The sequence below is a fragment of the Humulus lupulus genome, chromosome 1 (assembly GCF_963169125.1).
Source record: "Humulus lupulus chromosome 1, drHumLupu1.1, whole genome shotgun sequence".
NCBI classification, from domain to species: Eukaryota; Viridiplantae; Streptophyta; class Magnoliopsida; order Rosales; family Cannabaceae; genus Humulus; species Humulus lupulus.
In genome coordinates, this window is record NC_084793.1 from 279,201,222 (window position 1) to 279,273,310 (window position 72,089).

Consider the following 72,089-nt stretch of genomic DNA (forward strand, 5'->3'; position numbering starts at 1 on the left):
AAGATCTTAGATGCCTAACCAAGAATAGAGAATACGAGTTAGGATTTGAGTAGAAAAACTATAGGAACAATACAGAAAAGGAACTAAGAATAGGAATACCTTTGAAATTGCTATGACCGAACTACACCTCGAAACCGAAATACACTCTATGAACCTTACTTCCCAAGTGTCTAATAAGCTTAGAATGATAAAGCTTATAACCCCAACTCAAGTGTTTATCACTCTATAGTCTCACTAGCACCTAGAAGGCTCTGATCAATGCTTGAAGAATGAATGAAAAAACTTGGTGCTAGGTCCTATTTATAGAGTTCTAGGAATAAAAATCTTCTAATTATAATCCAAATTTAAATGTAAATTTAAAATAGAATCCTAACTTCTAACTTTCTAAATCTCGTAACTCTAAACTAACCTATAGTAAAATTAACATATCTGGAGCTGTAGGACTTCGATTTAGAATATCTTTATACCGTTAGAAATCTAATTAAATTATCTACAACTTTTTGGAAATACTATTTTTCGAAATTCATAACATAACTGGGTCAAAAATAGGTCGGAAGTTACAGTACCCTAAGTTACGAAAAATCTATTTAATTATCTAAATCACAAATAAATAAAATATCTAAATCACAAATAAATAAAATTGTGACAAATATCATGCTCCTAACAAATTCTGGTGAACACTAAGTCTTATATTTCCCTTATTTTATCATTAAAATAATAATTCCTTAATAATCATATATATATGACAAGTGTCATATTCCTATTGGCTCTATCTAAACCTTAGGAATAATCCATGCTCATGACAAATGTCATATTCTTATTAGCTCTATCTAAATCTTAGGTTATAATAATTATCATATTAATAACCAACAATATTAATCAAACCTTATGTTATAATTAACATTCTTAAACTATAGGTTAAACTTATAAAATCCATAACTATTGCTAGGAGTTTCCAACTAAGTCCCGGCTTGAACCAAAATCCACAGTAATGAACATACTATAACTAATACTAGCTATTACTACTACTACTACTACTACTACTACTACTACTACTACTACTACTACTACTACTACTACTACTACTACTACTACTACTACTACTACTACTATCTAACTAGCTAAGTAAATTCTGGGACTCTACAAACATATACTATAAACATATCATAAACATATGTCATATACTACTACAATGGCCATCATACTACCTGGGGCTTGTTTAACTAAGCAAGTCATATGTCCAATAGATTTGTGGGGCTTGCTAGCCAAGCAAGTCATATGCCCATAAATTATTGGGCTTGCTAGCTAGACAAGTCATGTGCCCAAGGTCTATAAACATACCATACATAATGTTAACATACAACATAAGATACATAACATATAACATATAACATATCATACAAACATACAAGATCTATCATATTTTCCTTACCAAAACTGGGGTATGAGAACAAATGCGGAACTTGGAACACTCATAAACCAAATATAAAAATAGTGAGTATTTCTTAAAAGAAAGAGATGAAAAGAAAAGAACTAAACCACCAAGAGGAAACTTACTGAAAAACACCTTAAGAACATAAAAACCTAACCACAAAACCATAACCAAAAGTTAGAACTTGAATGAAAACTAAAGAAACTAAGGAATCAAACAGGATTGAACTTAAGAATAAGGGTACCTTAATTGACCTTATGGATTGGTCTAACCCTAATACTGAAATGCACTAATCTCACTTCCCAAAGTGTTTTATAAAGCTTAAGAATGGCAAAGCTTTTTCCCAACCCAAGTGTTTATCACTCTTATGGTCTCACTAGCACCTTGGAGTCTGATCACAATTGAAGAGTAAGTGAAAGGGCTGGGTTCTAAGTCCTATTTATAGAGTTCTAGGAATAAAAATCTTCTTTTTGGCTTTGAATAAAAATAATGAATTTAATTGAATATATTTGAATATCCGTCAATCAGAGGTTGAAGACTCGGTCAAAACTATCAGAGGTAGGTCTAAGGAGTAAAAGTTATTTTTAAAAAATTAATAAAATAAAATAAAATCTAATATAGGCGATATATCACCCCTATGTAGCGATATATCGGCTGCCCCCTAGTCCCGAGTCTCCGTTCGTATGATCATGCAACGTCAACATGTTTTTCTGTATTCTTCTTCAGGCGATATATCGGCTCCAATGCTATGATATATCGACATACGTGATTATTTTAAACATGTAATTGCACTTTTTTCAGCATAATTAAGGTCGGATAACTACTTTGACTGAGTCAAACTACGACCCTAACAGTTTCTGGTGAAGACTAAAGCTTATATTTCCTTATTTTATCATTAAAATACGAATTCCTTAATAATCATGCTCATGACAAGTGTCATATTCTTATTGGCTTCATCTAAACCTTAGGTTATAATAAATATCATATTTAGGACCAGCAATATTAATCAAACCTTATATTATAATTAATATTCTTAAACTATAGGTTAAACTTATAAAATCCATAACTGTTGCTATAAGTTTCCAACTAAGTCCCGGTTTGAACCAAAATCCATGGTAACTAACATACCATAACTACTACTAGATATTGCTACTACTACTACTATCTAACTAGCTAAGTAAAATTATGGGTTTCTACAATTCTCCCATACTTAAAAGAATTTCGTCTCCGAAATTTACTTATCAAACAATTCCGGATATCGATCTAACATGTCTTCCTTCAACTCCCACGTTGCCTCCTTTTGAGAACTATTAATACATAGGATCTTGACTATCAGAAAACTCTTAGACCGTAATTCGTTCATCCCTCTATATAGGATGTTAACCAGCCGTTCCTCGTAACTCAAGTCTTTCTGGAGTGCTATCATATCATTCTTGAGGACGTGAGATGGGTCTGACACATATCTATGCAGCATCGAGATGTGGAACACATTGTGACTATCTGCTAGAGCTGGCGGTAGGGCTAATCTATATGCAACTACTCCGACTTTGTCCACTATCTCAAAAGGACCTATAAACCGCGGACTAAGCTTTCCTTTCTTCCCGAACCGCTTCACACCTTTCATAGGAGATATTCTTAAGAAGACTTGATCTTCAACTTTGAATTCCACATCATGCCGCTTGGCATCTGCATAACTTTTCTGACGACTCTGAGCAGCGAGCATACGCTGTCTAATCAACGCTACTACATCCTGAGCTTCCCTAACAGCTTCGGGTCCAAGTATTTGCCTTTCTCCTACCCTATCCCAATGTAGCGGCGATTGACACCTCCTTCCATAAAGTAACTTGTAGGGTGCCATCTTGATTGTTGACTGGTAGTTATTGTTGTAGGAGAATTCTATCGGCAGCCAATACTTACTCCAAGATATCGATCCTCTATCGAATACTATTGTCTTAGAGATTCTATGCAGTCATACTATTTCTTGGACTTAAACATCTGCGTATTGATCTGCTGTATACGTAGTCTTGATAGGCAGGAAATGAGTTGACTTGGTTAGTCTATCTATTACTACCCAAGCCAAATCATGCTGCTTACTTGTTTGTGGCAAACTCGTCACAAAATCCATGGCTATATCATCCCATTTCCATTATGGAATGCTAAGGGGTTGCAATAAGCCTGCAGACTGCTGATGTTCTGGTTTCACTTGCTGGCATACTAAACATTTAGACACATACTTCGCTATATCTTCCTTTATTCCTGGCCACCAATATAACACTTTAAGGTTGTGAGTCATCTTGGTCGACCCTGGGTGAACTAAGTATGGGGTATTGTGCGCTTCTTCTAAAGTCTTCATCTTAATCCCTTGATCATTTGGCACGCATACCCGATCCTTGTATCTTAATAACCCCTAACTAGATATTGGGAAATCTGTGGCCTTCCTTTCTCTAACTGCATCCATATGTGTTACTAATGTGTCATCATGTCCTTGCCCAATCCGTATATCTTCTAACAGACTTGACTGGATGGACAAGTTAGCCAGTTTACCAATGACTACTTCTATTCCAGCATTGATCAGCTCCTGCTATAGCGGCTTTTCTATACCAGCTAATGATGCTAGACTTCCACAATTCTTCCTAGTTAGCGTATCAGCAACTACATTTTCCTTGAGGCTTAGGCTATCGCCTTATCATTCTGCATCAGTACGCAACCCAATCCTTGCTTAGACGCATCGCAATAGACTACAAACTTATCATTGGGTGTCGGTACACAAAGTACTGGTGCTGAGCATATCCTTAAGAAACTGGAAACTCTCTTCACACTTATCAGTCTAGTTGAACCTTTGTTGTTTCCGGGTCAGATTTGTAAGTGGAGTGGCTATCTTAGAAAAACCCTCTACAAACCTCCGATAATAACCTGCTAATCCCAGAAAAATTCTTACCTCAGACGCGTTCTTTTGTTTTGGCCAATCATTTACAGCCTTTACCTTATATGGGTGTACTGCAACTCCTTCCTTGGATACTATGTGCCCGAGGAACGCTACTTACGACAGCCAAAATTCACACTTCTTGAACTTGGCGTAAAGCTAATGCTCCTTCAATCGTAACAAGGTCATCCTTAAATGTTCCTCGTGTTTGACTTCGTCCTTTAGGTACACCAAGATATCATCGATGAACGCTATGACGAATTCATCCAAATAATCCATAAAGACCCTATTCATTAAATCCATAAACGCGGCTGGAGCATTGGTAAGACCAAAAGACATAACTAGAAACTCGTAATGTCCATAACGAGTTCTAAAAACCGTCTTGGAATTATCCTCTTCTTGTACTTTGAGCTGGTGATACCCGGACCGTATATCAATCTAAAAAAAATGGTTGCCCCTCAGAGTTGATCAAACAAGTTGTCAATTTGGGGTATCGGGTACTTATTCTTAATTGTCACCTTATTCAGCTCACGATAATCTATACACATCTGCATACTTCTGTCCTTCTTCTTCACAAAAAGAACTGGTGCTCCCCATAGCGAATGGCTCGGTCTAATGAAACCCAAGTCTAGGAGTTCTTGTAGTTGCGTCTTTAACTCCTTGAGTTTGGTAGGTGCCATTCAGTATGGTGCCTTGGAAATAGGCTTGGTGCCTGGTACTAGTTCGATTGTGAAGTCTATCTCCTGTGTCGGCGGCAATCATGCTAGGTGTCAGGAAATACCTCTGGGAATTCCTTTACAATGTGGACGTCTCTAAATTTTAGTGGTGTTTCCTTTACCACATCTGTAACGCTGGCTAAGAATGCGTGACATCTTTTTTCTATCATCCTTTGAGCTTTAAGAGATGAAATAAGCAGCGTACATAGTCCTAAAATTTTTCCCATATAACATAGTCTTAGGCGGTCAGGAGTTTCGAACATTACTTGCTTACATCTGCTATCGATGGTTGTGCCATGCCTTGCTAGCTTGTCCATGCCTATTATCATGTCGAAGTCTTTGATCTCTAGTTCTATCAGGTCTCCTTCTAGTTCTACGTCCTCAAATTTGATCGGTACGCCTCGTATTATCCGTGATGATAGGACTATTTTACCCGAAGGCAACTATGTCACAAACCTAGTTCTACAAGGTTTGTCTAATTTCTCTATCATTCCTAATGAGATATACGAGTATATTGCTCCCAAATCAAATAATACAGAACATACATTATTGAGGATAGAAACCTAACTTGTAACCAACTTATTGCTAGCATTAACTTCTTCTTGGGTTAATGCAAATACCCTGGTAGGAACCATCTTATCATCCTTTTTCCCCTCTGACTTGAGCTGGGGACAGTCTCTCTTTAGGTGTCCTTCCTGACCACAGTTGTAGCATCCCTTGGTGTTTGTGCGACATTCACCAGGATGTTTCTTTTGGCACTTAGCACATTGCGGGTATTCAACATAACCCGACCTATTACTTCCATTGTTCGTCCATGCCCTTTTATCATTATCGGACTGTTTTTTGTCAGGATGCCATCTCTTCTGACCATTACTATTGTTGGACTACTGGTTGTTGTTGTTGTGGTTGTTCCGACCATTCTGAGGTTGATTTGACTGTTTAGGCTCATGCTTACTGGCCTCCTATTTACTAACGTTCGCCTGGAGCCTTTCCACTTCTATTGTCGTTTCTATAACATTAACATAAGTAGTATTTCCAGGGTTTGCTAGCTTAACCCCTAGCTCAATCTTTGGTCTAAGTCCTCTAACAAACTTGGTCACCCTCAGAAAATCAGTTGAAAGCATCTCAGATGCAAACTTAGCTAATCGGTCGAACTGCCGAGCATACTCTGCTACCCTCAAGTTGCCTTGCTTTAAACTAGCGAATTCCTCGACCCTTGAAGCGATGACTGCCAAGTTGTCATACTTCTTGTGGAATAGCTCCACAAATCTTGTCCATGTCATGGTGGCGACATCGTGAGTTTGTTGAACTAAGTCCCACCATATTCTAGCATCCTTCTTAAGTAGAGACGAAACGCAGGATATGCAGTCCGCATTGCCGAGATTCATATGCGCTAGGATCGACTCTACATTTCTGAGCCATTATTCTGCCTCAAAGGGGTCTGTTGTCCCTTCAAAGTTTGGAGCGTGTTGCTTATGAAACTGCTCATAGATTGGCTCCATGCTGAGCTGGGTATGGCGCATAGTTCGCTATTGGCCATCCTCCATAAGGACCTACTTGATGGGTTACTTGAGCCATTTGCTGAGGCTGTGGTTGCGGCTGAGGTAGAGGCTGAGTCTGTTGTCGTTGTTGCTGTAGTAATTCCTCCACTTGCTGTCGTAGTCTTGCAATTTCTGCAGTGTTGTCAACCGGCGGCGCTCTTTCATTAGAAGAAGCATTGGTTGCATGCCTTCCCTTTCTGCGAACTGTAGGTGCTTCATAAGTTTCAGGAGCGACGCTTGAGGTATTGGCGTTGTTGCGAGCAGATCTTATGAGCAACATATTCAGCAAAAGTTCTAACAGTAGAGAACATGTTAGAAGTTACCCTAATAGGCTCTAAGACAAAACTTAACCTAAGCAAACATAACTTGGACCTATTAATTATGATTTCTTATGAAAATAATGTAAGCCTTCTTTTAATTAGGGTACGTTTCTATACTTAGAAAAAAAATAAGCCATCTTTATTATTTTCTAAGTGTGTTTCTAATTATCCTATATGAATTAATTCTCAAGCTCGAAACTCATCGTTGTTCCAAAGTTAACCATACTGAGAGAGGGCTGGGATCAGTAAAATCGTTCCCACTACTATGGCCCCCTAACTCTCAATATAGAACTCGGTCCATTGATTTGTATCCACCCTCACCGAACTTGATAATTATTTATTATGATTGTAAAAGAAAATCAAACTCATACATGTCATTCAAAAATAACAATGATATTAATTTGGAAAAAGGTTTTCACTATATACAATCATAAATGCAAAGATAATAAATAAAATAAATAAAGAAAATAAACTAATTTCCAGATATTCTTAACTGAAAACCTAAGGGCTAAAACGTTTTACTAACACATAATCATAACAACTATAACATAATCACTTACATTGGCGGTTAGATTCGGAGCTTGAGCGTGTGTATCAAGGAGAACTTCATGCAAATGGAGCGTTTCTCTGATACCAACTGTAATGACCCAACTATTTCTAAGACCTTGGATCATTAGAACTACTAGACATAGCTACTATTTTGGGAAAGATACATAAGAAATAATATAACTTTATTAAATCTCAAAATATTGTATCAAATACATAATAATAGAAAATATGGCAATGGGTATTATGTAATGAGATAAGGTGCTTGTATATGTGTTTGTATGTTGTATGAAAAACAGTAGGTTGTTGGCGTGCTGAATGCGACATAGCAAAGGAGTTACTAAGGATATGACGTAACTCATAGGGTGGACACGCCGAGGTTATTCGAGGACCAGAGTTCCTGTTTACCTCATAGAGAAGGTTTTACCGGTTTATGCTTTTGCTGGTTACCTCTAGATGTGACATGGAAAATTGGTGTTCCATGATCACATGATGTATGATTATGCTTATGTTTATGAATATGATACAATTATGATATATGGTGCAGGTCGTTTACCATATCAAATTTAACAATTATTAATTCATGATTTACCAACTATTTTAGTATAGCGGTAGTACAAGTCGAACCCACGAGGACTACTAATTTCAATTTATTATTCAATTTAAAATTCCAATAAGTAAAATATGGTTTTTGAATCAATAAAATAAGTAAAATAAAATGCGATAATCGAAACAATTGTTGAAATGAATATATTGATAAAAACAGCTAAGAGACCATTCTCCACCACTAAACAATCATTCAAGCAATTAATAACTTCATTGAATCGAATTCCCAAAACCAAATTATTAACCATAGACAGCACTAAAGTTGCCACTATCTCAATCTCCTACATTAATTAATTAAAGTTAAAGCACTCTTAATTAATTCTATTTACCAAATAATTGAATGGAAAAGCATCAACGTTTCAATCCAGTAAAAGCATTAAACACATTGGAGATAGATTAATCTAAGCAATAAATCCATAAACACATGATATTTATTCAACCTAGGTCATAATCATCATCATAATTAAAATCAATTTTGACATACAATCTTAATTATAATTCACCACTCAAATCCTTGAACTCTAAACAAATAGGTGAATAGAAATTCCGGGTTGATAATAGATTAAAGCAAAATCTCATTTAGGGGCCCTCCAAACAAGATTAGAAACAAAAATCATAGCAATAAGCATAGATGAATATGAACAATATGATAATTGGGAATAGAAATTCAATAAATATTATTAAAAACTTAAATTAATGTTTAGGGCTTTGAAATTGCCCTTAGCCTAATAAAGATCTACTCCAATGAACCCAAAAACAATAATCCAAGATTCATGATATTAAAAAGAAGACTAATTAGAAAAGTAGAAGAAAGAAAAACTTGATGATCAATCTTGAAATCCATTCTTCTTCTGTAGAGGTAATCTCCATTTTTTCCTCTGTTTTCGGCTCTCCAAAGTCTTAATAATAATCCACGTTCTAATCTCCAAATAAAAATAATAAACCCTTTATAGTCTCTATTTAATTGTAATTAAAAAGCTTTAAAAATCTCAGAAATCGAGTTGTTGCTGCGGCGAGCTCTAAAGTGGTTGCGACGAGAGAACATTTACGAACTTCATTCACGTTATGTGGCTGCGGCGAGCTCTGGTGTTGCCGCGGCTAGGACTCCTGAACACATCCTTGCCGCAACAAAGTGTGGTGTTTTTGTGGCCAGGATGGTCTTCTTGCATTTTTTTCTCATCCGTGCAGCAAGCTTAGACTTTGCTACAGCATTATCCTTCTGATTCATGGACTCAAAACCTTGACAAAATAAGCCAAAATTTAATTTAATCAAGTCTTTTAGTCCTCCAAACATCACCGAACCACATTAACATCAAAATCCATCAATTTCTTCATAAAATTCAATGTGGTTAACAAAAAATCAAAAACTCATAAAAAGACACTAAAAGTACTAAGAATACTAAGAAATAGTCATAATCTAAACTAGAAGGAATTAATAATTTATGGTTTGAAATGCCCATATCAATATGATTATGATTTATTATGCTATGCCATGAGTTTATGATATGTACGTAGAATGTTTTGTGTTTTTTGTTGATTGTTGTATTTTGTTTGTACTTCCTTTCTGAGCTTTTAGCTCGCTCCTTTACTTTTCCCCTTTCAGGTAGGAAATATGATTTCTTTTTGGCACCCATAGTGATGTGGGGAGTTTCAATGTATAGGCATGTATGACACGGAGTGTCCATGAGTGATTAATGATCTAGTTGAATGCCAAGAAATTTTATGAACTTTTATGTTATGGTTTATGTTTTCATTTGTCATAGTGGGACCTATATTTTTATTTTATTTTAAGATTGCATAAAGACACTTATTTTTATTCTAAACTATTGGGTCCGAATTGCATGTTTTGACAAGGCCTCACTAAACATATCCTCTAAAATGATATTTTCTAATAAATATGAACTGAGCGATGTTTTTTACAAAGTAAATAGTTTAGGGCGTTCTTACAATTTTAAAATCAAAATCAAAATAAATATTTGAGGGAGTAGTTGATACAAAGTGTAAAAAATAAGTATTGAAATAAAGAAATAATAATAATTTAAGTTTAGGGAGAATTCTAAAATTATAATTCAATATTTCTTTAAAAAAAAATTAAACGAGGCGGGGGGCAGAGTGTTAGCGGGGCAGGGCAAACCCACCCCATTTACATGCCCAAACGAGATCATACAAACAAAACCAAATAAAAGGAATGCCATCAAGAGTTTCAACTTAAAGGTGAGATTATAATTGGTTAGCCATGTTAGTTAATGCCACAAACATATTTCAAAAGTGTGATTTGTGCCAAAGATTTTCAAACATGCTAATGCAAGCCTAAAAAAAGTTAATGATGTTGTCAAGTTTATGATCTTTTGCGAAGTGGGGGATAAATTTCATCGAGTCTCTACCTACCTATGGCTCGAGCTTTTATCTACCATCTCAAAGGCCAATTGTATGAGCATGGAGAATCTTATTATTTGTCAGTTCAAGATCCCACAATCTATAGTAACCAACAATAGTAAATATATGAAGGCACACAACTAAATAAGTTATATGATAATCTTGGCATCAAGAAGTCCTCATGCCAAAGCCAATGGTTAGACTAAGGCGCCAAAATTAAAAATTTGAAAGGGGTTTGAAAGCCCTATATTTCTCTATAGTAATGTTAAGAAAAATATGGGGATTTTTTCATATATATATATATATATATGTGGGTGCACTCTTAATGGTTACTACCCATGCATAATTACTTTAATATTAACTATTGGATTAAGATCAATGGTCCATATTTATAGTTGTTAATTAATATTTCTAAAAATAAATTTTAATTTTTTTCAAATTTTTTGAAGGGTTACCTAATGAAAAACGGGTATTTATTATGAAAATATAATATTGTAAACTTTAATTTATCAAATACATGTCAATTATTAAATATAATTAGTGTCTCTCATTGGTTGGAAACAACATTACTTATGGCAAAAAAAAAAAACTAAATTCGAAATTAATGTAGAAAAAAATATTTACATGTTGGTGACTTGCTATACCAAGTCACTATGTTGTCACATCATCATAATTGTTAGTACCCATCTATGGGTAGTAACCATTGCGAAGTCTTCCATAGATATATATATATATATATATATATGCGGGCACACTCTTAATGGTTACTACCCATAAATAGGTACTAACAATTATTTCAGATACCTTTTGGTTACCTCCAAAACTTATTAGTAGATATCTTAATATATCAATTAGCTATTTTTAGGTTATATTATGGTATTTAAGATATATTTTGGTAACCTTCAAGCATATTTCAGAAACTAATGGGTTGTCATATAAAAAAATTAGTATAGTTAATTTTATTTTATTTTGTTGCAATGTAACTGATTCTATGATGTTTAAGATACCATTTCATTTGGTTTCCTTATAAGTTTATAGGTAAATACTCATTTGGTACCCTGTGTTTTATCAAAATACAAACTTGGTACCCTCTATTTTTTATAATTATCAATCGATACCATTTGTTTGCAAAAACTACATAGTTTGGTACCCTCTGTGCGTTTAATTTTTTAATTATAATGTCCCAAATTACCTAATAAGGCTTAGGGTCTTGATTAGGGGACCAGGATGGCAAATTATGGAAATTATGTGTTATGTGATATATATGTGTATCATTATATGATTATGTGAGTTATATTATAATATGACTTGATATGCATGTTTAGGTGTATTAAATATGCATGTAGACCCATTTCTTATTAAAAGGGCAATTTTCGTAATTTGGCCTGTTATGGGTATATTTGACATATATGCGATATATGTGTGGGACCACATCATTATATATTTGGGTTACTCGACACGAGACGATCCTAGGGAGCAAGCTAGTGGGAAAGTCACAATGGGACCAATACTTGACTCGGGGAGAGTCAAGGGGTATTTTGGGTATTTAGTACATTACCGGGATATTGGGTAATGAGAATGAATATTTGAGGATATATTTGGAGTTAGTGAGATCAGGAGGGAATTATGAAGATTTTGACTATTTTGCCCTCGGAGACGTTTTTGGGTACCCTGAGCCTTGAGATTTGTTTAAGGTTACTTAAGCTCAAAGTAACCTCTCAGAACTATAAAACTCAGAAAACAGTCTCGTTCTCTCACTTGACGCTCGTTAGCGTTTTCGATGGAAACTCGAATATTAGGGCTCGGATTCAAGCAAGGTTAGAGTCATAATGATTCTAGGAAAAATTAGAAGCTTGATAGCCGGATGATTTAGCTGGAAAACAACCTAATCAGAGGTAATTTAAGCTTTGAATTTCTAAGTTTCAGTTTCCTTAAGTTTCTTGAGTTTTGATTTGAATTAGAGATTTGGTGGAATTGTTTGAGTGAGATGAGCTTGGGTTTTGATGGTGTTTATGTACTGATAATGTTTGAGGGATTTAATTCTGAGTTTGGGATTCAATTGGGTTGGATTTTGGGTGAAATTGGGTGAGGAAAACAGGGGCGATTCTGGGTTCGCGGGGTCGCATTGCGGCCCTGTTCTTAGGGCGGCGCGACCCGTATGAACCCAGGGCTCAAGAGGGGTTCTATTTGGGAGGTGTGCTGCGAATCTAAGGGGCAAGTCGTGGCCTATGTCCTGAATTTCAAATAAGGGGCTCTCTATTCTGGGAGGCGCACTGCGACCCTTAGGGTCAAGTCGCGGCCCGCCCAGGCAACTTTGGCCACCTTGGGCTTTTAGTGACGGGAACTCAAACCTAAGGGCACGTAATAGATCCTACTACCCGGATTAGTAGAGTTTGATGTCCTACAGGTTAGGACTCGATCCGAAATCCTTTATTTACTCGTTATTGATGGGATTCTATACTTGGTTGTGACTAGGTTATTGCTAGGGGCTCGGAACCGAGATCGTGCTCGAGGGTCGTTCATTCGTAACCTGTGCTTGGACCAAAGGTAAGAAAATATCACCTAATACGTGATGTACGTGATTAGGGCTTGGCCTGAATGTTGAATATAGAATTGATCAGAGCTTGGGCCTTTGTAAATGTGCATGATTATGATTATGCTTGTGATTGTTGATTAAGCATGTTGAATGCTCTGTATCCGGATATTTGATATATGATATATGCTTGTTTGCATTATCAGATTGAGAAAAGCATTGACTTATGAGTCAAGGGCGGCAGTAGCCCACTAAGTGTTGGTCGATAGGTTAAGTCTAACTAGGAGCGCAGCATACGCTTGTCCGACCTAATGGTCATGGAAAACTCAGCGCCAAGTACGCTGGGCCAGCTCCAAGGCTGGTTTTATAGAGGATAGGGCAAAGGGCCCTGAGGTGACTTATTAGTCCCATATCCTACGGCTGGGCCCCGGACTTGACTTATGAGTCAAGAACAGCATTAGCACGCTGAGTGTTGGTCGAAAAGCATTGACTTATAAGTCAAGGATGGAAATAGCGCTGAGTGCTGGTCAAAAAGTATTGACTTATAAGTCAAGAATGGCAATAGCGCCCTGAATGTTGGTCGATGTGGTTATGCCTAACTAGAAGCGTGACATACGCTTGACCGACCTATTGGTCGTGAAAAAATACAATGTCAGGTACGATGGGCCAACTCCATGGCTGGTTATATAGAGGATAGGGTAGTGGGCTTCGGGGTAACTTATTAGTCCCATATCCTCGGGAAACGAGCCCCAATATGATTTATTAATCATGTATTTTTGGACGCTGAGCCCCAGTATTATTTATTAATCATGTATTTTGGGCGTTGAGCCCCAATATAATTCATTAATCATGTATTTGGGCAACGGACCCCGGTATGATTCGTTGATCATTTATCTTGGGATAAGGGGCCCATATGACGATGTAGTCACTTATATGAATGGTATGCATACACGAGTATGGTTATTACTATTAGACATGCTTATATTGATTTGGTAATATGTTATTAACTGTTTATGAGCATGTTTAAGCTTTCTTGCTGAGCCTTGGCTCACGGGTGCTTTGTGGTGCAGGTAAGGGGAAAAGAAAGTTGGACCATCCATGAGTTAGAGAGCTTAGATGATGATGTGTACATATGCGGCTGCTCGACCACCACAACCGAGGTTTTAAAGAGGAACTAGGGTCAAACCCTATTTTTGCCGCTTAGGTCGGCTGGTTGTAACTTTTCAATTGTAATTAACATTTTTAAATGTTAATTTGAGATCCTATGTATGGAAGTAAACGTTTTAGTGAAACGGTTGTACCTTTTGACCAAAAAATTTAACTCTAAACTATTAATCACGTTTAGTTACACGATTATGGCCAAATGACTCGTTTAACGAGTTTAACACTATTTAAAATACAGTGTAACAGTCCTTGAGTAGTAGGATATTATATTAATATTCTCATATTATACAGTGTAACCCCCTCATTTTAGTGATTTATTTGATTTTTAATTGTTTTATTATTTTTAAATGATTTAAATATATTTTCAGAATTCATAAAATAAAATAAATGTTTAATTAAAACTTAAAATAATTTCAATAAACAAATTTAAAATAAATTTAATTAATTAAAAACAAACAAAAATTGGAATTAAAATATTAAAAAACAAATTAAAATCTTATTAATTAACTTTAAATAAACCTAAATTTTAATTTAATTAATGAAAAAAAACTCATATTTCACCAAATCTCACCCTTCACCATCTCATTTCCTCACTTTCCCAATCTCACCCACGTTTTTTGTTTCAAAGTTGGATTGATTTGTTAATTAAATTAAAATTTAGGTTTATGTCTATTTAAATAATAAGATTTTAATTAGTTTTTAAATATTTTAATTATTCAAAATTATTTTTTAATTAAACATTTGTTTTATTTTATGAATTTTGAAAATATATTTAAATCATTTAAAAATAATAAAACAATTGAATATCAAATAAATCATTAAATGAGGGGTATTATGGGAATATTAAAATTTTAAACGTTCTAAGGGTATCAAACTATGTAGTTTTTGCAAACAGAAAGTACCAAGTTTGTATTTCGATCAAATATAGAATACAAAATGAGTATATAAATTGCTATACAAATAGGCTAATTTAGAATACCTTTTGGTAACTTTTAAATATGAAATAACAAAGTACTATTAAGTAACCCATGAAGTTGTTTGGTACATTAAATTTTGTTTAAATTTAAAGTTTGGTTAAGAAAATATAAAAGAAACTAATTGATTACATTTGATTCCAGTCATCTTCTTTTGTGACGGTGAGAAAATATATGATTCTTACATATTAAAATAAATACCTTAAAAAGTAGGTTGTGATAGCCCAAACGACTAGCGATGTGACCGAAATTTTATTTTTAAGTTTAAGAGAAGAGAAAGAGATAAATTTGACATTAGACTTTTTTTTTTACTGAATTTTATACTACACTATCGATACACCATAGTTAAAATACGGTATTAAAAAATTGGTAGATTTGTAAATAATGTAAATAACGTGATTATTGAGAATAAAATGTAAAAAGCGGTTTCAAATGTAAATTTCTCAAGAATATATGGGCTTTTGTCAAAATATATATGGGCCTGGGCCGGGCCTGAGTCTGAGCCAGATTGTTACTACGTGTAAGGGCTACGCCGCCTAGAGTCGCTGCAAAAAAAGACGGGTTTCACTCTCCGCTCTGCGAAATTGAACAGAGAGCCTCGAAGAGAGAGAATAGATAGATAGAGAAAGGTTTCAGAGATATGTCAATGGCGATGGTCCGATCGGGTCTAAGAACCGCCTTGCGCGGTGGCTCCCGAACCCCTGCTACACCTAAGCGCAAATTTTCCTCTTCTGCTCATCACGACGATGCTTGTAAACTCTTCTTCCCTCTCGCACTCAATCACACGCGATATACAGTAAATACTTCTGGTTTTGATTTTAAAATGAATCCGATCATGGTTTATTACAAAGTATCAAATCATGGAGCTACTTCGTTTACAGTTGTTTTCTTTTCTAGGTTTTGTCGTCTTTGTTATATTTTTATGATTTTTTTTTTTCAGATTTGTATTTGTTATCGAGTGGATTCTGGAAATAAAAAACGATCTATGATTTTGATATTTTGATATATGGTTTGAAACTTGAGAAGCGGGGATTGGATACTTCAATTGGATGTTAGAGATTTTGTGTTCGCGTCCTTTAATTGCAAACCCCTAATTCTTATGCTATCGCGTACTGTTGGCTCGTTGGTTTTGGTAAAGTATGTTATTTGTTTCAACATTACCAATTAGATTGTGACGCTGAGTGGGGAAGACTTTTGTTTTGGTAGCTATCAACATTGAATATCTATTTCTGATTTTTATTTTCTGCACCATTTGAAGGTTATTATGATTTGGTTTCCTTGGAAATTTGATTGATTTTCTTCTTCTTTTTTCTCCCATACCATGTGCATTATAGATGAGACGGCAAAGTGGGAAAAGATAACATACGTAGGCATTGTGGGGTGCACCATTTTCGCAATTTACAACTTATCAAAGGGTCACCCCCACTACGACAAGCCTCCTGTGAGTTTACTTCTTTTACTTTATGAACTTTCTTGTTGCTGCACTTGTAAGTTTATTTGTTAATCGAGTTGTTAGTTGAATCATTTTTTTCATTAATCGAATATTCACATCAGATAAATCCATTTTAATAGTTATACATTTTCTCTAATTTTAAGTTGTAAGTTTTAGAATATATAATTTATAAATTGATTTTGATCAATTTGGATTTACAATATCTATGATGTTTATTGAAGAAATGTTTTTCCTTGTTATGCAGGCTTACCCATATCTGCACATCCGCAATAAGGAGTTCCCTTGGGGTATGATTTTGTTATCATTGTATATCTAAACTTATTATTTCTCTGCTGTTCCACAGTTCCCGAATGTGGGAAAATATGCACATTGGTTACATGAAGTTTCTTTATGTTATCTGTTCATAGTGCCATTATACGCTAGAATATTTCAACAATCCACTTATTTTTATTTGTCATATCTGGAGTGTGTCCATTTGTTTTATTTACATTGTACTCACGTCCACTTAATTTCTGTACGTGGCATGATATTGTTGAATAACAGCGTAGTGGTGTTGTTTATGGATTAAATTTTTGGTAACTGTTAACATTATCTGTGGTGATAAACATTATATCGATTGTTTAGGAGGTGGTGCACACTCCAGTTGAAAGAGACCAGTGATCTTTCCTAATAGAGTGATGTTATTGAAGTTGATTATGATGCCCAGATTGTGGTGTTAACTAGTCATGCTCCGTGTCAAGGAACAATCTGGCGCCTTGTAGTCTTATGATGGAAAACAATTTTTGCCCAACTTTGAGTCTCTTTGTAAAACATGTCATGTCATATAGATTTAAAATGCCTTGGTTTTTGTGTTTAGTCTGGTCATCAATCTTTTAGAAAATGCTGTAGATTCTAAAAGACTGAATGGCTGGCTGAAATGAAGCGACTAACAAGAATTCCATCTTCAAGGGCAATTAGATAGTTCGCAACTCGTTATCGAGCTACATGCTGCCAGTGGCTTGTATACTTAGTTTGTTACTCTTATCCATTTCACATATTGTTATGGTTTGAAAAAAAATCTTGGATATCTTCATAGCAATCACCCATAATTTTGAGCCTGTGTTTAGTTTTGTTAGTTTTACTACTACTAGTAAATGAGGATATTCTATTCTATAAACCATATCTATATTTGATTTGTCTTGTGTTGTTGCGCAGGTCCGGATGGTCTTTTCGAAGTAAAGGAGCATCACTAGAGTAGTTTTTTGTCCATTTGAAACCGATGTCATGTGGAATAACTCTTTGCTCAAATTGTTTGTCAGAAAAATTGGTTGACATTATTGCAAATTTATTTGGATAATTTACTTGCTCTGTAATGTTGTGGTTCTGGATTAGAGCCTGTACGTGGCAAGCTGTGAAATCTTTTTTATTTTATTTCCGTGAAGGATGATTTAATAAGATGAAGTGGTGAACTCTCGATTTGCTGATATTCATGCTCATTAATTTTGAGATAACATGTTTGGATTGGCATAGCTGTGAATAAGTTATTGAAATAATTGTGACAGCAAGGACACGCAAGAGTGAGATTGTACGAATTTCAATGACGGAATAACGGTGCACTGAAGTCCTTAGGGAAGAAATTAACCCTTAGTTTGGTAAGGATGAAAAATGGGACGAAAGAAAAGAAAACTTGAGAGAGCTTAAAAAAAGTGAGTAGTTTGGTAGAAGGGAAGAAAAAGGGCGAAAGAGAAGTGGTTAGAAAAATGTGGTGGGACCTGAAATATTTTCTCTAGGAAAGAAAATCAAGTAGAAAACCCGTGGCTTCATGCCGTTGAAATGGTAACCTTTTATTTTTATTTTTATTTTTTTATATCTTTTTGGACCTATATTTTGTCCAATTAATTATTTGTACATTGTATTTTGTAAAATGATTCAAATAGAATCTTAAACATGATTTTGATTTTGGTTAAAGTTTTTTTTTTGCTAAAATTACAAATAATTTATCAAAATAATATTTTAAAACAAAAGCAAAACTATTTTGTCTAATTAATTTATCATTCATCAAAATTGAATTCACGAGCATATTTGAACCCTAACACAGGGTAGGTCTAAAAAAGTATAAATTCTTTTTTATTAACGAAGCTCATATTTTTTTTTATTTAGCTCTTATCTTAAAAAATGTGAAAATATTGGAAAAATTTGACCTAAACATTATTTATTATTTTTAATAAAAATTTGTTTTATTTTTTATCTTCACATTTTTATATATCCTCAAAGATTTATATATATACTAAATACAACCAACGTGTAATGTGCACGATTTGCTTAATTTTATATATAAAATTTATTAATTATTTTTATTATATTTATATTAATGTTATATAAATTTTAAATAAATATCCTATTTTAATTAAATAATTTATTTATTTTTGTTTAAGTTTATGTTTGTTCTAGCTTTTGAATTTGAGAGTGACAACAAGAGATTGTATATTATACGTTTAATATAATATTAAATATTATACGTGGATTTTAAATTTAAGTTTCTTGCTAGTTTTTTTTAAAGCAATTTGTTACTAATTGACAATAGATTATATTATATGTTTAATATGATATTATTCTAATAAGTGTATTTAAGTTTTATTTAAGTTAAAAAACGTATGGTTTTATTATTTTTAAATAATTATCATTGTAAAATATCTAAAAAATATCTTATTTTAATTTGTTTAATTATTTCTTTATTTTATTTATTATTTTTAAATAATTATCATTGTAAAATATATCAAAAATATCATATTTTAATTATTTATTTTATTTTATTTAAATTTAATTGGTATTTACAATCTACCGTTAAATATAAGAATATTCTGTTAAATATAAGAATATTTCGTTAAAGTTAACATTAAAAAAAATAAAAAACTATTAAAACCAAAAATTTCCGTTATCTACACATTTTTTTATATAGAATAGATATATATATATTGTATAAAAAATATATTATATTTATTGTATAAAAAAGATATTACATTTATTTTTATTAATTTTTTAGTCCAAAAAATTAAAATATAAATTATTTATATGTATATTTTTTTGGAATATAAAAGAAAAGGTAAAAAATAGAATAGTATGCATAATACAAAATTAATTTTATTCAATTTTCAATAATAGGTTAGCCGAGTTTGTAAAGCTTAGGGTGTCAATATAAAATAATATATTTTCACAAACTTAATTTAATATTTTTATCCTTATTATTAGTTATTAAAAATATTTTCATGCTAATTAGGATAAAATTATAAGGAAAAAATATATAATTTTATAATAAGGAGTAATGTATAAAGATTAACATAAAGAAATCTATCTATATATATATATATATATTAATATATAAATTGTCAAATAAAAAACTTTCTTTCCTCTCAACTTAATCTCACATACTAAACAAACAAAAAAAGTTCCTCTCAGTTTACTATTTTACCAAAACAAAGTAGGAGAGAAAATACATTTTTTTTCCTATTCTCCTATTTACTTATAGGGTCATCCAATTCTTATAAAAACTATCTCCAGAAAAAAAATAGAGCTAAAGAGAGTGAAAACGAGATGAGTAATAAAATTATTTGCTACATGAGAAGTTTGTGAATAAGTGATTATTCTGCTATACAAGATGTTCCATACAAATAAAAACTTAAAAAAAAATTGTAGTTAGCTTTATATAATTATTACAATCGTAATTAAACTAAATATTTTGCATTTGCGTTTTGAACATCATCTGGCGGCAGAGGATTAAAATAAGAATGAATAGAAAAATAGCTTTATCACTAAAGCTTAGGGATAAAATATTAATGTTGACCATACGAGTCAAGGACATATTCGTAATCTTTGGTGCATTAAACGCAAACATCTTCCTTGCAAGATGAGGTCGATGTCTATGATTTTGGCTGCAGTTCATTGTCAAATTATTTAAGGTGTAAGAATCAATATATTTTAGTTGTAGGCTGAGGAAAGATTGTAATCACCCACCATGTGAAAAAATGTTATAATGCCTCCGATAGAGTATAAATTTTGCCAAACAATCATAACTTCAAAGAACTGGGAACCCAATTGAGATATTAATAAAACTAAGATCTTACAATCTTCCAAATTATCTTTGCAACGTTAAAAATTATACATCTGGTTTCAACACCATTATGTCACTAAGGACACAACAAGTAGAGAAACGTCACGGATTTACCTGAACACTGGAGGTATTAAATAAATAAAATGATAAGGTCGTATTAGGGATGATTTCAACAGCTTATAAGAAGTTACTCTGCAGCTGTATTTGATTTGTCTATGCTTTCTGGTAGAGTTCCCAAGTCTGTACGCGCATCTTTCTCATCTTGAGACACAGTAGAATCTAAAGCATTTACTGGCTGCTCATCCTGGCCTGTATTACTGTTATCATTTGCATTCGAGGTTTCTTCATTCTCCTTCTGAACTTCAGTTTGTTCTCCCACTCCCGCGCCTCCATTGCTATTTGTATTGCTCTGGTCTTCATTGCCATTGGTGTTGTTCTGGTCTCCATTCTCATTTGCATTTTGACTAGAATCAGCATTGTTGTTTGTGTTTGGTGTTGCTTCATTCTCCTTCTGGGCATCTGTCTGCTCTCCTTGGCCAGTACCTTCATTGGCAATTGTGTTGCTCTGCTCTTCATTCCCATTTGCATTTTGGTTGGTATCAGAATTGTTGTCTGTGTTTGGTGTTGCTTCATTCTCCTTCTGGGCATCTGTCTGCCCTCCTTGGCCAGCAACTTCATTGGCATTTGTCTTGCTCTGCTCTCCATTCCCATTTGCATTTTGGCTGGAATCAGAATTGTTGTCTGTGTTTGGTGTTGCTTCATTCTCCTTCTGGGCATCTGTCTGCCCTCCTTGGCCAGCAACTTCATTGGCATTTGTCTTGCTCTGCTCTCCATTCCCATTTGCATTTTGGCTGGAATCAGAATTGTTGTCTGTGTTTGGTGTTGCTTCATTCTCCTTCTGGGCATCAGCCTGCTCTCCTTGGCCCGCACCTTCATTAGCATTTGTGTTGCTATGGTCTCCATTCCCATTTGCATTTTGGTTGGAATCAGCGTTGTTGTCTGTGTTTGGTGCTGCTTTGGTCTCCTTCTTGGCATCGGTTTGTTCTCCTTGGCCTGCACCTTCTTTGCCATTTGCATTGTTTTGGTCACCATTCTCATTAGCATTCTGATTGGAATCAGCATTTTTTTCTGCATTTGAATCATCATTTACATTCTGCTGAACAACATTTTTGTTCTCATTCTGGCCTGCACTAGCATTGCGATCTGAATTGCCATCTGTCTTCTGCTGTATGTAGTTCTTGTTCTCATTCTCGCCTGCATCAGTGTTCTTATCGGAATTATCATTTGTGTTCTGCTGTCTGTCATTCTTGCTTGCATCAGCATTGTTATCTTTATTTGAGGATCCATCATTATCATTAGTCTTCAGCATCAGCACATTTTCTTGTGTTCCCTCAGATCCAGAGTTGCTGTCGGATTCTAGCTTCTGAACAACTTCAAAATTTTCACTCGTCGCTGACTGTTGAGAAGCTCCAGATGTATCTGTGAACTCTCCTTTAGCAGAATTTTCATTCTCTACTGTTGAATTAGATGTCTCCCCAGAATCTTGATTCTCATTGCCAGCTGGTTCTGACTTTTCAGTTTGCTCTGGTACAACATTTTGCTGGGTAGACTCATCACCTGTAGTATTAGTATTCTCTGCTTTCTCACCTGGATGTTGAGTTGTATCTGTCCCATTCTGCTGCGAGGAACCATGATTTTCTTCAGTGTTATTATCCATTTGGTGCTGTTCAAATGAAACTACTGTTGAATCATGATAAGATCCATTTCCAGTATCTGCATGATCACTCTCCTTTCCACTCTCTTTGGTGGTTTTAGTGTTAGTATCATTGCTTTCAGTCTTTTCAGTTTCCGAGACATTTGAACCTGAGTCGTTTTGGTTGACATCAACTCCACTCTTTGTATCATTCTCCTTCTCATCATCCTGCTTTTCTTTGTTTTCAAATTGCTTTACCTCTTCAGAGTCTTCCGGACCACGTTGTTCATTTTCAGTTGTTGTATTCTGAGTTTCATGAGCTACAGCACTGGAAGCATCATCTCCCTTGTAATTTTCTTCTCTCGCCTCATTATTTTTATCAACCCCATCTTGAACCTGATCATCACTCGAAACTGTGTCCTCAATCTTCTTTTCATTCTCTTCTGTCTCCTTGCTCTCTTCTCTATCTTCTTTATTATCCTCTTGACCTTCTTCTGCATTTTCCTTCTTTTCTTTCTCTTTCTCTGTGGTATCCTCAGTCTTGTTGTCCTCACTTTCCTCATTCTCACTTTGCTTTTCATTTCTGTCCCCGTCTTCATTGTTTTCATTTTCACTCTCTTTATTTTCCTTCTCTTTTCTCTCTTCACTCTCTGTCTCTTCATCAACATTGTTTTTGCTCTCTTCATTCTCATTCTGTGTATCTACCGAATCACCATGACGCTCAGTTACCTCATCTTCACCACCTTCTTTTCCTTCATTTTCATTCTCTTCAGACTTGTGCTCTTCTTCATCCTCCTCCTTGTGCCTCACATCTTTAACAACAGGTTCCTCCACTTGAGGATTGGGATCTTTTCTCCCCAGCTTGAGAATTTCACTGCCTGTCCTTGTGTTTACAGTTAGTTGTGATCTCTTGTTATTGGACTGCTTCAATTGATAGGCTAGCCAAACGCACACGCCAAGCAATAGAAGCAGTTGAACAGCATGCTTCACTTTGACACCTCGGGATCTCAGATTCCGGCGAGGGGAATGCTTGAACATGATGAACCCTCTTGCAGCCTCAACGTATGTGTCCCTTTCAAGCACCTGCATTACAGATCAAACTCCTATCACAACCTCAAATTCTATGAATGCTTTCTACACTCTCATTACAACAAAAGATGTGGGATTTGAACAAATAAATTGAATCTCATAAAAGAGAGAAAAGAATAAAGATCCAATTCTGAGTAGTTTCATCAAGCAAAATAAATTTTTACCACAGTAAAACCAAAAACAATCCTGTAAAGCATTGCAAATACTTCCTCCATGAATGTGAATGTAAATGTAACAGTAGCCTATCAACTAGACTGGTTAAGAAATCATTAGTCCATTATAAAAAAGAACCCAAAGTCACATGCTCTGCTTCACCATGTTCACACTCTAAATGCCACCCACCCACTCACTCAACCAAATCTCACACTTTCTTTCTAAAGGCATCCGATTTCAGTCAACCAATGAAAATTAAGAAATTAATAGAAAATACAATAACAAGCAAGAAAAATATAATAGTGGTAGAGACAGATCAAAACGGATCTGAACAAAAAAAAAAAAAACTTGGCTTACACCCACATTAAAGAAAATAGAAAGAAGTAAAAGTTCATACGTACCTGTGAAAATTGGAGATTCTTCAATGACAGAAGTGTCGGTGGTTAAATAACCAAAGAACAAATAAGAGTAGAACAGTTAAAATGTCTTAAAATAGAATTGGGACCCAAACAGAAGTTCGTAGAAATGAACCCCAAATGGGAAAATATGAGAGATCAAATAGTGGGTTTGTCTGAAACTGTTGGATCTGGAAATGGAATTTGGCAAAATACAAAATGACCCGAAAAAAAAAAGAGGATGGCTAGAGAGAGAGAGAGAGTCACAGAGAGACAAAGGAGAGAAGTGTCAGCAGAATTTAACACTCGAAGCTCTCTGTTTTATCAGTGGGATGGGATCTAATTAAAGCAATTTAAAACAGTTTCCTAAAGCTAAAGAAGAGTGGATTAAGGATTGATACGATGTCGTTTTAAACATACGACTTTTTAACTACAAAGGTTACAATCATGTATGACCAGACCAGATTAAATGTTAGAAATTAGAAAACAAACAAAAACAAAACCCATTCTCGAATCAGTTGTTCATGGCTTGAGATCTGCCACGTGTCGCCTCGAGTTTCCCTCACTTCGCTAAGTCGGTGAATCATAGTCGTACCCTATTTGCTCCACCATCGTCGTCTTCTTCTTCTTTAATCTATTCTAATCTCCTTTGCCACAGAGCTGCGCAAAGGTATTTAGTGAGAGAGAGACTAAAACCCTAAAAAGCTAAAGCCCAATGGCTTCGAAGCTAATCGCTTCAAATTTCCGCCAAACCCTAAAGAGAACCACTTCAATCTTCTCTCATTCTCGGTCCAATTCAACCGCCGCGTCCGCTGCCTTAGCTTCTCCGGCGGAACCCTATGGGGAAACTGATGGGGTTACCATGAAAGGAGTGAAAATCGCCGGAAGGCCGCTTTACCTCGATATGCAGGCCACGTCTCCGGTCGATCCTAGGGTTCTCGATGCCATGTTGCCGTTTTATGTGTCGCAGTACGGAAACCCTCATTCCAGGACTCATATGTACGGATGGGAAGCGGACGAGGCGGTGGAGACCGCGCGAGCCCAGGTGGCGGATCTCATTGGCGCTTCGCCGAAGGAGATTGTTTTCACCTCCGGTGCTACTGAGTGCAACAATATATCTGTCAAGGGCGTCATGCACTTCTACAAGGAGAAGAAGCGTCATGTTATCACCACCCAGACTGAGCACAAGTGCGTTCTTGACTCCTGCCGTCATCTACAGCAAGAGGGTTTCGATGTCACTTACCTTCCAGTGGGTTCTGATGGCCTTGTCGACCTGGAGAAGCTCAGATCTTCAATTCGACCCGATACGGGTCTGATTTCGGTCATGGCGGTCAACAACGAGATAGGAGTGATTCAGCCCATGGAAGAAATCGGCCAACTCTGTAAGGAATTCAATATCCCTTTTCATACTGATGCAGCTCAGGCCTTAGGTAAAATTCCCGTTAGTGTTGATAAGTGGAATGTGAGTTTAATGTCTTTAAGTGGGCATAAGGTTTATGGACCCAAAGGAGTTGGGGCATTGTATATGAGACGACGACCAAGAATTAGGGTCGAACCGCAAATGAACGGTGGTGGCCAGGAGAGAGGAATTCGAAGTGGCACCGTTCCCACCCCTCTGGTTGTGGGGATGGGGGCTGCTTGTGAGCTTGCTAAGAAGGAGATGGAGTATGATGAGAAGAGAATTACTGCTTTACAGGACCGAATGCTTAATGGAATTAGAGCAAAACTTGAAGGGGTTGTAGTGAATGGAAGTATGGATAGGCGGTATGCTGGCAATTTGAACTTGTCATTTGCCTACGTTGAAGGGGAGAGCTTGCTTATGGGGTTGAAGGAGGTGGCTGTGTCGAGTGGGAGTGCTTGTACTAGTGCGAGTTTGGAGCCATCGTATGTGTTGAGAGCTTTAGGTGTGGACGAAGACATGGCTCATACCTCCATCAGGTTTGGGATTGGAAGGTTCACAACAGAGGCAGAGATTGATCATGCAGTAGAACTTACTGTGCACCAGGTGGAGAAGTTGAGGGAAATGAGTCCACTTTATGAAATGGTCAAGGAAGGTATCAACATCAAGGACATTCAATGGTCACAGCATTGAAGAATTTGAATGAGCAGAAGAGTACTAAGCTCCTATTGTGAGATGAGAAGATGGGACCTTTGAGTTTGGAGCTGCCTAACCAGTGTCAGAATATATGGTGTTCGATACAGGTTTTTTTGTGTCGTTATCCTATATAGTTTTATTTGGATAACCATGTCCGCGACTTCATTTGCAATACATAATATTTTCCAACCTTTCTGAATAAATTAACCGGCTTGATGAAGATGGGAATAGTGGTTGTTGTTTACTACAGAGATATACGTTGTGGTTGAAAAGGTATTATAATATTTGTTGTTTTTTTCACCTTTGCTGATTAAATTCTTGTGCGTGGTAATGGTATGAAGTATTTTATCCCTGGACAATAACTGATTATTGAGCTTTTTTATATTTGACATACCAAAGTTACTTAAGAACAATAAGTTGATCTGCGTCTTGATTTTCACTATCTAAAGCCTGTTTGAGTCGGCTTCTCAACATGGAATTTTTGTAATGCTTTTTTGCTCTGCCCCCACCAATCTTGGTACTTTCCTTTATGGGTTCACGGACAAGAATTGATGGTTCAAATTGTTGAAGAGACGGTTATATATAGAAGTGTTATAACTATCAAAGTTCCGGAATTGAGTGAAAGGCTTATACTACCCCTATTCAAAGCCACAAGGCATGATATGATATGAATATGTTATATTTGTTTTTAAGGCACGCATTGATCTAAAAATGTGTTAAATTGTACCATACGGTAGTACATGAGGAGTGATGTGAGTGCGGGGCATATTTGCTTGCAATTGCTCCATGATTTACAATGAAGTAGTTTCTTTTTTTTTGTGCTCCTACCTTAGCTGTGATGATTTATTGGTTTGAGTTTAATTTTTGGGCACGACTATAATTAAAACTCGAAAGTTAATGTGAAACGTTCGTTATGTATCGAGCTGGCAATAGCACTTTGTCCTTTTGGGAGGGCAAAAAGACCTTTTCTCAAGTGTGGATGGTTTCTTCGAGCTAGATGAGCTCATATTGGAAGTAGAATAATGATGCTGGCTGGCAATGTCAAATAAATCAAACTACCATTATGTTTCACTGGGTCCAACTCTTTTCTTACATTGTCTTGTTACAAAACCAGACTGGACATATCCGATGAGCTCTGATATTTGGGGCATTCGTTGGGCCTATAATGGGGTCCTGAATTTCTATGTATTGGGCTTCTAGTTGTATCTACAGCCTCCACCTTGCCAATCTTGTAAGGGCCCGTTACAAAAGTGATGGACTTAACTCACATTTATATTTTTTTACTGGATACAACGTTTAAAATGTTTGTTTGCTTAGTTTTATTTATAGAATTTATTAATTATTTTTATTAAATTTATATTAATATTATATAAATTTTGAAATAAATATCATATTTTAATTAAACAATTTATTTATTTTATTTAATTTTATGTTTGTTTTAGTTTATAAATCTAGAGGTAATATGTTTAATGTAATATTAAATATTATACGCGGATTTTAAATTTAAGTTTCTTTCAAGTTTTTTTTAACAAAAAATAATTTTGTGTTAATTTATAGTAGATTATATTATATGTTTAATATGATATTATTCTAACGAGTGAGTTTAAATTTAATTAAATGTTTATTTAAGTTATAAAACATATGATTTTATTATTTTTAAATAATTATCAATGTAAAATATCTCAAAAATATTATATTTTAATTTGTTTAATTATTTATTATTTAAAAATAATTATTATTGTAAAATATCAGAAAAATATGTTATTTTTAATTTGTTTAATTATTAATTATTTTTAAATATTATCATTGTAAAATATCTTAAAAATATCATATTTTAATTTTTTAATTATTTATTTTATTTTATTTAAGTTTAAGTATTTAAAAACTACTGTTAATTATAAGAATATTATGTTAAATATAAAAATATTATGTTAAAGTTAATCTTAAAAGAATAAAAAATTCTTAAAACTAAGAATTATATTTATGTACACACTTATTATATAGATAGATGTGGTGGAGACTATTGTATTTGTAAATTTTCTTTTAACATTCTTAACTGACAATATAAATATATGAAATCAATCGTTCTTGCTTCGGTTTTTTTGTTTTCATTTTTAAGATTGTTTCTATTTGAAAATTGTTCAATCTAGGTGCTAATTGCTATATCGGATTAGAATCATAATTTTTTAAACCAAAAGTTTGACGAGACAATGGCGGAGAGCTTCACTTCAAATTGAAGGTAATTTTTTTGGGTTCTTGTCTGGTCTCTTTATTTGTGTTTTTTTGTTTAGGTTTTAGATTTAAAACATATTAATAATTTTTTCCACAAAAAATATATACAATTTTTATTGGGTTTTTTTTATACAGTAAATGTTGGTATAGGGCAATTGGCATGTCACTACTCAATTTTACATAATCTCTGCCACAACACAATGACCTCAAGTTCACAAGCACATTGAAGTTGAAATTTTGAGTGGTAACCATCATGTAATTTGCGGTGTACTAACAATTTCTATATACATAAAACTCGATAAACATTTTTTTGGTCATGTTTTCGGTGTACTAACATTTTTTTCCCCAAGCAAATGGGTCATATCTTTCTGTCAAAAATGAATGTTAAGAGAAAGTCTCCTAATAGATGATAATCTGATAAATGCAAAATAAAAAGATTAGAAACTCTGTTATTTTTATCAGAAATAACTTTTACGTTATTTTTATAATTAATTATTGAAAGTTGTATGAATGTAAATTTTCCATAAAAAAATAAAATAATAAATTCTACTGATAGCCCATTCAGAAAAAGAGATCATAATTAAGAGGTTTCATGATCAGTATTCTCTTCCATTCTTCTGCAAGTAACCACCTTGTAGTTATAGCTCTCTCTCACACAATTAGTATAGTGTCACGATCACTAATCCTTAACTCACTCGTACTCCAGCAGACAGTTGCACAGAAGAGACCATATACGTTTCTAACTTAAGAGGTGGTCCTTTCGGCCTATGGGATTTATAAATGGTAACGTTATTTATAGATCATGATAATCAGAAATGGACGAAACTTAAGTACCATCATGATTTGTGTTTAGTGTTATTCTTTCTTCAGAATTAGTCATTTGTTTTAACAATTAGTCATAATTAAGTCAGTCCATTTCTTCATCAAACCAAATATTGGATTCAAATTCCATTTCAAACAATCTCTATATCAGCTGATAGGAAATAAATAGGCTTTTATTGATCATGACTGAAATCACTCGTACCATGCGAAGAAGGGGTTGAAACTTGCACATAAATATGCACTCAATACTAGTTTGCATTCATTAATATATGTTCTAAATCAAGACACTTGAAAGTGGTCCAAGCCGAAATGGGATTTGGATATTTGTCCAAATGAATAAACCCCACGAGTCATGACTGACTTCTTCATCAAAACCTAACATATCATCCCATATAATGTTCTTAACGCCCCCAGAAGATCCATCTCTTTTCTCACAAAATGGGCTTTTTCGCATAAGTCAGTGTTGCATTGGAAACCCAATTGTACAAACATTGAGCCAGATTTCACATAAAGAACTTACCGCCTTCGTCTTGTTATCCATCATGGCCTAAACTTGCGCCGAGTTGTACTAACAATATTACCAAAAGTGAAAAGGGCCCCATGAAAGTGGCCTCTCGGAGGCTGCCATACCACTCTTTTGGGTTCTGATGCCTAAGTATTTGCCTTTTGGTATTTCCGGCTATAACCCATTTGCTATTCATAGCTGAGTCTGATTCTGAGTGAGTGGTGTGTGTTTTGATCTATATTTGGAGTTTGGTGCATTTTGTCCATGTTTTAGATGGGGAGGTTTCATCGCCTTTTCACTAAACAACTTAAGAGAAAACAAAATATTGTATATATGGGAATCAGAATCCTTTGCCTTAGCTATGGTCCTTCTCAGCTTTTCACCTATTTTTTGTCTTGAACTTTGAACCAAACATTCTCTTTTTAACACATTTACAGACTAAGACATAAAGAAGATCGATTCAAGAGTTTTATCTTTTATTTCTAGTATGGTCCCCCACGTGAATGTTGGGTCCAGTTTCCTTGATTTGTCCTGGCTTGGATGATGATATGGAATCAATCACATGAGATAAAAGATTTTCAGTTTATATATTTTTTTTAACTGAACACATAAAAAGTTCAACTCTGGAAGGAGAAGAAGAAAAAAATTACACAACAAAGTTATTTTGGCCTTACATCCATGGAAGGAAGCAAGCAACAAATGAACAAGCACAAATCAAAATCTTTCTTTACATTTACGAGGAAAATCTATGTATATAAATATTTCACTCTTTAACTCTTTCCCAAAAGTACCTTGTGTCTCTCTTTAAAGCTGATATTCATTCACTAGTGACCAGCTTCATTAATATAGAGCTCCACCATATCAGAAATGCTTGAATTTGTTCTAATTGTCTATGCTGGTAAATATATTTGAATATATATTATATCAAATGGACATTGTATTTGCAACTTAAGAATATATATAGCACCCCATTAATTAAAAATTATTAATTTTTAAAATCATATCTAACATTTTTTCTCAATATTTTTTGACATTTTTTTGGTAATTTCAATAATTTTATTTTATCTTGTTTAGTCTTGCCATTATGATGGAGTTGATGATGGCTTTTATTTCATCTTGATATTTTGACACTGTGCGAGTTAATTTTGCTTTTCAAATTAAGAGATAATTTAGTAAGATGTTATATTAGAAGTTACTACACATTTCTTGAATACTCTCGAATGTGCAAGACATTTTTAGAATACTTTATTCTAGAATTTTCTAAATATTTGTAGAATAAGATTACTCTAGAATTTCTTATAAGTATTTCTAGAAAACTTAAATCTAGAATTTTCTAGTTATGCTTGAGAAACAAGTAAATTTGTGTGGTTAATATTCCTTAGGTAAAGAAGGATCTAGAACAAATAATTCTAGCCACAAATGTAAAGTAGGCTAGCCACTATAAATACCCCATCATGGGTAGCAAATGATGTAATTAGAAACTACAAACCATCAATAAAATTCTATTACTTTCTACTATCCTCTACTCTTTAAAATATAAACCTTACTCCTCCAAACCCAAATTTCTTCCCTTGTCTACTCAACAACATTAACTATAATACCATAACCCATCATTACTCTAGCCACTAATATAATACCATAACCCATTCATTAATATATGTCTCTCAAATTTTTGTAGTTTACGTGCCCAAGTTTATCATGCCATAGATCAATGGTGTTATCTATGGCTGAGTGACAAGTAAGAACATGAGTGAGAGTATAACAATTATCAATAGATCTAAAACCTTGTAAAATACATTGTTTATCACTGTTGAGAACATAACAATGATTACTATCAAAATTGGCAGTATACCCTTGATCACATATTTGACTAACGCTAAGTAAATTAGCTTTTAGTCCTTCAACTAACATCATATTTTTAAGCTTTGGTAAGCCTTGAAAATTCAACATTCCCATCCCAATAACATTTCCAGCTAATCCATTTCCAAATGTCACTCCATCACATTGCATAGGTCGAATATTGACAAGAAAGTCTTTGTTACCTGTCATGTGTCTAGAACGACCACTGTCGAAATACCACATTTGAGAAGCAGCAAATTTAAAGCAAGAAAAACCAGCAATACACTTTTCTTTCTTTATCCATATTTGTTTTGGTGAAAAATGTTTATTTTGAATTTTATTAGTTTTTCCAAAATAATTGGACCTGAACATATTGTGCAAAGTAAAGCATTTAGGTCGAATATGACCTCTTACACCACAAAAATGACAAATGAGAACAAATTTTCTGGATTGTTCATGAAATTTGTCATCCTTACTTGATTGCTTCTCCTTTGTAGGTACATAAGACCTAATTGCAGTATCAGACACCTGCAATGTTAGAGCAGAACACCCAATGTGAATTTTCTCAAATTTTACAAATTGTGTGTCCATTTTGATTTGAGATTCAACAAATCCCAACCCAGCATGACTTCTTTACCCTGTCTTCTGAATTTCTTCAAAGATAGACAAACTTGGATTTAACATATTAACATTTATTTTCATATTTTCAAGTTCTTTTGTTAAATAGTTAATTTCAATCCTTTTTTAATACAATTCAGATTCACAACTTTTATTTTTCATCTCAAGTTCCTTGATGTTATGAGACAAACTTTTATTAATTTTTGTCAAAGAACAATTTTCAGCATAAACTTGTACCCATTTACCATACATTACCTTGTAAGATTCAGCCAATGAATCCTCATTGATTTCTAACTCATAATAATCTGAGACTACACCATCAATATTGCTTTCAGTGATGATATTGTTCAAACACACAAGTTTTTCTTGAAAAACATTAGACAAAACAAAGGTTAAAGCAACATTTCCCTCATCTGCTTCACTACTTTCGGTCTCATCATTACTCCAAGTGACATTAAGCCCCTTTTTGTTCTTTTTCAAAGTATTGGCACATTTTGATTGAATATAACCAAAACCTTCACACTATCTACATTGGATACTCTTTTTGTTAGTAGAACCAAAATGTTTAGAAGATGTGTTACCTTTAGGGAATTTCAACAGATTCTTTTTGTTGCTAACCTTTTTCATAAATTTTTGGAAATTCCTTGTCAAAAAGGCCATTTCTTCATCCTCCTCATTATCAGAAAAAATTTTCAGACGATTTAAAAGCAATACCTTTATTTTTCTCACTTGAGAATTTCGGCTTGTCTTTTTGCTTGATCTGTTGGTTTAGTTCAAACGTTCTCAAAGAGCCTATTAGCTCTTCAACCTTCATTTTGCCGAAATCCTTTGCTTCTTCCATTGCTAGAAGTTTTGTGTCAAATCTATCTGGGAGCACACAAACTATTTTTCGAACTGAAACAGATTCATCAAGTTTCTCACCCAATGCAAAAAAATTGTTAGATATGTCAGACAAATTTTCATAAAACTCAGATAAAGTTTTAGATTCTAACATTCTCAATTCATCAAATTTATGTTGTAGCATGGTAAAGCGTGATATTTTGACATCAACTATCTCTTCAAATTGAGTTTGAAGGATTTTCCAAGCCTTTTTTGCAGACTCACAAGAAGAAATCAATTTTATAAATCCTTCATCAACTCCATTAAAGATCGCATGCAAAGCCTTATTATTGTAGCCAGATAATTTTTTCATCTTCAGTAGACAATTCGAGTTCAGACTTTACCTTTGTATTATCTTCTTTGTCTTTATCAGTTGGTGGAGCCATCCATATAGTATAGATCTCCAAGCCCTTTCATCTTGTGACTTGATAAATGCCCTCATTCTGACTTTCCAATAAGGATAGTTAGTATCACTCAGTAGAGGAGGTCGGGTTATGGAACTTCCTTCTGCAAAGAAAGACATCTTACACAAAATAAATTAAACAGAACAAAAATCACCATAAGATCTCACTAAGTGTTTAGTGAACCACTCTGATATCAAATGAAATTTTGTATTTTATGATTACCAGCTTTATATTTAATTAAATCAATTAATTAAATGCGGAATAAAAGGTTGGTACTGGAACAAATATTCTATAGCTACAGACAGAGATTTTGTATCTACAGAAATACACAACATAAGGATAAAGCATAAACGTGAAAACACATAGAGTTTTTTTACGTGGTGTCAATATCCTTTCAGATATTACTAGTCCACGGGGCCACGCCCAGAGATAAGATTCATTAATAAAGTTTCTCAAAATACAAAGTATTTGACTTAAGCAAAGATTAGACTCCCTCTAATTTAATGTCACAAGCTTGATGTATTTTCCACTTGATAAGTGAACCTTGTTGAAACTTCAAAAACTCGAACTCCCTTCGATTTGCTTGAAGAGTGCTTGCTTCCTCTCGATGCAAGACTAAGATGAACCTTCTCCCGAAGGTTTGCTCTTTGTTCTTCTCTTTGTTGAATTGTTTCAATACACAAAACACATACAAAGACACAAAGTAACAGAGGTATAGCCGGACCACTAACCTCTACACAAGAAACACTCTTTTTCTAAAGATGTAAAATAAGTTTAAGAATAGACAAAAGAGTTAACCTAGAAAAGCGTGCTATGATAAGTATTTATACACAAACATACACACATAAGACAACCTTTACTAGGTCTGAACACACACTACTCACTAGAAAATGTTTCCTTAAATAACCAATCAATTATATTGAATCATTAGTAGATTTTTAAGGATGATACAAGCAAAGAGTAACGTATATATATATATATATGTATATACTTATAATATTTTTTATTGATTAAAAAAACCAAAGTGGAAAACTTTATTTTTCTTTAACAAAAATAAATAAAAAATGGCCCTAGGAATCTATGGGTAAGGAGATGCTTTCCATTTTTTAATAAAATGGGAAAGTTGGGGAACAATGCAAAAGTTATGGGGTGAAGGAGAACTCTCAACAAAAGTGAGAGAGCTAAGGGTTATTTGTCCATCAGTTTTCAATGAACTGCTTGTATTTGTTAACAAATGTTACACATTTTTATTTTTATAGTAATTAGAAGAGGTGAATTTGTTTAGAAAACAAGTGAAAATTTCTCTACACAAGAAGAAGAAACTTTTTTAAAAAACCAAGTGTGGTTGTGTAATAAGTAGAGTAAAAGGGGTTTAATATTCTTTAAAATATATAAGGACATTAAATGAGGAAAATATAAAATAACTTTGATATAAAGAGAGATTAACAGTAATAATTGACAAAAGAAAAGTCGCATTATTTGAACGTTACAAACTAAACTTAGATAAGCAAGCTTGTTAACATTGAACATATGATAAAGAAAATCTAGTGTATTTTTTAGTGGGGAAAAGAAATATCTTTAACAGTAACACTGGGTAATTGGAAATTTCATAATGGAAAACCATAAGAGAATCTGGGAAAAGTTTACAAACATAGGGGCGTGGAGATTATTTTATACTACTCTCTGCAACCACATTGAGCATGTCTGCTGCCTCATTGTTGTGGTGAGAAGACATGCAAATTTCCTACAATCATAATGAAAAGTAAATATATCAATTGAATTATATGAACAAGCATAATACAATCTTGATACATCGTCTGTCGTGTCTGTACAAGTTACGTAAATAAGCTCCAAATGACTTGTTAATTATCTCTAATCTTATTGCTTAGTACTAATGACGGTGCATACACTATAAAATGGTCATCATAGAGTTTTGGAAGACTTGATCACTCTCTCCAATCTCTCTCTAGTTTCCAAGAATCTCTAGTTTTCTCCAAGAAACTCATAAAGAAAGTGTTTGACCTTGTGAGTGTAATGTTTATTCAATCCCAATCCTCATTTCCAATTAGAAAAGGCCTCAAGCATCAATGGTGGCTAGGAAATAGAGTATTAGGATAATGATATGAATCGTGTATAAGCCTTGGTTTTGTGTTTTTGCATTTGTTTTAGGAAAGGACCAAAGTGGTGGTTCAACAAGGGTTGTGAAGGTTCATCAAGATTGAAGAAGATCATTCTACAACTATGGTTTGCATCATCTTTCTCAATCTTTATTTAGTCTCTGTCAACCATTATTTTGTGTAGATTCTAGAGTTTGTGATGGTGTTATCTCGCTCTCCCCATACATTCTAATACTTTATAATATGAGATAGAACATCATGAAATAATCTAACTCCTTTTCAACTTTGAAGTTCATGACTCAAGACTTTGTAAAATTGGATAGGTTTGATGGGACTAACTTTGTTCGTTGGCAAGATAATATTAGATTCTTGCTAACCACTCTAAAGGTCTTTTATGACTTGGCTAAAGACCTAAAACCATTGGAAGAAGCCAATGAAGATGATACTCAATAAGTTGTCAAAGAAAGGAAGAAGCATGAAGAAGATGAATTCATATGTAGGGATCACATCCTCAATGCTCTTTTGGATAGACTTTATGATCTCTATACCAACACGAAGACCTCCAAGGATATTTAGGGGGCCTTGGAGAAGAAGTACAAAGCAGAAGAAAAAAGTACAAAGATATTTTTATTACTCAATACATGGAATTCAAGTTCTTTGATATGAAACCCCTTCTTCCCCAAATACATGAGTAGCAAATTATTGTGAATAAGTTCTCTACAATTAATATTGTATTGCCAAATCAATTCCTTTTTGTTGCCATAATAGCCAAGTTTCCTCCATCTTGGAGGTGTTATAGGAAGATTATTCTCCATAAGAATGAGGAGATTTCATTGGAGGAAATTCTCAAACACTTGAGGATTGAGGATGAATCTTGTTCTAGAGATAAGAATGAGGAGGAGTCTAATGGAGACACTTCAAAGGCCAATGTGGTGATAAATCCTCCCAACAAAGGCAAAGGAATTTGCAAGAACAAGGGCAAGGGTAAAAAATTATGACAGTCATTGTCCCGTGATCCGTAGAGGGAAAGATCGGGTAAAGCTGTGCAATCCCACACCGTCTGGGGAAGGTTAAGTGTGATGATTCTAAGACTATGTGGGTATGGGAATACATAGTTGAAGATGGCTTAAATGGATTGATGGGTACTACCTATGCCAACAACACATTCTTTTCGGTAGCCCATCACTTGAGAACTCCAAAGTTAAGAGTGCTTGACCTGGAGTAATCTAATGATGGGTGACCTCCTGAGAAGTTTTCCCAGGAAGCGTGCGAGTGAGGACAAAGCACGCTGGAAAGACTCGTGTTGGTTTGTAGGGCCAATCGTCGTTCTAGGAAGCAGCCATAGTGACGTGGGGCGTTACAAAAATCCTTAGGACCCAAGAAGAATGAAGGACAATTCAAAAGTTCCAAGGGACCTTACTTTGTGTGTAGCAAGAATGGCCACTTTGCTAGAGATTTTAGGTTTGAGAGGAACCAAAACAATGAAGCAAGAGTCAATTCAACCAAAGAAGAGCTAGTGGCAACACTAAGCAAAGTTAATGCCATTCATGGAAAGGTAAGTGGGTGGTGGAATGACACTTGTGTCACCATTAATGTTACCTATGATAGATCTCTATACAAGACCTTTGAATCTTCAAAGGAAGGGCATATAAAACAAATGGGCAATGAAAAAAAAGGTCCAAGGTTGAAGGCAATGAGACTATTGATTTGTCCTTCACTTCTGACAAGAAGGTTCTACTCACCAATGTTTTGTATGTACCAGAAATGAGTGGAAACCTTGTGAGTGGTAATTTTCTTGGCAAACCAAGAATCAAGATTGTGATTGATTCTAACAAGCTTACTTTGTCCGAAGGAAATGTGTGTAACATCCCAAATTTGCTAATCAGGCTTAGTGCATTTTATGACTATATGCATGATTATATGAATTATGTGCATTATATTATGATATGACTATTGTAGCATGTTAAGGTGTATTAAGTATGCATGTGGGTTCGTTTCTTATTAGAAGGGTATTTTCTTAATTTTGACCCGTTGAGGGTATATTTGTAAATAAATGTGTTATATGATTTAGACCACATTATTATGTGGATATATTTGAGTTATTTGGCCTGAGACGATCCTAGTGAGCAAATTAGCGGTTTAGTCACAACAGAAATTTATACTCGGTTCGGGGCGAGCCAATGGGTATTTTGGTAATCCGGTGAGTTCCTGGGACTCCTTGGAGCATGAGTCGTAATTTGGGAAAATAGTGATATTTCGGGTTTAGCAGAGTTATATGGGAATTTTGAGTATAGAGCGAGATTAGAGAATCAAAATGACATTTTTTCCCTTGAGAGGCTTTGAGAGGGATTTAGGTGAATGGGGGCATTTTGGCCATTTGGACCATTTGAATTTGTGATATTGACTGAGTTTATTAACTCAGAAGTTAGAAACACTCTATCTCTCATATCTCACATTCTCTCACTTTTCTCTCTTTCTCTCTCTCTCTCTCTCTCTCTAAGTTGCTAGAAGCCTAAGGAAACTATTTATTATTTGAGTTTTAAGGCAAGTTTTGGTGGGAATTGCAGCTGTAGTTGGTATTTGAAGCTTATGAGCTTCAGGAAGCAGCTAGGAAATGATTTTAACAGAGGTTTCATTGATTGGCTCATGAGAAAAGGGGTCGTGCTCAGGGTCATGATACGTGTCTCGTTAAGGACCTAAAGATAAGAAAACTACACCCAATCTATGGCTAGGGCTTTAGCCCAGTCATTGAACATGGTTATAATTATGATTGAGATGTTTTATTAAACATTTCTGATTGTATTGAGAAGATCTGTGATAGAAGATTTATGCGTGTCTGTATTATCTGATTGAAAGGCTTGACTTAAAAATCAAGGGTGGCAATAGTGCGCTGAGTGTAGGCCAGCATGGGCATGCCTATCCAGGAGCGTGACATACGCTTGAGCGACCTTATGGTCACTTGGAAAACCATGCGTCGAGTACGCTTGACTAGCCTTATGGCTAGATATCAATAAATAGGGCTACGAGCCCCCACGTGACTTTATAGTCTCTTAGCTGGATTGAATGCATGCAAGAGTAGAGTTATTACTACTAGGCATGCCAAATAATTTTGAAATCTGATATTAATTGCTTATGAGCATATCTATGTTTTCTTGCCAAGCCTTGCCTCACGGGTGCTATGTGGTGCAGGTAAGAGAAAGGGGAAACTGGACCAGCCATGAGTTGGAGAGCTTTAGTGGCGGTGTGTACATATGCAGCCTGCTCAACCGCCATAGCTAAGGCTTCCAAGAGGAACTATGTTCAAACCCTAATTTTTCGCTTAGGTCGGCATGTTTTGTATTCACCATTTTGAGTTGTAAATAACTTTTTAAATACTTATTTTGGGATCTCATGTACGAACTTAAACTTTTTAATGAAAGTAAATATTTCTTTGACCAAATTTTTTAACCCTAACTCGTTAATTACTTCTAGCTACAAGTTTATGTCCAAATGACTTGATTAACAAGTCCAACACTATTTAAAATATACAGTGTAACAGTCTTGGCTATCCAGGGAGTTACAACTTGGTATTAGAGGTTCCAAGGTTTAAGTCTTTCTGAAGACTGGCTGGGCATGTACGCTCGTCGTTAAAGACAAGCTCGACTCAGGGTTTGGTAACTATTTATGTGGTTATGTGTTTAACTACCTAAATGAGATATAAATGCCTGCCTTATTAGGGAGTATGGTATATTTTCACAAGGTTTGGCCCTTGACTGTTGTGTGTTTGTTAAAGATGTGCTTATTAGCACTACCACTGCTTGTGAATGCTAAGGAAACACTTATCAGTGCTATTATATGCATATGTGTGATATAAAATGCTTATTAGCATTGTTATTTGCTTCTGAATTCTAGAAATTATTTTTTAGCATCGTTATTTGCTTATAAATGTCGGGAAGTGCTTATTAGCACTATGTTTGAGCATGAATATGAACTAACATGCTTATTAGCATGATTGCTGAGTGTGAAAGCTATTGAAATGCTTATTATCGCTAGGGGTTCAGAATCAGGATCGTGCTCGAGGGTTGTTCATTTGTAACCTGTGCTTGGACTAAAGGTAAGAAAATTACACCCAGTATGTGATACATGTGATTATGGCTTGGGCTGAATTGTTAAACAGGAATGTGAATAGAGCATGAACGCCTGAGAATGTGCATGATTATGATGATGTTTGTGAACATTGATTAAGCATGTTGAATGCTCTATATCTGGATATTTGATATATGATATATGCTTGGTTGCATTATTGGATTGAGAAAGGTTTGCCTTATCAGTCAAGGGCGGCTTATTAGTCCCATATCCTAGGGTTGGGCCCCAGACTTGACTTATGAGTCAAGGATGGCCTTAGCACATTGAGTGTTGGTCGTAAAGCATTGACTTATTAGTCAAGGACTGTCTTAACATGTTGAGTGCTGGTCGTAAAGCATTGAATTATTAGTTAAGGATGGCCTTAGCATGATGAGTGCTGGTCATAAAGTATTGGCTTATTAGTCAAGGACAACCTTAGCACGATGAGTGTTGGTCGTAAAGCATTGACTTATGAGTTAAGGACGGCCTTAACACGCTAAGTGCTGGTCATAAAGCATTGACTTATGAGTCAAGGACGGCCTTAGCACGCTGAGTGCTGGTCGTAAAGCATTGATATATTAGTCAAGGATGAAAATAGTGCATTGAGTGTTGGTCGATATGGTTATGCCTAATCAGGAGCGCATTATACGCTTGTCCGACCTATTAGTCGTGGAAAATTCAGCGCCAGGTACGCTGGGCCAGCTCCAAGGCTGGTTATACAAAGGATAGAGCAATGGGCCACGAGGTGACTTATTAGTCCCATATCCTATGGCACTAAGCCCAGTATGATTTATTAATCATTCATTAGGGCACTGAGCCCCAGTATGATTCATTGATCATGTATTTTGGGCAGTGGGCTCAGGTATGATTCATTGATCATTTATCTTGGGCTATGGACCCCATATGACACTGTAGTCATTTATATGAATGGTATGCATGCATGAGTAGGGTTATTACTGTCGGGCATGCTTAGTATGATTTGTTAATATGTTATAAACTGCTTATGATATGTTTAAGTTTTCTTGTTGAGCCTTGGCTCACGGGCGCTTTGTGGTGTAGGTAAGAGGAAAAGAAAGCTGGACCATCCTTGAGTTTGAGAGCTTAGGTGATGATGTGTACATATGCGGCTGCTCGACCACCACGACCGAGGTCTTAAAGAGGAACTACGGTCAAACCCTATTTTTCCGCATAGGTCAGCTGGTTGTAACTGTTTCCATTGTAATTAACCTTTTTAAATGTATTTTGGGATCCCATGTATAAAGTAATTGGTTTAGTGAAACGATTGCACCTTTGACCAAATTTTTTAACCCTAAATCGTTATTCACGTTTAGTTACACGGTTATGTCCAAATGACTTGTTTAGCGAGTTTAGCACTATTTAAAATACATAGTGTAACAATCACTAAGTAGTAGGGTGTTACATAAGGTGTATTAAGTATGCATGTGGGCTCAGTTCTTATTAGAATGGTATTTTCGTAATTTTGACCTGTTGAGGGTATATATATAAATATATGTGTTTTGTGATTTAGACCACATTATTATGTGGATATATTTGAGTTATTTGTCACAAGACAATCCAAGTGAGCAAATTAGTGGTTTAGTCACAACGAGGATTTATGCTCGGCTCGAGGCGAACCAATGGGTATTTTGGTAATTTGGTGAGTTACCGAGACTCCTTGGAGTATGAGTCATGATTTGGGAAAATAGTGATACTCCAGGTTTAGTGTAGTTATCTGGGAATTTTGAGTATAGAGCGGGATTAGAGAGTCAAAATGACATTTTTGCCCTTGAGGGGCTTTGAGAGGGATTTCGGTGAGTGGGGGAATTTTGGTCATTTGGACCATTTAACTTTATGATTATTGAATGAGTTTATTAATTCAGAAGTTAGAAACACTCCCTCTCTCCTATCTCACGTTCTCTCACTTTCTCTCTCTCTCTCTCTCTCTAAGTTGCTAGAAGCCTAAGGAAACTCTTAATTCTTTGAGTTTTGAGGCAAGTTTTGGTGGGAATTGGAGTTGTAGTTGGGATTGGAAGCTTATAAGCTTAAGGAAGCAGCTTGGAAACGATTTTAACTTAGGGTTCACGGTTTGGCTCAGGAGAAAAAGGGTCGTGATACGTGTCTCATTAAGGACCTAAGGCAAGAAAACTTCACCTAGTCTGTGGTTAGGGCTTCATCCCGGTCATTAAACATGGTTATAACTATGATTGAGATGTTTTATTAAGCATGTCTGATTGTATTGAGCATATATGTGATAGATGATTGATGCTTGTCTGTATTATCGGATTGAAAGGCTTGACTTATAAGTCAAAGAAAACAATAGAGTGCTGAGCGCAGGTTGGCATGGTTAGGCCTATCCAAGAGCGTGACATACACCTGAACAACCTTATGGTCGCTTGGAAAACAAAGCGTTGGGTACACTTGACTAGCCCTATGGATAGTTATCAAAACATAGAGCTACAAGCCCCGGTGTGACTCTATAGTCACTTAGCTGGATTTAATGCATGCATGAGTAGAGTTATTACTACAAGGCATGCTAGATAAGATTATGAAATTTGTTATTAACTGCTTATGAGCATCTCTATGTTTTCTTGTTGAGCCTTGGCTCACCGGTGCTATGTGGGGTAGGTAAGGGAAAGGGGAGAGTTTCGATAGCGGCATGCCATATGCAGCCTGCTCGACCGCGGCGGCTGGGGATTCAAAGAGGAACTGGGGTCAAACCCTAATTTTGCTGCTTAGGTCGGCATGTTTTGTATTCACCCTTTTGAGTTGTAAATAACTTTTTAAATACTTATTTTGGGATCCCATGTAAGAACTTAAACTTTTTAATGAAAGTAAATATTCCTTTGACCAAAATTGTTAACCCTAACTCGTTAATTACTTCTAGCTACACATTTATGTCCAAATGACTTGATTAGTGAGTCCGACACTATTTAAAATATACAGTGTAACGATCTTGGCTATTCGGGGCATTAAAAAGTGTTTGTGGGAAAGGGATATGTTTGTGATGACATGTTTAAACTTTGTACTTCAATTGATATGTGAACAATAAAGCTTCCTCTTCTTCTTGTTATATGCTTGACTCAAATTCTATTAGTTTGTGGCATGTTAGACTTGCACATATAGGATTTAGCACAATTAAAAGAGTAATTAAATGTGGATTGATTGATTGTGATAATGTTGAGCATGATAAATGTGAATTACATGTTAAATCTAAAATGGTGAAGAAACATTTTCCTAGCATTGAAAGAAACTCTAAGTTGTTAGAATTGATACATAGTGACTTATGTGAACTAAATGGAATGTTGACTAGAGGAGGAGGTAGATTTTTTATTATTTTCATAGATGATTGCTCTAGGTTCACATATGTACATTTTCTTAAGAATAAATATGAAGCATTTTATATATTTAAAGTTAATATTGTGGAAGTTGAAAATCAATTGGAAAGGAAAATTAAAGTGCTTAGAAGTGATAGGGGTGGTGAATATTTTTCAAATGATTTCAACTTGTTTTGTGAAGAGCATGGAGTAATTCATGAATGTACAACCTCTTATACTCCACAACAAAATGGTATAGCAGAAATAAAAAATAGAGCATTTCTTGGGACGATTAATGCTATGCTATTACATTCTAAATTGAATTTTAGTTTGTGGGGTAAAGCATTGTTATCTGCTTGTCATATTTTGAATCGTATTCCCAAGAAGAAAAACAATATATCTCCATATGAGTTATGGAAAGGAAAGAAACCAAACATTGGTTATCTTAAAGTGTGGGGGTGTTTTGCTTATTGCAAGAGCACCGATCCTAAAAGGACCGAGTTGGCTCCAAGGGCTATAAGATGTGCATTTGTGGGTTATGCCCAAAATAGAAAAACTTATAGATTATTAGACTTTGAGTCTAATGTGATAATTGAATCAAGAGAGGTTGAGTTCTTTGAGAATAAGTCATGCGATGACAACAAGTTAGAACCAACTCAAACTAGAGAGCCTCAATAGGAGACTCCTAAAATAGTTGGTGAGCAACCTCAATTGCTTAGAAGGAGCCAAAGGCTCAAAGATTTGGGATCAAGTGAGAAGTGTTCTCAAATAGAGACATCATACCTTGTTGAAGGTGATAATGAGGAAGTTACTTGGCAACATCAAATAGTACTTCAAATAGAGGATAATCCCAAAACTTTCAAAGAAGCAATGCCCTCAAGGGACTCCGATTTTCGGAAGGAGGAAATTAATGATGAAATGGATTCAATTATGTCTAACCACACTTGGGAATCGGTTGACCTTCCAAAGGGGTCTAAACCAATTGGGTGCAAAAGGGTATTTAGAAAGAAATACTATAACGATGGCACCATACAAACCTTTAAGGCTAGATTTGTAGCCAACGGATTCAAACAAAAGGAGGGAATATAATACTTTGACACATATGCACTAGTAGCAAGAATTACTTCTATAAGATTGCTATTGGCCTTATCATCTATATATAACATTTATGTTCACCAAATGGATGTCAAAATGACATCCCTAAATGGGGATCTTGAGGAGGAGGTCTATATGGAACAACCAGGGGGTTTTGTTCTTCAAAGAAATGAACATAAAGTGTGTAGAGTTGTCAAATCATTATATGGTTTGAAACATGCTCCAAAACAATCGCTTGAGAAGTTTGATAAAGTCATTATTTCTAATATATTATGACACAACAATTCGGACAAGTGCTTATACTCTAAGACTTATGAGAACTATATCATATTAATGTGTCCATATGTAGACGATGTGTTGATTTTGAGTAATGACATGAGAGGAATAATAGAAACGAAGAGGTTTCTATCTTATAACTTTAAAATGAAAGACCTTTGAGATGTGGATACCATTCTCGGTATCAAATTTAGAAGGAAAAGTGGGGGTTTTGTGTTGTGTTAAACCCACTATGTTGAGAAAGCGTGCGACAAATTTAGTCATCTCAAAATCAAAGATGCATATACACCGTTGGATTCAAGCATGAAATTTGAAAAGAATGAAGGAAGAGCGGTGACTCAATTGGAATATGCAAGTGCAATAGGAAGTCTAATGTACGCCGTTCATTGCACAAGAATGGATATTGCATATGCAGTTAGTGAACTTAGTAGGTTTACTAACAATCCAAGTATCAAGCATTGGAAAGCTATTGAGAGAGTTCTTGGTTATCTTAAGGGTACCAAAGAGTATAGTGTTGAGATTGGTTAAATATAATGGTTAAGATGTTTACATGTTGATGTACAAAACACTTAACAGTTTTTACTTAAAGAGAAGTGAAAATATGAGATTGTGTAGAAGGCAACTAAAAATGACTTTTATGGGTCTAAAGTGATACGATGAGGTATCCAAACATTACCAAAATGTTTGGTAGCAGTTTTAGGACCATTGGAGAGGTCCAAAGTCAGAGGGGGTGGCGATGCATAGCATCCCCAAACTAAGAAGGGCTTCAAAAGCCCTAGCACGAGATGCATCGCCTGCTAGTAGGTGGCGTATCTCCAAACAAGCGATACGTCGCCTGCATGCAGGCGATACATCCCCTAGGCAGTCTTTTAGGTTCGTACAGTTTACGTAAAATACTCCAAATGATGTGTTTTAAATGCTCCAATCCTATTGGTTAAACTAATGATGATGCCTACACTATATGTATGAATTATTAGAGTTGAAAAGCCTTTATCACACTTTCCAACTCTCTCTAACCTCTTTCTCTTTCTAAAGACCAAAGTTTTCTCCAAGAAACTCATCAAGCTTTACTTGAGTTTTTGTAATGACCCACTATTCTAGACTTTTGGACCATTAACGAAACTATACATACAAGTCCTTAATTAAACTTACATTTGCGAAAATACCATAAATTTATTAGAAACTTGTAGAAATAAAAGTTACTCTCATAAAATAAGTAGGATATGGGATCCCATTGTCTTTAAAAACAAAACATGATTTAGAATGAAAGGAATTACATAAGAAGTGCGGAAAATACATATAAAGATCATAAAAAATGAGACTACATCCTCGAAAATCGAACTCTCGACTCCTTGAATCCATTCACCACCGATACACAATCCCAAGCATCCACGAACCTTACCGCCACTAAAGCTATTTTCCTGCACATAAAACAAAAAGGAATGAGCCTAATGCCCAGCAAGGAAAATCTAACACATACATCATGTACATAAATTTCATAATAAACATAAAGACATAACATAACACTTATTACATACACATACTATAATCGCCATTATTACTTGGGGTCCCATAGACTAAACAAGTCATATGCCCATGAGATTAGTGGGGTCCTACTAGCTAAGTAGGTCATATGCCCATAATCTATTTGGGGTCTTGTTAGTCAAATGGGTCATATGCCCAAGCCTACAAACATACATATCATAACACTTATCATAACATAAGAAATATAAGATAACATATAGAACATATGCATTTCTATCCTATTTTCCTTACCAAAGTTACCGGGATAAGAGGACAGCGTTGGGACTTTTGGAACACTCCTAAAACCATATATAACAGGGTGAGTAGATTGAAGAAAAAGTAATGAAAAGAATGGAATGACTAAACCTTTGAGAAACATACTTACCAAAAACTTATGTGTAAGTTCTTAAATTTCCTAACCAAAATAAGAATAAGGTTAGAAGACTGAGTAGAAGACTATGAGAAAGAAAATAACATAATACCAATGAACTAGGGTATAGAAATACCTTGAAGACTTGTAGACCAATCTAAACCTCGAACCGAAATACTATAGAACCTTACTTCCCAAAGTGTTTGATAAGCTTATAATGATCAAGCTTATGATTCCCCAACCCATGTGTTTACACTCTCACACTCACTTAGCACTTGCAGCTTCTGAACTTAGAGCAAAAGATGAATAATGGCTGGGTACTAGGTCCTATTTATAGAGTTTAGGAATGAAATGATCTTAATTTTACTTGAATAAAAATAATAGCTTTTTAGGTGAAAATAATTTGAATAATCGTTCAGCAGAGGCCGAAGACTCGTTCAAAAAGGTGCTGGACTTATCAAGAGGTTGAATGGCTGAAAGGAAAAAGAATTCAAAAACCTTTGAAATATACTGAAGGAGGCGATATATCACCCCCTGTAGGCGATATATCGCCTGGGCCAGTATGCCCGAGGCTGTCGTGCATCGTCTCATGTTTTCTGTATCTACGTGCTGCGATATATTGCCCCTTATAGCTGCGATATATCGGCACACACTGATTAATTAAACACAAAATTACACATTTTTAGCTAAGTTTAAATGGAGTAAACAGCCTTGACTAAGCCCTCAACGTATTCAAAGCTGCTGACTGACCTTATAGCATTCAAACTTTTACCCTTATTAAATTAAATCCTCAAAATACTTAATCCTTAATCATCCATACATAACATGTGCTTAAAATCCTATTGGTCCTTATCTAAACCTTATAGTATAATAAATATTATTCTTAATATCAGTCATATAATCAAACCTTAGGTTAACATTAATATTCTTAAACTATAGGTTAAACTTAGAAAATCTATAAGTACTACTATGAGTGTCCAAATAATTCTCGGTCTGAACCAAAAATCCACAGTTACAAAGATAATACTATAAATACTATAAATACTATAATACTACTATCTAACTAGCTAAGTAAAGTTCTTGGACTCTACAGTTTTAAAGGCTTGTGTAACGCCCTACCTTCTTAGAGTCGTTACTAAGTGAGTTAAAAATGTGCCATTAGCTCGCTAATCTAGGTTTTAGGTTAAAAGTGTAGCTAAACTATAATAAAAGTCGTTTATAGGAATTTAATATATAAATATGGTAATCCATTGAAAATGCAAAGGGTTATACATTTGGGATCCCAAAATACTGTTCAGAAAATACTTTACATCTCAAAATACATTTAAGGTCGACCTAAGCGACAAAACAACCAAATACATTACATCATCTCGAAATAACCCTGGCCGTAGCGGCCAGGCAGGCCGAACATGTACCCGTCGCTCCACGCTCTCCGTACTCATGGTTGGTCGACCTTTCCTTTACCCTTACTTGCACCATAAAGCACCCATGAGCCAAAGCCCAGCAAGAAAACTCACATATAACATATGCACATAAGTCAACAATATACAGCAAGACAGCCAACAGGCTAAACATATAACGACCAACGCCATCCCAGGTGCTTTACCAAGCCTTGGGTTCATGCTCTTCACTGAAAGGATGACTCCAGCACCCTAGGAGGGTCTTGCCCTAATGACATGCACTCCGCGTGCTCAACGCCGATCTTGGCCCCTTGCCGTACTCGGCTTCCTGTCGTTTCTGGCCTTCGCCGTTCACTTACAAATATGCATCACATAGCATAATATCAACAGATATTTAAACATATACTAAATATAAACAATAGGGCTACACCCTGCAATTCAATCAATAGGGCTATGCCCCCACAATACAAACAATAGGGTCACACCTTGCTCTACGGGTACAACCGTTTTCTTACCCATATACTCAACACACATCCAAGATCATACTTAGAACCCATTTTCATGCAAGCTTCCCATCTATGACAGAATTCAACACAAATAATTAAGTTGAAGAGCTTACCTCTGAATTGTACTCGACCCTGAACTATTTTTCCCAAGTCTTCAAGGTTCCAATCCGTCAATTCTTTAGCCTAAATCCTCAAGATTTTCTCCAAAATTCTCAAACACCATGAGAGGGAGAGAAAGTCGTGAGATAGAGAGAGAGAGAGAGAGAGAGCTATAATTCCTTCAACTTCTTTCTAAAATACCCTAGAACCTCATCTGCCTAAGTGATCAAATCCTTCGCTAGTCAAAAGTCAAAAATACCCCTTAAGCTTATCTAAATCCTCAAATGCCACCAAGGGCAATTCCATCATTTGAAATATCCCGCTAAATCCTCGAGTGTTCCTATAAATCCTTGTTTAATCTCGACATGTCCAAATCATTACTAAATTACTAGTCGTTACTTGTTAATTCTCGAACACGTATAACATTCCCAAAATACCCCTAGGCTCCTCCCGAGCCGGGTATTTGACCCCGTTGTGACTTTCTAGCTAAACTACTCCCTAGGATCGTCTCGGATTGTGCATCACAAATATATCACCACTCACTCATGGTATCAATAAAAATATGCACAAAATATGCACAAATATTGCACCCCCCATATGGACCAACTTGTTGGGGTCCTGGAGCCATTTGCTGAGGCTGTGGTTGCGACGGAGGCTGAGTCTGAGTCTGCTGTCTCTGTTGCTGCAGTAATTCCTCAACTTGCTGTCGTAGTCTGGCAATTTCTGCAGTGTTGTCAACCGGCGACGGCGGCGGTGCATTTCGGTTAGCAGTAGCACGCACTCTCCTTCTGCGAATTGGAGGGGCTTCATTATTCTCAGGAGCGACGCTGGCGGCATTGGCATTGGTGCGTGCAGACCTTTTGAGCGACATCTTCAGTGGAGTTTTAACAGTTGAGAAAACACATGTTAGAACTTACCTTAATAGGCTCTAAAAACTTAATCTAAGCAAACATAACTCAGACCTATTAATTATGATTTCTTATGAAAAATTATATAAGCCTTCTTTATCATTAGGTTGTGTTTCTATACTTAGAAAAATAAGCCATCTTTATTATTTTCTAAGTCTATTTCTAATCATCCTATATGACTTAATTCTCAGGCTCGAAACTCGTCGTTGTTCCAAAGTTAACCATATTGAGGGAGGGTTGGGATCAGTAAAATCGTTCCCACTACTATGGCCCCCTAACTCTCAATATAGAACCCGGTCCATTGATTTGTATCCACCCTCACCGAACTTGGTCATTATTTATTAAATTTATTATTTATTATGATTGTAAAAAAAAAATCAAACTCATACATGTCATCAAAATAACAATGATATTTATTTGGAAAAAGGATTTCACTAAGTACAATCATAAATGCAAAGATAATAAATAAAATAACAAAGAAACTAATCTAATCTAAAAATCAGGATCTTCTACATCCGACCCTTCATCTAACATATCATCATCTATCTCCTCATAATCATCATTATCTTGAGCCTCAAAATTTCCTCTAGGAAGATTTGTAAAGATTCTATGTTTTTGCTCATTTGTGAATTGGAATTCCATCTTAGAGGTGAACCTAAGTATGAGAAAATAATATCTCATAGCTACCGGTAATTCATCTTCATCATCTATAGTCTCCCATATTTCTTCTAAAGCTGCAATTACAGTAGGATAGTCTTTAAAAAGTCTAATCACTAAAACACATTGCTCCGTTGCTCTCAATATGATTTGCTTAATTGTTTGGAGGTGAACTACCTCCCTGTGGAATAAGAGTAATCTCCGAGTGATTCTTTCTAGCACTCCTACTGTATTTCTTGGCTCTCTAATTCTTTTCAAGGCCTTAATGGCTCAGATATCCTCATAGGTCAAGGCTCCATCCATTCTTAACTGAAAACATAAGGACTAAAACATTAGCTATACATATAAATATAATAACTATAACATAAACACTTACATTGGCGGTTAGATTCAGAGCTTGAGCGTGTGTATCAAGGAGAACTTCATGCAGATGAACCGTGGCTCTGATACCAGCTGTAATGACCCAACTATTTCTAAGACCTTGGACCATTAAAACTATTAAACATAGCTACTATTTTTTAGAAAACATACATAAGGAATATTCATAACTTTATTAAAAACTCCAAAGTAAATATTGAAATACATAAATGAGCGGTATGGGACCCCATTGTTTTAAAATAAAACATAACTTTAAATTAAATGAAGTTGTTTACAAAGCTAAATGCGAAAAATACATAAAATCATAATTTAAAGAGACTAAAAATAACGTCGTCCTCGAATCGTCACGCAGTCCATTGAATCCCTTCATCCTTAATACACAAGCCAAACTACCAAGAATCCTTCTACCTCCATATCTATTTTCCTGCATCACATTAAAAATAAAGGAGTGAGCCTGATGCCCAGCAAGGAAAATTTACTAACACATAAAAACTATATCATAAACATATACTATAAAAAAACATATATATCACGCAGGACTACAGTGGCCATCATTATTCTTGGGGCTTGCTAGTAAGGCAATCATATGCCCATAAATTTATGGGGCTTGTTATCTGAACAAATCATATACTCCAGGACTAAAAACATAACATACATATACATATCATAGCATAAACATATCAAAACATAAAAGCACATAAAATCTATCCTATTTTCCTTACCAACACCGGGATATTTGAGAATAAGGGCAGGATTTGGAACACTCCTAAAACCAACAATAAGAATGATGAATATTTCTAAAGAAAAGAGATGATAAAGAAGAGAACTAAACCACCAAGAAGAAGCTTACCGAAAAAAAACCTTAAGTTCAAAGAACTTAAATACCTAACCAAGAATCGAAAACAACAAGTTAGGATTTGAGTAAAGAAAACTAAAGATCCATATAGAAATGAACTTAAGAATAGGAATACCTTTGGATGTACTAGAACCGATCTACACCTCGATATTGAAAACACACTATATCTCGCTTCCCAAGTGTTTATAATGCTTAAGATGATAAAGTTTTTATCCCAAACTCAAGTATATCACTCTATGGTAACCCTAGCAGCTTGAAGGCTCTGAACACAGCTTGAAGAATGAGAGAAATGGCTGGGTACTAGATCTTATTTATAGAGTTCAAGGAGTGAAAATATCTCCTTTTAGCTTGAATAAAATAATGAATATTAAGTGAAAAATATTTTAATATTCGTTCAACAGGTGCCCAGGACTCGGTCAAAATCGTTCAGAGGCAAGTCAAGGGGTTAAGGAATGAATCAAGCTCGGTTTTTATGAAGTTTGATAACAGGCCACTGGAGTCGATATATCGCCTAGGGTAGGCGATATATCGCCCCTACCAGCATATCACAGGCTCGTTTCGTTCATGCAAAATCGACGTGTTTTTTGTATCTTCCGTAGGTGATATATCGGCCCCTATGCTGCGATATATCGGCATACGTGAATATATTAAACATGTAATTTCACTTTTTCAGCATAATTTGAATTGGATAAACAACTTTGACTGAATCATAATACGATCCTAACAGCTGTTGGAAGGTTCTAGAGCTTCTAGTTCTTTCTTTTTAATTAAACTATCCATCAAAATACTTAAATCCTTAATAAACATGCACACAAAAAGTGTCATGATCTTATTAGTTCTATCTAAACCTTATAGTATAATAAATGACATATTTATAATCAATTATATTAATCAAACCTTACGTTATAATTAATACTCTTAAACTATAGGTTAAACTTATAAAATCTATAGGTGTTGCTACGAGTGTTCAACTAAATCCCAGCTTGAACCAAAATCCACAGTAACAAACATACTATAACTACTACTACTACTACTACTATCTAACTAGCTAAGTAAAGTTCTGGGGCTCTACATTGGATCTTGATTTACATCTAGGGTTTGGAATATTGTATCATTTCTATTTTTAAATGTTGATTTGCAAAGAGTAAAGCCACATATTCCCAACATATAGTCTTCACTATACAAACTTTGGAAATATACTTGAAGGATATTCCGACACTAATTGGATATCGAGAGTTGGAGATAATCTCTCAGCCACCTGTTGGGTGTTTACTCTTGGAGGAGGTGCAATTTCATGTGGCTTGTAACGCCCTACTACCTTAGATTCGTTACTATGTGATTTACAAATGTGTCATTAGCTCGCTAATCGAGGTTTTAGATTGAAAAATGTGATTAAATTAAAATAAAGACTCATTTGACAATATTAAATATAAAAGATTTGGACATTCTTTAAAATCATAAAATTTATACATTTGGGATCCCAAAATATTGTTTGAAACTGTTTTACAACTCAAAAATGTGGTATAGTTGACCTAAGCGACAAAACCAACAATTACAATCATATTCCTCCAAATAACCTTGGTCGTAGCAGCCAGGTAGGCCAATCATGTACACGCCACTCCATGCTCCCCAACTCATGGTTGGTCGACCTTTTCCTTGCCCTTACCTGCACCATAGAGCACCCGTGAGCTGAGGCTCAGCAAGAAAACCCAATGCATAACATAATATAATTCAATCTGATAATACACAGCTTAGACAAACAGCAGATTAAACATATAGCGGCTTGTGCCGACCCAGGTGCTTTACCAGACACTGGGGTTCACGGTCATCATTGAGCAGGTGAATACAACTGTAGAGTCCTAGAATTGTACTTAGCTAGTCAGATAGTAGTAGTAGTAGTAATAGTAGTAGTAGTAGTAGCTAGCAGTAGTTATAGTATGATAGTTACTGTGGATTTTGGTTCAAGCCAGGACTTAGTTGAACACTCGTAGCAACACTTATAGATTTTATAAGTTTAAACTATAGTTTAAGAATATTAATTATAACATAAGGTTTGATTAATATAGCTGATTATAAAGATGTCATTTATTATACTATAAGGTTTAGATAGAATTAATAAGATCATGACACTTGTCGTGTGCATGTTTATTTAAGGATTTAATTATAGTTTAAATAAAAGAAAGTTCAAGAAAGCTCTAGAATCTTCAAAGACCATTAAGAGCATGACATTTGTCACAATCTTGTTTATTTGAGGATTTAAGCATTTTAAGTGGATAATTCAAAAATAGAAGTTTCTAGAAGCTCTATACTCTTCTAGAACTTGCTGGAATCTCATATTACTCAGTCAAACCTGATTAATCAATTCAAATTATGCTAAAAAGTGCAATTACATGTTTAATATATTCATGTATGCCGATATATCGCAGCATAGAAGCCGATGTATCGCCACACGGGGAATACGAAAAACATGTCAACTTCGTACAAACGAAACAACGAGCACTCTGGAGATAAGGACAGGAGATATATCGGTCCTAGGGCCATAATTTCAAATGTTGTTGAAACCGAGCTTGATTCATTCCTTAACCTCTTGACTAGCCTCTGAACGTTTTGATCGAGTCTTCAGCACCTGTTGAACGAATATTCAAATATTTTTCAATTAATACTCATTATTTTTTTATTCAAGCTAAAAGGAGATAGTTCACTCCTTGAACTCTATAAATAGGACCTAGTACCCAGCCATTTTTCTCATTCTTCAAGCTGTGTTCAGAGCCTTCAAGCTGCTAGGGTTACTATAGAGTGATAAACACTTAGGTTAGGATAAAGGCTTTATCATCTTAAGCTCACTTGGGAAGTGAGATTTAGAGTGTGTTTTCAATATCGAGGTGTAGATCGGCTCTAGTACATTCAAAGGTATTCTTATTCTTAAGTTCATTTCTATATGGTTCTGTAGTTTTCTTAAGTTTTCATTCAGATCCTAACTTGTTGTTTAAATTCTTGGTTAGGTATTCAAGTTCTTTGAACTTGAGGTTTCTTTTCCGTAAGTCTCCTTTTGGTGGTTTAGTTCTCTTCTTTCCATCTATTTTCTTTAGAAGAACTCACCATTCTTATTGTTGGTTTTAGGAGTGTTCCAAATCCCGTCCTTGATCTCAAATATCCCGGTGTTGGTAAGGAAAATAGGATAGTTTTTATATGCTTATATGTTATGATATGTTTATGTTTATGTTATGTTATGTTATGTTTATGCTATGATATATGTATGATAAGTTTTTAGTTTTAAGTATATGTTTTGTTTAGATAACAAGCATATAATTTTGTTTAGATAATAAGTCTCACTAATATTCCTTGGGCATATGATTGTTTAGATAACGAGCCCCATAAATTTATATGACTTGTTTAGACAACTAGCCCCGTAAATTTATGGGCATATGATTGCCTAGCTAGCAAGTCCAAAGAAGTATGATGGCCATTGTAATAGATGTTGTTTTTATATAGTCATATGTTTTATAGTATACGTTTATGACATAGCCTTATGTTTATGATTTATGTTGTATGTTTTTAGTAGATTTTCCTTGCTGGGCATTAGGCTCATTCCTTTATTTTTTAGTGTGATGCAGGAAACTAGATATGGACGCAGAAGGATTCTTGGAAGCTTGGCATGCATGTTGAGGATGAACGGACTAAGTGGACTGCATGTCGATCAAGGATGACGCTTATTTTAGTCTTTTAAAATTATGTTTTTGATGTAATTCCACAACTAGTATTTAGAGTTTATGTTTTATGTTTATCAAACAATGTTTTTATGTTTTATGAAACAATGGGTACCCATACCACATTTTATATTTTACTTTGTAATTTGCACAATATTTATGTTGGAGTTTTAATAAAGTTATTATTATTTCTTATATATGTTTTCCTCAAAGTAAGTAGTTATGTCTAGTAGTTTTAATGGTCCAAGATCTTAGAAATAGTTGGGTCGTTACAACAACACCCTTAGAGGGTCTCGCCCTAGTGGCCTGCACTCAGCGTGCTTTTGCCGTTCCCGGCCTTTGCCTTCTCAGCCTTCCCCGTTCTTGGCCTTCGCCGTTCTCGACCCTTGTCATTTATTCATAGTCATGGACCACAAAGCATAGCATTTACAAGTATTCACACATATATATTTAACACAAATAATAGGGTCATGCCTTGAAACACAAACAATAGGACCATGCTCTGCTCTACGGGCACAAACAATTTTCTTACTTGTGTCCCAAGCTGATTGATTACTGCGATCCCGAGCACAATCCCCTAAACCCGAGCTTGACATAAACCTAGTCACAACGCATCCATAACAACATTCCATCAAACCATAAATGAAATGAGAACTTTGGAATATTATTCTAGCCTCTGGGACCTCGAATCCTACTAAACCGGGTAGTAGGATCCTTCCCGAGCCCTAAGATTTGGGTTCTTGAGCTTAAAACCCCACACTAGCCATAATTCCCCATTGGCGTCGTGAGGCCCACAATTAGAGTTGCGGCACCCCAGCAATTGGGGTCGTGACCCTCTCTAAGTCAGATAGCCAAGCCTGAATTTTCCTGAACATGCGCTGTGATGTGCCCTACCCAGGGTCGCAGGGATAAGGGGATTTAGCGAATCCCCAAGGCCTTTGAGTTCATGCGGCACCCATAATTTCCACCATTTTCATATTTCTAAATCTCATGCAAATCGACCCAATCACAATCTAATGCCAAAATTGAGTCCCAAATCACTTACACTACACTTAGAGCAGTACATAAACCCAAAGAAACTGAACAAAACCTCATCACAATCCAAATTCAATCACCAAAATCCCCAAACCCCAAAACTCTGAAAAAAAAATAGAGAAATTTACAAAAACGCTTGCTCTAAACCTTACCTTTGTGTTAATTACGACTCTGAGCTAGTTCCCCAATACCTCCAACTACAAATCCTCAACTTCCAGCCTCAAGACTCAAATTTATGAGCAAATTCCTTCAAGGTTCCCAAAACCCTTCCAAAGACCAAGAGAGAGAGAGAGGGGGAAACGTGAAGGAGAGAGAGAGAGAGCTGAGTTTGAGAGTGTTTCTAGAGTCATGTTTTGGTTTTTGTCGATCTTTAGTTGCCTTAGTCCAAAATGCCCTTAAGTCTATCCCCAATCCTTTAATGTCACCAAGGGCAATCCTGTCATTTGCCACATCTCGCTAATTCCTCGAGTGTTCTTATAAATCCCCATTTACTCCCGACACACTTAAAAAATCACTAAATAATTACCCAGTAACCCCAAACACGTGCTATGTTCCCAAAATACCCTTAGGCTTACCCCAAGCCATGTATTCGACCCCGCTGTGACTATTTCGCTAATTCAATCCCCAGGATCGTCTCGGATTACACATCACAAATATATCACCACAATCTCGTGGTCTCAAGCACAACACACATATAATTCAATTTTATGCCCTCAATGGGCCAAAATTACAATTATGCCCTTATTAACTTAAATGAGCCCACATGCATATTTAATTCACCTAAACATGCATTTATAATCACTTAATCATTTAATCCACATAATAACATAATTAAATCAATTATTTCCCTCCTGGCACGCTATTCAAGGCACTAAGCCTTATTAGCAAATTTGGGACGCTACAACTATCCCCTCCTTACCAAAATTCCGTCCTCAAAATTTACCTAAATAACTCAGGATATCGGTCTTGCTTCTCAGCCTCAAGCTCCCAATCAGCCTCTTCCACTTTGTTGTTCCTCCTCAACACTTTTACTAAGGAAATGGTCTTGTTCCGCAAGACTTTATCCTTCCAGTCTAGAATCTGAACCGGCTTTTCCTCATAAGACAAATCTTGATCCAGCTCCAGGCTCTCATAGCTCATCACATGTGTAGAATCTAATGCGTACTTCCGAAGGATGGACACATGAAATACGTTGTGAACCCCTGATAAAGCATGAGGCATAACCAATATGTAAGCTACCTCCCTAACCCGTTCCAGAAACTCAAAGTGGCCAACAAACCTCGGGCTTAACTTACCCCTCACTCCAAATCGTTTCACCACTTTCAAGGGAGAAACTCTGAGAAACACATGATCACCAACTTGAAACTCTATGCTCCTGCGTCTCAAGTCTGAGTAACTCTTTTGTCGACTTTGGGAGACGAGCATTCGAGCTTTAATCTTCTCAATCACCTCATTGGTCCTCTGAACGGCCTCAAGACCTAAATACTTTATCTCATTCATCTCATCCCAATGGATGGGCAATCTGCACTTCCTCCCATATAACATTTCATACAGAGCCACTCTGATAGTCGACTGATAGCTGTTATTGTATGAAAACTCAATCAAAGGGAGATACTTACTCCAAGATCCCCCAAAACCTAGCACATAGGGTCGTAACATGTTCTCTAGTATCTGAATTGTCCTCTCAAACTGTCCATCTGTCTGAGGATGATAAGCGGTACTAAACCGTAACTAGGTACCCATAGCTTTCTGTAGGCTCTCCCAAAACTTGGAGGTGAAGGAGGGGTCCCTGTCGGATACTATCGACCTCGAGCCCCATGAAGTCACACAATTTCTTTCACATACAACTCAGCATACTACTCCACTTTATGAGTTATCTTAACAGGAAAAAAGTGGGCTGATTTAGTGTACCTATCCACAATCACCCACACCAGGTCACACTGTCCCACTGTCTTTGGCAATCCAACCATGAAGTCCATGGTGATATCCTCCCATTTCCACTACAGAATCCCTAAAGGCTGCAGCAACCCTGCTGGCCTTTGATGTTTAGCCTCACCTGATGACAAGTTAAACACTTGGATACATAATCTACTATGTCCCTTTTCATCCCTGGCCACTAATAAAAAGTTCTCAAGTCTTGGTACATATTCGTTGTACCCGAATGTAAGGAGTAGGGAGTAGTATGAGACTCATCTAAAATCTCTCGCTGGATACCAGAATCCATCAGAACGCAAATCCGACCCTTATACCTCAGTAAACCCATCTCTTAAATAGAATAATCATTAGCCACTCCGGCCAAGAAATCCTCCTTGTGTTTCCTCATTTGGGGATCCTTCTCTTGCACTTCCTTGATCCTCTCAAGGAGCGTGGACTAAAGAGTGATATTGGCTAACTGACCAACTACCAATTCAATTCTTTCTATGGTCATCTCCTCAGCTAACTCTTCTGATATATACCTCGCATTGAATAACTACCATGGGCCCTTCCGACTCAGTGCGTCAGCCACCACATTGGCCTTCCCAGGATGGTATAAAATGTCTCAATCGTAGTCATTGACTGATTCCAGCCAACGCCTCTGGTGCATATTCAGATCCTTCTGAGTAAAGAAATACTTCAGACTTTTATGGTCGGTGTATATTTCACACTTCTCGCCATACAAATAATGCCTCCAAACCTTTAGTGCTAATACCATTGCTTCCAATTCCAAATCGTGAGTGGGACACCTCTGCTCATACTCCTTCAGATGTCTTAACGCGTAGGCTATCACCTTTCCAGCTTGCATCAATACACACTCCAAACTTTTCCTCGAAGCACCGCAGTAGACTACAAAATTTTCATTGTCTGACACTAGACTCAATACTAGAACGGTGATCACTCGTCGCTTCAACTCCTTTAAACTGTTCTCGCATCTATCTGTCTAGACATACTCGGTCTTCTTACTCGTCAGCTCAGTTAATGGTGTGGCTATTCTGGAGAATCCCTCAACGAATCGCTGATAGTACCCTGCTAACCCCAAGAAACTCCTAACCTCTGGTACACTGCTCAGCTTAGGCCAATCTCTCACTGCCTCAATCTTGCTTGGATCCACCAGAATTCGTTCCTTACTCACTATGTAGCCTAGAAATGTTACTTGGGGCAACCAAAACTCACATTTTCCGAACTTAGAATATAGCATATACTCTCTTAACCACTGTAGTACCAAACAAAGAAGTTGCGCGTGTTGTGTCTCTGTCATGGAGTACACCAGTATATCATCGATGAATACAATCACAAACTTATCCATATAATCCATGAAGACCCTATTCATCAAGTCCATAAAATTTGTTAGGGCATTGGTTAATCCAAATGACATGACTAAGAATTCATAATATCCATGCCTCGTGTGAAATGCGGTCTTTGGTATGTCCTTATCTCTAATCCATAACTGGTGGTAGCTTGATCGAAGGTCAATCTAAGAGAATACCATCTTCCCCTGTAGCTAGTCAAACAAGTTGTTGACCCTGGGCAGTGGGTACTTATTCTTAATGGTCAACTTATTCAACTCTCTGTAGTCAATGCACATCCTTAAGGATCCATCCTTCTTCTTGGCAAACAACATTGGAGTACCCCATGGCGAAAAATTTGGTCTGATAAATCCTAGATCCAATAACTCCTGCAACTGAATCTTCAGTTCTTTCAACTCTATTGGAGCCATTCTATAAGGTGTCCTAGATACTGGCTCCACCCCTGGTGCCAACTCTATGACGAACTCGATCTCTTGTTGTGGTGGAAACCCTTGCAAGTCTGCTAGAAACACATCAGGAAACTCGCATACTAATCTGGTCTCATCCGGTCCAACTGAAACAATCCTAGAGGTATCCACTATGTTCGCTAGGAATCCTATGCAACCTTCTTGCATTAAGTCTCTAGCCTTCAATGCGAAAATCATAGGTACTCGTGGCCCACTCACTGTCCCCACAAATACAAAGGTTACCTCCCCTTCCGGTTCAAAGGTCACTATTCTTCGCTTGCAGTCTATCGTTGCCCCATACTTTGATAACCAATCCATCCCCAGAATCATATCAAAGTCATCCATCGCTAGCTCAATAAAATCCACAGAAAACTCCCTACTGTCTATCTCTACTGGTAATGCCCTAACCCATCTCCTAGAGACTACTAGTTCCTCTGTTTGCAGCAAAGTCTTGAATCCCCTAGCATACATATCACAAGGTATACACAAATGATCTATCATCCTAGCAGAAACACGCAAATGAGTGGCTTCTAAATCAATCAATGCAGTAAATGAAGAACTAAAACTAGAAATATAACCTGTCATGACTGAGGGATTAGCCTCAGCCTCTGTCTGGGTCAAGGTGAATACTCTGGCTGGAGTGAGGATGTCGCTATTCTTCAGCTCTTCTTTTCTAGCTTCTGGGCAGTCCTTCCTCAGATGAATAACACTCCTACAAGTGAAGCAGGCTCTAACTCTGCACTCTCCCTAATGTCATTGCCTGCACCGAGGACACTCCGTGAAGCTTCTCCAGTTGTCTCCCCTGCCCTGACGGCCACTGAAAGCACCCCGTGCTTTCATATCTGAACCAGGAGGAACAAAAGAATATGGGGCCTTTCTCTTCTACTCACTAAGGCCACTACCCCGGCTAGAACTAGTGAAATGAGGCACCGTCCTCCGAACATCGCACATTACAGTGCCCTTTCGCCATATCTGATCCTCGGCCCCCTCAGCTGTAAGGGCCTTCTCCACTCCTAAGCATATGTGGTAGACCTCAGATCCAATGTTATCTTGTCGTCACAAGCTATCATGACGTTCAATCCCCGCACAAAGCGATCCCTCCGTGCCATATCAGTAGGCACCAAGTCTGGCACGAACTTCGCCACCTAGTTAAACTTTTGTGTATATTATGTAACCGTCAATCGGTTCTAAGTAAGGTTGACAAACTCATCCACCTTTGCAGCTTGGACTGCAACACTGTAGTATTTCTCTTTGAAGATGTCCCTAAATTCTTCCCAGGTCATAACTGCCACATCCCTCCTCTAGGACACAACATCCCACCAGATGCGGGCGTCTTCTCTCAAAATGTAGCTAGCGTAGGACACTCTCTCATTCCCTTCCACACTCATGAAATTCAAGATGGAAGAAATCATGTTCATCCACTGCTTTGCCCGCAGTGGGTCTGGACCGCCCTAAAAGGTGGGAGAGTGCTGCTTCCTGACTATTTCATATAAAGGCTCCCACCTATTCTCCATCACAGATTGGGCCGGCACTGGTGCCACAACTGGTGGAATCTGTAATCCAATACCCCGAGGAGAGGCATGTTGCCTCAATTCTCGAAGCTCATCTTTTATCCCTTGAAGTCTGGCTACCATTTCGGCAAACAACTATTTCCAGTTCTGTGGGGCAGGTGGAGGGTCCTGACCCTCGTTGTAATCTTCAGCCCTATTGTCATAGAGTCTTATTGATCGCCGAGACATAACTACAATATGCCTTCAAACAATGACGTTGCACATCAGGCATGATAACAACATCCATAAACCACTTCCCAGTCCCATCAATCAGTCACAAATAATAGATCAAAACATCACACACAACGGGTAGAGCATGAGCAGCATCTCCGACTGGTATTACAGAGATTGATAGAGCATCAGTTATATGCTAAATTTAAGAAGTTTGAGTTCTACCTACCGGAAGTGACATTCCTTAGACACATTGTTAGTGGAGATGGGATTAAGGTAGATCCAGCCAAGGTATAGGCAGTTAGGGATTGGCCGAGGCCAAAGAATGCCTCAAAGGTTAAGAGCTTCCTTGGATTAGCAGGATATTACAGACGGTTCGTGGAGGGGTTTTCAAAGATTGCCACACCGTTGACTGAGTTGACACGGAAGAATCTGAGGTTCACCTGGTAAGATAAGTGCGAGGGTAGCTTTCAGGAGTTGAAGCGACAATTGATTACTACTCTTGTGTTGAGCCTCCTTTCGCAGGTTGGGAAGTTTGTAGTGTACTGTGACGCGTCGAGACTGGGATTGGGATGCATGTCGATACATAATGAGAAGGTTATTGCCTATGAGTCGCAACAGTTGAATGATTAAGAACAGCAGTACCCTACCCATGATCAAGAACTAGCAGCGGTGGTGTTTGCACTAAAAGTATGGCGACATTATTTGTATGGGGAGAAATACGAGATATACACCGACCATAAGAGTTTGAAGTATTTCTTTACCCAGAAGGACCTAAACATGAGACAGAGATGTTAGCTGGAATTGGTGAAGGAATATGACTGTGACATCCTTTACCACCCAGGAAAAGCCAATGTAGTGGCAGATGCGTTGAGCCGGAGGGGCCCAAGACATATATTTAGTTCAAAGCAGATATCGAAGGAATTAACAGAGAAGATGTCCAGAGCGAGGATAGAGCTGGTTGTGGGCCAGTTGGCCAATATTACTTTACAGTCTACCCTCCTAGAAAGGATAAGAGATGGTCAGTTGGATGATGCACAGTTGCAGGAGGTTAGAGGAAATGTCCTAGCTGGAGTGGCTAAGGATTATTCTGTTTCAGAGATGAGTTTACTGCGGTACAAGGATCAGATCTGTGTTCTGATGGATATGGGTATTAGGCAAGAGATACTTGATGAATCCCATACGACACCATACTCACTCCATCCAGGCACCACGAAGATGTCTCAGGATCTACAGACTTTATATTGGGGGCCTGGATGAAGAAGGAAGTGATTGAATACGTAACCAAGTGTTTAACCTATCAGCAGGTAAAGGCTGAGCATCAGCGACCATCAGGGTTGTTACAGCCTTTGGGTATTCCTGAGGGGAAGTGGGAAGATATTAATATGGATTTCGTGGGAGGTTTACCCAGGAAGGTGGGGCAACATGACTCTGTGTGGATGATAGTAGACAGATACACCAAGTCAGCTCACTTTCTGCCAGTGAGGACGGCCTATACTGTAGATCAGTACGCAGAGTTATATGTGAGGGAGATTGTACATCTCCATGGGGTTCCTAAATCTATAGTATCGGACCGTGATCCCATATTTACCTCCAAATTTTGGGGTGGTTTGCAGAAGTCTATGGGAACTCAGTTGAAGTTTAGTACAATCTTTCATCCTCAGACAGACGGACAGTCTGAGAGGACAATTTAGATACTGGAGGAAAGGCTTAGAGCATGTGTGTTAGACTTCGAGGGGTCATGGAGTAAGTGTCTCTCGTTGATCAAGTTTTTGTACAATAACAGTTATCAATCAACGATTAGGGTAGCCCCATATGAGATGTTATATGGAAGAAAGTGTAGATCACCCATTCATTGGGATGAGATAGGGGAGAGGAAGTATTTGGGACCAGAGGTGGTTCAAAAGACCAATGAAGCTATTGAGAAGATTCGAGCTCGAATGCTCGCTTCGCAAAGCAGACAAAAAAGCTACGTTGATCCTAAGTGTAGGGACGTGGAGTTCCAGGTTGAGGACCATGTGTTTCTGCGAGTTTCACCATTACGAGGGGTGAGGAGGTTTGGGAAAAAGGGAAAGCTAAGCCCTAGATTCATAGAACCTTTTGAGATCCTGGAGAGGATCGGGCAGGTAGCCTATAGATTGGCTCTGCTACCATCATTATCAGGAGTTCACGACGTATTCCACATTTCTATGCTTCAGAAGTATGTCTAAGATACAATCCACGTATTAGGGTATGAGGATCTGGAGTTACAAATTGATTTATCGTATGAGGAGCGACCAGTGCAGATCCTAGATAGGAAGGATAAAGTATTGAGGAACAAGACGATTCCTCTAGTCAAAGTCTTATGGAGGAATAGCAAGGTCGAGGAAACGACTTGGGAGCTTGAGTCAGCTATGCGGGATCAGTATCCTGAGTTATTCAGGTAAATTTTGAGGATGAAATTCTCAGAAGGAGGGGATAGTTGTAACGACCCAAAATGCTAATAAGGTTTAGTGCCTTGATTAGGGTGTCAGGAGGGCATAATTGGATATATGTGTGATTTATTGATTAAATGCGTGACTATGTGGCATGCATGATATATATGATGATATGAATATATTTAGATGCATGTTTATGAGTATTAAATATGCATGTGGGCTCTTTCTTGTTTATAGGGGCATATCTGTAATTTGGCCCGTTAAGGGCATAAATGTGATTATATGTGTTAAATGATTGAGGCCACATTATTATGTGGATATATTTGCAGTATGCAGCTCTGCTGATTAGCGAAATAATCACAACAGGGTTTAATACCCGGCTCGGGGTGAGCTTAGGGGTATTTTGGGAAGTTTAATGCATTTTTTGGGGTTTATGAGTAACGGGTAGGAAGTTAGCAATTATTTATACATGTCAGGATTGAACGAGGATTTATAGGAATATTCGAGGACTTAGCGGGATGTGGCATATGACAAAATTGCCCTTAGTGGCACTTGAGGATTTAGATAGACTTAAGGGGCAATTTGGTCTTTTGGTTAGGGGATAAGTTTGATTGAACTTAGAAGAATAATTAGAATACTCTCAGTACACTTAAACTCTCTCTCTCTCTCACTCATACACAATCTCTCCCTCTCCCTCTCTAGAACACTTTGAAGCTTTGAAGGAGGAAACTCAAGGATATAGGCTGGGAAATCTGGAGAATTGAGGCTAGGCTAGACAAGGAACATCTAGGGAAATTCAAGCCACTAACAGAGGTAAGGTTTCAAGTCTTAACTTGCTGAATTATGCTGGATTGTTGTTAAAACATAGAGCTTGCATGAAAATGGATCCCAACACTAATTTTGGGTGTTTGATGAGTGTAAGGAATTGTTTATAGGTTGGTTATGATGTTTAGGCTTTAAGGATAAGGATTTTGGACTTGGTATGGGTTTAAGTGTATAATTAGGTTGGATTCTAGGCCTTTGAAGTTAGAGAAAAATGCTGGAAACCCAGGGAATTCTGGGTTTGCGGGGGCGCGTTGCGACCCAATTCATGGGCGTCGCAGCCCACGTGCCCAGAATGCCCTGGGAGGGTTTGCTAAATTAAGGGCGCGCTGCAACCATAAGGGGCAAGTCGCGGCCCGCCTCCCCTCAGAAGAAAGAGGATGCACCTCTGACTTGAGGCACACCATGACCCTTAGGGCCAGGTCGCGGCCTGCTTAGGCAGCCATAGCCTAGGTTTGTTTTTAGGCTCGGGGAGGCTTGGGGATTCAAACTTAAGCGCTTAGGACGAACTCTACTACCCGATTTAGTAGAATTCGAGGTCCCGGAGGCTAGTATTTGTTTCCAAAACATTTAATTGGATTATAATTTGATAGTTGCCCATGATTGCTTATGATTAGGGTTACTATTAAGGATCAGAACTGAGGATCGTGCTGGGGACCGCTCATAATCTATTGCTCGGGATTCAAGGTAAGAAAACCCATGTGGTTGTGATTGGGATTGAGATTCCCTATAATTGAACGTATGTGTTCTGTAACTTATATGACTATTGTGTGTAATGTGAGAGTGCGACCTAAGGGAGCCGGGGCTAATGATAAGCATATTGAACACAGCTTGGCCTAAGCGAGCCGGGATCAGCTAAATAACCAAAGGGCTCGGCCTAAGGGCGCTGGCACCTGAATATTTGTATTACAGATTGGGTTATATGATTGAAAGTATATGTTTATCATCGTCTAGTTTAATACTTGTATTCTGCTGCTATTGAACTGATTGATCTGAGGTTTGCTATGTTGCTCAGTTACTACCTATGTTTTGTTGAATTTAGTTTTCTTGCTGAGCCTTGGCTCACGGGTGCTACGCGGTGCAAGTAAAGGCAAAGGAAAATTGGACCAACCTTGAGTTGGAAAGCTCTGGGGGCAGAGTGTACATCGAAAACTGCTTGACCGTCATGACTGATGGAATTTACAGGAACTAGAGGTCTAACCTGTATTTTGCCATTTAGACTGACTACTGCTGTATTAACTTTTAAGAGTTGTTTCCACCTTGTAAATCTTATTTTTGGGATCATGTGTATCAAACTCTTATTTTAATGAAAATCAATCATTTTATAATCAAAATATTTTAACCATAACCTGTCAGATGACTTTAGAAACACATTTCAGTTCAAAATGACTTGATTAGCAGATCTTGCACTATTTTAAACACATAGTGTAATGGTCCTGATTACCCAGGGAATTACATCCACCCTCAAGTCTCCAAATTTCTGAGCAAATTCCTTCAAGGTTCCCAAAACCCTTCCAAAGACCAAGAGAGAGAGAGGGAAACGTGAAGGAGAGAGAAAGCTAAGTTTGAGAGTGTTTCTAGAGTCCTATTTTGGTTTGAGTCTATCTTTAGCTGCCTAAGTCCAAAATGCCATAAAGTCTATCCCTAATCCTTTAATGTCACCAAGGGCACCGTCATTTACCACATCCCGCTAATTCCTCGAGTGTTCCTATAAATCCCCATTTAATCCTGACACACTTAAACAATCACTAAATAATTACTCGTTACCCGGTAACCCCGAACACGTGCTATGTTCCCAAAATACCCCTAGGCTCACCCCGACCCGGGTATTCGACCCCGTTGTAACTATTTCGCTAATTCGCTCCCCAGGACCGTTTCAGATCACACATCACAAATATGTCACCACAATCTCGTGGTCTCAAGCACAGCACACATATAATTCACATTTATGCCCTCAATGGGCCAAAATTGCAATTATGCCCCAATTAACCGAAATGGGCCCACATACATATTTAATTCACCTAACACATGCATTTCTAATCACATAATCATTTAATCTACATAATAACATAATTAAAGAAATTATTTCCCTCCTGACACGCTAATCAAGGCACTAAGCCTTATTAGCAATTTTGGTACGTTACAGGGCTCCAAGAAACAAACTTGTATATCACACTCAACCATGGAAGCAGAGTTTATAGCTTTAGCGACAACCGACAAAGAGGTAGAGTGGCTTAGGGATCTCATGTTGGATATCCCTTTTACTGCGGATATGGTATCAAAAATTTCATTACATTGTGATAGCCAATCCGCACTTGCTAGAGCATATAATAGTGTGTATAATGGAAAGTCTAAACATATTAGTCTAAGACATAAATATGTGAGACAATTGATTCAAGACAGAATCATATCAATCTCATATGTTCAGACAAGTGAGAACTTAGCAAATCCATTTACAAAACATCTTGTGAGAAGGTTAGTAAGTTCCACTTCAAAAGGGATGGCACTGGAACTCTTAGAATAATAGATTCACCAATGAGGGCAACCCAACTCCAAACTTATATAAATAAAGGGAAAAAGTTCAATGGGTAAGAACAAGTCATTGATAAGTGAATAGTTTCAACACTAAAACTTATGGTGAGTTCCATTTGAGATGGTTAGTGTTGGTTGCTACCGAATTAGGGTTAAGCCTAGGGCTTTTAATGAAGTTCAATTGAGTGAAACAAGCATCTATAAAGGTAGCAAAGATGTTGTAAGAACTTCACCTAAGTGAACTTAGAGGTGGTGCCGCCTCTCATGGGAGTTGGAGTTTCTCCCCGGAAAGTACATGAAGGGGTGAGCACATGGCCATATGAGTGATAAGTTAGAAAGTGGGAAAATGGATCTAGTGGAGGTGTGTGAGATATCATCGATTTTATCATAAGGAATACTTGGTTCAAGATTTTAAGCTACCAATGATTTCGATATTTTCACTAAGATAAAGTTCAAGTCGAAAGACACTTAACTTTATGCACCAACACTGTTTAAACTAGAGGTTGAGGCTTGTATTTAACCAAGTGGGGGATTGTTATGATTGGTTAAATACAAAGGATAAGTGTTAAAATACAAGCTAGGTATAAACACTTAATTGGAGAATCTCGGAACCTGGAGCATCATCTTGCTCGGTTCCTTGAGAACCTCAGAACCTTTGAGCATTCTTCTTGCTTAGTTCCTAGAGGTCCTCAAAACCTTGAGCTTTCATTTTTCTTGGTTCCTAGAGGTCCTCGGAAACTGGAGCATTCATCTTGCTCGGTTCCTAGAGAACCTCGAAACCTGGAGCATTCATTTTCCTTGGTTCCTAGATGTCATTGGAACCTGGAGCATTCTTCTTGTTTGGTTCCTAGAGCTCCTCAGAACTTTGAGCATTCATTTTGATTGGTTCCTAGAGGTCCTCAGAACCTTTAAGCATTCATCTTGCTCGGTTCCTAGAGAATCTTAGAACCTGGAGCATTCATCTTGCTTGCTCGGTTCGTAGAGAACCTCGGAACCTTTGAGCATTCATCTTGCTTCGTTCCTTGAGGTCCTCGGAACCTTGAGCATTCATTTTTCTTGGTTCCTAGAGGTCCTCAGAAACTTTGAGAATTCATCTTGTTCGGTTCTTGGAGAACCTTGGAACCTGGAGTATTCATCTTGCTCAGTTCGTAGAGAACCTCGGAACCTTTGAGCATTCATCTTGCTCGGTTCCTTGAGGTCCTCGAAACCTTGAGCATTATTTTTGCTTGGTTCCTAGAGGTCCCCGGAACCTTTGAGCATTCATCTTGCTCGGAACCTGGAGAACCTCGGAACCTGGAGCATTCATCTTGCTCGATTCGTAGAGAATCTTGGAACCTTTGAGCATTCATCTCGCTCAGTTCCTTGAGGTCCTCAAAACCTTAAGCATTCTTTTTGTTTGGTTCCTAGAGGCCCTCTGTAATGCCCTGGGTAGCCAAGACCGTTACACTGTGTATTTATAAAGGTGCGGGACTTACTAATCAAGTTATTTAGTTAAAAACGTGTCACTGACATCACTAATGAACTAAGGTTAAAAGGTTTTGGTAATAAAATATACATTTCATATAATTAAACGTTTTACACAAGGGATCCCAAAAGAAACAGTGTTTGAAAGTCAGTTTACAAAATTTCCAGAGTACAATCCACTGCTAGCCACTCTAAGGGAAAAATAGACATCTATGGTCCTCCCGTTCCTAGTTCTTCCTCAACCGTGGCGGCTGAGCAGCTGATCATGTACATTCTGCCCTCAGAGCTCTCCGATTCAGGGCTGATCAAGCTTGCCCTTGCCTTTACCTGCACCACGTAGCACCTGTGAGCCAAGGCCCAGCAAGAAAATATAACGTTATAGCACAAACAATAATAACGATTGAATAATCTTTAAAGCATGTTCATATACTTAGTATACCACATTAATCACATAGTCCATAGACATAACCAGAGAATCAACAAACAAACACTCAGCTATTCAACATAACAAATTCATCAATCAATAATAATAATCAATTCACATAATAATCAAGGTCGACGCCCTTAGGTCGCGCCCTCTGTTTACCCCATTGACTCCGGTCCACTTAAACGGAGCTCAGTGAATAATAAGCTTTCCTCAACTACCAATGGCTGAGCCGCGCCCTGTGCGCCAACGTAAACTCTGGCACTCTTAGGCCGTTCGTTTATTATTTATATGGCATAATATCATCCTTCATAAAGCATTTAAAACAGGGAACCCTTAATCCCATTATAAATTCACAACCGGGTGCAGTTTTCTTACCTATGTACCGAGCTTCTTGAGCACAGAAATCCCAAGCGCGGTCCTCTAACTTGAGCCTCACCGAAAACCTAGTCACAACATACATACATTGCACTCTCATTACTAACCAATTCATAATCATCTCCTGAAACCAATCCCGTGCTCTCGGGACCTCCCGTGTCCCCACACAAGGTAGCAGAAGCGTCCCCCGACCCCCTGAGCCAACACCCTAAAAAATCAAATTTCTGTTTCTTGAATTTAGCCTAGCGCCGCGGCACAGCCCTATGGGGGCCGCGGTTCCCATAATGGTCCCCAACTCCTGCTTCAACCTAGTGCCGCTGCACGGAAGAACAGGGCCGCGACGCTCATACGTGAACCTAGAAAACTGGGCTTTTCCCAGCATTTTTCCTGAGCCAAAACTCTTCCAAATCAACCCCAAGGTACACCCAAGTCCCAACTCAACCTAAAACCCCAGATAAACAGTATAGTAACTCAGAAATTACAACAACAAACCCAATCACACAATCAAACCCAAGAATCACCTAATGGCTCAAAATTCACAAAAACTTAAACCACCCTTTCAAAAACTTAAACCAAACCAGATTAAACTCAAAGATGCATGAAACCCTTACCTCAAGTTGAATTTCGACCTTGAGCTGCTTCCCAATCAAATTCCAAACTTAATTCTCTTGATTCCCAAGTTGAACCTCACCAAATCTTCATTTCAATGACCCAAAAAACAAAACACAACTCAACTCACTAATTCAATACTTTCATAAAGAATTCATCAAGAATTGGATTAAGACTTACCTTTGATCCTAGCTAAACCCTTTATGCTCCTGAGTTTGTGCTTAAAAATCCTCCAAAACCAACACCTTAGAGAGGGAGAGGGAAAACCGTTTGGGAGAGGAAGAGAAAAAAACTGAAAGTTTTCCTTCTGGTTATTTCCTTCTAATTCCCTTCTACATGCCCCTAGAATCATCTGCCTTATAGATCAAAATCCCCTTATATACAAAAGGTCCAAAATACCCTTGAGCTTATTTAAATCCTTAGGTGCTTCCAAGGGCAATTTAGTCATTTCACTCAAATCCCGTTAAGTCCTCAAGTATTCCTAAAAATCCCTGATATGTCTAAACCATTACTAAATTACTAACTGCTACCCTATAATTCCCGAACATTTTATAATATTCCCAAAATACCCTTAAGCTCCTCCCAAGCCGGGTATTTGACCTCGTTGTGACTTTCTAGCTAGACGGCTCCCTAGGACCGTCTCGGGTCGTGCATCACAATTATATCACCACTCACACGTGGTATCAATCACGGTATAACAAATATCACATTTATGCCCTCAACGGGCTAAAATTACAAATATGCCCCTAGCAACCAAGTGGGGCCCACATGCATTTCATATATTCATATAATCATACAGGCATGTTTAACACATAATCATGCATTAAACTGTTTAATTCACACATAAACCATTTGTGCCCTCCCGGCACACTAATCAAGGCCCTTAAGCCTTATTAGTGATTTTGGGTCGTTACACCCTCAGAACCTGGAGCATTCATCTTGCTCAGTTCCTTGAGGTCCTCAGAACCTTGAGCATTCTTCTTGTTTGGTTCTGTAGAGGCCCTCGGAACCTGGAGCATTCATCTTGCTCGGTTCCTAGAGAACCTCATAACCTTTGAGCATTCCTCTTGCTCAGTTCCTAGAGAACCTCGGAACCTTTGAGCATTCCTCTTGCTCGGTCCCTTGAGATCCTCAGAACCTTAAGCATTCTTCTTGCTTGGTTCCTATAGGTCCTCAGAACCTGAAGCATTCATCTTGCTTGGTTTCTAGAGAACCTCGGAACCTGGAGCATTCATCTTGCTAGGTTCTTTGAGAATCTCAGAACCTTTGAGCATTCCTCATGCTCGGTTCCTTGAGTTCCTCGGAACCTTAAGCATTCTTCTTGCTTGGTTCCTAGAGGTCCTCGGAACCTAGAGCATTCATCTTTCTCGGTTCCTAGTGAACCTCAGAACCTGGAGCATTCATTTTTCTTGGTTCTTAGAGGTCCTCGGAACCTGAAGCATTCTTCTTGCTTGGTTCCTAGAGGTCCTCAGAACCTTGGGCATTCATTTTGTTTGGTTCTTGGAGGTCTTTGGAACCACTCACGATGAATTTGTCTCCTTGAGTCACTTGGATTTTCAAGCATAAGAATTGGCTAAGGTCTGCAAGCAGCTCAGATCTTTTTACTATCACTATTTTCTATGCTCAATCTGAAGCATCTCGAATGGCTTATAAGACAACTCGTGAGGCTATGCACACCAGAATCACTATTAAAAGATCGATGAAGTCAAATAATGATACGTCCAAGGCCTAAAGGTCTGGTCCTCGTGAAGAGAAACCTGAATAGAGTTTAAACGATAAGTCAGCCTTATGCAAACATGAAGACTGACTTAGGGGGAATTGTTATATCCATTTTTGGAGTATCACTACCCATCAGCCAAGATCATGCCTAGAGTCTCGTCAATAGTAACTTTGTATAATTTTTGGGCCAAGCCCAATAACTTAAACCCAAACTCAAATGTAACCCTAACTCTTCAATATAAATAAGAGGAGAAGAGAGAGGAGAGAAGGGGCAACAACTTTTCATAGAGAGAGTTCTTTCCATCTTCAATGGAGTCAAATAGCTAAAAGCTAAATAGAAATGTAATCCATGACTTGCAAGATCAATGGCAGTGACTAAGTAGATATAGGCCACCTTTTTGGGGCTGAACCACTATAAAACTCTCTCTATCCATTATTTCTGGACACTAGACACATTTTTTATACTTTATTTAGCTCTTAAAATTTTTCTCAATATTATTCTTTGGGTGTTAGACGAGTTAACGAAAAAACG

General features: G+C 36.8%; 3 protein-coding genes across 3 annotated transcripts; 2 read left to right on the plus strand and 1 right to left on the minus strand.

Moving 5' to 3' along the window:
- The first annotated feature begins 15,659 nt into the window (after positions 1–15,659).
- On the plus strand, positions 15,660–18,047 carry LOC133807130 (cytochrome c oxidase subunit 6a, mitochondrial). Its single transcript, XM_062245294.1, has 4 exons — positions 15,660–15,883; positions 16,466–16,572; positions 16,829–16,871; positions 17,779–18,047. Exons 1-4 carry the CDS (start codon positions 15,772–15,774, stop codon positions 17,814–17,816), a joined length of 300 nt encoding a protein of 99 aa, XP_062101278.1. The 5' UTR covers positions 15,660–15,771; the 3' UTR covers positions 17,817–18,047.
- Positions 18,048–20,634: 2,587 nt separating this feature from the next.
- On the minus strand, positions 20,635–24,334 carry LOC133807137 (uncharacterized). Its single transcript, XM_062245305.1, has 2 exons — positions 24,008–24,334; positions 20,635–23,447 (listed from the first exon to the last, which is right to left on the minus strand). Exon 2 carries the CDS (start codon positions 23,400–23,402, stop codon positions 20,859–20,861), a length of 2,544 nt encoding a protein of 847 aa, XP_062101289.1. The 5' UTR covers positions 23,403–23,447; positions 24,008–24,334; the 3' UTR covers positions 20,635–20,858.
- A 204-nt stretch (positions 24,335–24,538) lies between these two features.
- Positions 24,539–26,512, plus strand: LOC133807146 (cysteine desulfurase, mitochondrial). Its single transcript, XM_062245315.1, has one exon. The coding sequence runs from the start codon at positions 24,717–24,719 to the stop codon at positions 26,091–26,093; it is 1,377 nt and encodes a 458-aa protein (XP_062101299.1). The 5' UTR covers positions 24,539–24,716; the 3' UTR covers positions 26,094–26,512.
- The last annotated feature ends 45,577 nt before the right edge of the window (positions 26,513–72,089 follow it).

Bases quoted from the DNA above. Each gene is read 5' to 3' on its own strand.
- LOC133807130 (XM_062245294.1), top strand. From the start codon at position 15,772: ATGTCAATGGCGATGGTCCGATCGGGTCTAAGAACCGCCTTGCGCGGT. The intron at 15,884-16,465 runs GTAAACTCTTCT...TGTGCATTATAG, and splicing joins TGCTCATCACGACGATGCTT to ATGAGACGGCAAAGTGGGAA. The intron at 16,573-16,828 runs GTGAGTTTACTT...CTTGTTATGCAG, and splicing joins CCCACTACGACAAGCCTCCT to GCTTACCCATATCTGCACAT.
- LOC133807137 (XM_062245305.1), bottom strand. From the start codon at position 23,402: ATGTTCAAGCATTCCCCTCGCCGGAATCTGAGATCCCGAGGTGTCAAA.
- LOC133807146 (XM_062245315.1), top strand. From the start codon at position 24,717: ATGGCTTCGAAGCTAATCGCTTCAAATTTCCGCCAAACCCTAAAGAGA.